This window comes from Ictalurus furcatus, chromosome 5 (assembly GCF_023375685.1).
Source record: "Ictalurus furcatus strain D&B chromosome 5, Billie_1.0, whole genome shotgun sequence".
Lineage (NCBI taxonomy): Eukaryota > Metazoa > Chordata > Actinopteri > Siluriformes > Ictaluridae > Ictalurus > Ictalurus furcatus.
Window position 1 is genome coordinate 810,684 of NC_071259.1, and position 72,089 is coordinate 882,772.

Sequence of the window (72,089 nt, forward strand, 5' to 3'; positions counted from 1 at the left end):
GTGACGTCTAGAGAGGAGGAGTTTTGAGACATCAGTCTCTGAGAGGGGAGAGAAGGAGACCTGTTACAAGGACGAGGAGTGGTCTATACGTGCCTGGGGTTGACAACCGGTTTCTGATAATATGTAACCTTGTTGGAAAAGTCATCTTCCGTGAGAGAGGTAGGGGAAGGGGCAGGAGGGGGACAGAGGAGAAGAAAAGGTTTTGAAGAGAGTGCGGGTGTTGGAACTGCCAATCTTCTTTTGGTAGTATGCTATGTGGCTTTAGCAGTGGAGATGCTGTTAGAAAAAGAGAGGTGTCTGGAAACCGGTTAGATGAGTCTGGTCTGGTGAGTCTTGACTTACTTAAAATTTTATTCCTTTCAGATGCTGTTAGTTTGGCCAGGTTATTACGCAGAGCTTCTAAGAGCCGTGCGAGCAGGTTAGAGGGAGGTGCTTTCAAGAGAACATAGAATATGGTAAATATAGCGCTTTTATCCGCACTTTACACACTGTGTCTCATTCACCCATTCTCTCTCACACACTCACACACACACATCAGTGGTAGCAGGAGCTGCCATGCAAGGTACCAACTTGGAGCGGGAGCGGGAGCAACTTGGAGTTCAGTGTCTTGCCCAAGGACACTTCGACGTGTGGAGTCACCCGGGCAGGGAATCGAACCGCCAACGACGTCGTGCCAACGGGCCGGGAATCGAACCGCCAACGTTGTCCTACGATTAGTGGACAACCCGCTCTACCACCCGCGACACAGCCGCCCAGAATAGCCGTTGCGGTGTCCATTGAAGAGAGGTGTGAGAGAAACTCACAAAAGGAGCAAACAAGCGCTTCTGCTGAATGGAATGCAAACAAGCGCTTCTGCTGTGGCGAAGACAGAGGTAAGGATATGCTTGTATTTTCTCGCTTTGCATAGAAGCGTCTTAGCGTCTGGTAAGTGAATCGGTGTACGTGTAAGGATTCAACGGTCGTTTGAATACTCTGTTTAATCCTCTGGACTGAAGAATCACAATGTGATTTGGCTCTAACAGGATGCAGTGTGGTCGGCGGTACAAGGATGAGTGTCGGAAGGCAGCAGAGAAGAATGCTGGCGGCTCCTTTCCGTTTTGGGGCTGCATTTCTGAATACGGGTCTGGACTGGGTCTGAAAATCATCATTACAGCCGTTGAAAGAAGTCGTGTGTGTGCCCCAGTGTTCGACAGTATCAGAGGAAGTGTGACTATTAACTACGTCGGCAAGAATAAGGGTAAGTCGGGGTTTGGGATCTGTTATTCTGCACATGTAACCTGCCCATCTCTACGTCCACGCCTTTTAATTAAGATCAATACGTAATTAAGATCAATACGTTCACTTTACTGTAGAATTGGAAAGGAATTACAATTCAGAATCTCTGAATCGGTCAGTATCATATGAAAGATCTTGTTTAAATATTATTTGCATTCAGTGACTAGTTTAATGGTTTATTACAAACAGTAACAATGTTGGTAAATTGAATATCGAATTTTACCAATTTAACAATTCAGATAAAAAAAAAAACCCAAAACAATTCTAAAATATTTCAATAACCTAGTATTATTTATTAAGCATTTAATTAATTGTTGATTGTACTATTAATGTTATTAATAAGATATTATTATTATTATTATTATTATTATTATTATTATTATTATATTTTAACTACTATTATAGTGTTATAATAGGGGAGATATTTTGGCTGGAATCTGTGTATCATTCGTTCTTTTTAAATTAAATTAAGTAGTAAGTTTCGGAAAATGTTTTTTTTTTTAAAAAAAGGCTTGTTAATTTATTGTTTATTTACAAATCCCAAACAAAAAATAAACTAAAATAAGTTGTTTTTCGTTCTTTCGATTTCAGTTAAAAATAAGAAATTTGAAAACAGGTCAAATGTGTTTAATTTTAAGAAAAAAAGTGTTAAAACCTATATCTGATCATTGCATTAACGAAAATGTGCAGATGTTATAATAATAATAATAATAATAATAATAATAATAATAATAATAGGCCTATGGCTGCATCACAGAAAGTGTAAAGAACTATATTGCTTATTGCACTGGAAAGACCTAAAATGAAAATTAAAATGAACTCATATTTAATGTTTAGTAAATGAGCAACTCCATCTCTTCATTTACAGTGATAAAGAAAATCCTGAACGTCGGGGAGGAAACATATGAAGCTCAGGCTCAGGTAAGATTCCCACGCACTGTAGAACTGACTTTAATACAGTGTCAGTGCTAATGAACGTGATTACTTCGTTTATATTCTGAATAAAACTGATACTGAGCTGAATATAGTAACAGATCAGTGCAGTAAATGGTAGAATTCTGTCTCCTGGTGAATTAGTGAATAAATAAACTCCATGATTTGTGCTGTTCTCTCTTTTTCAGATGATTGCTCCATGTATTTATCCGCCTGATCGGAGGATTCATATTTCAGCTGTTGATGGAAGCCATGTTTTTGCTCCAGTGACCTACAACAGCACAGGAACACTGATAATCAACTATTTCGGTAAGAATGAGGGTTAATAGTGGGGTGGGAGATAAGACATGAAAAAAGGCTTCAACATATATATATATATATATTCATTCAATTCAATGACCTTATGTGTAATAATTAATGTGAATAGTGTGTAAATTGGTGAATAATGTGTAAATTGCTCCATCCTTTCATTTACAGTGATAACGAAATTCACGAACCTCGGTGACGCAAAAACTGAACCTCACGCTCAGGTAAGATTTATAAGGAATGTAGAACAGACTTTAATACAGTGTCAGTGCCGATGAATGTGATTACTTCATTTATATTGTGAATAAAACTGGACTGATACTGATACTGATTTTAACTTGAGTGAAGGTGAACGGATGGAAATCTTTCTTTCTATAGTTCTAGCACTAGTTGAATGAGGTGAATATGAGCATGTTGAAATCAGCAATGAAGCATGCTGCTGGTTAAAATGCACTCTTGCTATAAAAAGCTCATCTTCCCTGATTTGTGTGTGTGTTTTCCAGGTGATCGTACCATTGAGGAGGTTGTCATCTTATCCCCCCTCCGGTCTGAGAATAAACATTTGTGCTTTTGATGGAAGCACTGTTTGTTCTCCAGTTTTTCACAACTGTACAGGAATACTGACTATCAACTATTTCAGGTTAGTAGGGATACCAAAAATGCTCAAATTAGCTCCTGGAGCCAGGCCAGAGGACACTAGCTTTAGGAAATTGGTGGGGAACGAGCTGCAGTTACTGTGTGATTGGTCACAACCTGTCTTCACTTGTGCTTGCGATTTCCATGGATAGGATATTAAGACACAGCCGATGTTGGAGAGGTGTCCATTATGGAGGGATTGAGGTAGCAGTGTTCTAGCAGCAGCAGTATTACAGTTTCTGTACCAATCTGTGGTAGTGATCCAGGATCTCAGTTTGTGCACAAAGCTCTTTGTTTACAAGTCAATCTACATTCGTGACCCGTGGCCATGAGCTGCAGATAGTCAAAGAATAAGATCAGAAGTATGGGAAGTGGAATAGCATATTATAGCTTGTTGCATTATTGTTTATAGTTTCACTGCAGCAGTGGGTAACAGGGGTGACCCTGGCATGTTGTGTTTTATTCAGGGGCTTCTGAAATTGCATGGCGTTTCTGCATGTGTTGTGCTACACTATTAAAGTGAAGATGTGCCGACTATGATCCTCTGAGCCCGGTAGTATAGTTGTACATGTTCACTCCCCAACAGAACATCTATAGTATGTCTGTAGGCACACTACTGTCGGTCATTGTTGTATACGGTCTACTGGGATGATTTAAACAGATACTGTGATGTCTAAAAACTGCCATTGTTCCAGCTAAACATGTATAATGTGTAGCCTATAATGTTCCATCTCTTCTTTTACAGTGAGAAAGAACTTCATGAGCATCAGTGAACAACTGAACCTGAACTCCAGGCTCAAGGTAAGATGGTGAGATTTAGAAAGAATTGGTCACAGACTTTCATACTAAATTCACTCACTAATATCTATCCGTTTGTTTCAGGACACTTCATCTGACAGTGCCATAGAAACAGTGGTGGACTGGACCTCACACAGTGTTCCTGGGATATGCTCCGTGATCACTGGATAGCTTCACTTGGACACTATAGACTTGAAACTAAAACATCCACAATATTTTTTTAAAAATCATTTCTCCCCTGTCTGGAACAACACCCTCCTACCTCAACTCTCTCCTGAAGGCCTACGTTCCCTCACGCAATCTGCGATCAATTAGCGACCGACGTTTTGTACATTAAAATATTAAATGTAAATGTAATGTCTTAACCCTTATTTTAGTTCCTTAGTCAACAGCTTGCAAAAAAAAGTAAAAGTACTTGTGAGGCCATATTCATGAAACACTGTCTATTAATATCATAAATAAACATTGTTTACAGTTAAAACTGGATTTGTGAAAACTTCCATAGAGATTGATTTAACTCTTTTTAAAAGGTTGATACATATTGAAATGTAAGGCTTTATTTCCTTTTATAGTTTAGACGATAAATATTTCAGAATGCCAATAAAATACATTTGGTCCCAACCAAAAGAGTTAAACCAGTTTCCTGAGACGTCCTGCATTAACAATACATATAGTTGCTGTTGTCAGCTGTCCCAGGTATGAAAAATGCTCGTTTCAAGTCATCGTTCTAAAAAAAGGAACCGTGGCTTCACTCAGAGATCACTCTGTGGTTAGAGATTACAAAGTCGTGTGCATGCAGTTGTGTGTCTGACTTGTCAGGGTGTTTGATATTCAGACAAGTTGGGTTAACAATAAGCCGTGCAAGGTTAAAACAATCACACAGATTTAAAAAGATCAGAAATGGAGGACAAGCAACCCAGTTGAATGCCCACCTACAAGGATCTCATTAAAACTAAACTTGGATAATTGCTGACTTACAGAAGTCTCTCAAGTGCAAGCTGCCCATTCCATTTTCAACAAATGCAGCCTATACCATCAAAGATGCAGACTTTTAAACTGAGATCTGATAAACTGAGCGCTGATAAAAAGCAGGACGGGCCCAGAGAAGATGGCGGCGTTTCTGGATCATGTTCACATATAGCTTCTTCTCTGCATGATAGAGCTTTTACCAGCGTTTGTGGACGGCTCTGCAAACTGTGTTCACAGACAGTGAGTTCTGGACATGTTTCTGAGCCCATGCAGTGATTTCCATTACAGAATCAGGCCTGTTTTTAATGCAGTGCTGCCTGATCACGGGCATGTAGTATTGATTTTCACCCCAATCCCTCACGCACAGAGATTTCTCCAGATTCTCTGAATATTTTGATGATATTATTTTCTGTAGATGATGAGATCATTTTACATTGAGGAACATTATTCTGAAATTGATCCACAGATTGTAGAATCAGTTTAATCTCAGATTGGTGAACCTCTGCCCATCTTTTCTTCTGAGAGACTCCGCCTCTCTAAGATATTTTTTATTATTATACCCAATCATCTTACTGACCTGCTGCCAATTAACCTCCAGCTGTTTCTTTATACTAACGCTTACTTTTCTAGACTTTTGTTGTCCCCCGTCCCAACTTTTTTCAGACGTGTTGCGGCCATCGAATTCAAAATGACCTTATTTTTTCCTTAAAGCGGTCCGTTTCCTCAGTTTAATCATTTGATATGTTTTCTATGTTCTATTGTGAATAACGTACAGGTTTTCGAGTCATTGCGTTCTGCGTATATTTACATTTTACCCAGCGTCCCAGCTTTTGTGGAATTGGGGTTGCAGATGGACAGTGAAGAAATCCACAATAGAATCTAAATTTTGCAAGTGTTCCTTATAGCAATCTGACAAACTCAGGAATAGTCACTGAGGACTAATGACACTTTGCAAGAGAAAGGCATCTGATCTTGATTAGGTTACAATGCAGATGGATGATATCAGCCGATATGGTGAACTTGTCATGGCTCTTTGAATTGAAGAAAAGAAAAAGAATTAGCATCATCCAAAGCACAATGTACCAATATATTAAAAAGCTTGACTAATGAACAACTAATTAAAGATATTGAAAAAAAAAGTCTGCTACATGAATGTAAATGTTATGTAAATGTAAACTAGGCCTCCATCAAGTGAGTACACTTCAAGCGGCGTCTAGCCAGTGCTAAAATTTATAAAGAAGGATTAACTTGGCACGTCCAACGTATATAATGGCTGAAGGGCCGTATTAATATGTATTTCACTGTCGTTGAAGCAGCTGTCCTTGCGCCATTCACACACCAGTTCGTGTGAATGTCCCTTATTCATTAGGTGAAAAGTTGTCAACTAGTGTAAATACTTTTTTAAAATTTCGGTGAACAGTGTAATTTGGTTCAAAACTAGAACCAGTGGACAGTTCAGAAACAGTTCCCTCCAATTGAACACTTGGTTGCGCCTATACTCAACGCAAGTTCGGTGATATATCTTGTAAATATGCGAACTTTATTTAGGGGTGGGGGGGTGGTTACCATGGTTACCATGGTTACGCGCTTGGCTGTATTGGCTGTACGACTTCCAAATGAGGAAATACAAGCAAAGCGACATGTCAAGCGGAGAACAATACAGGTAGTGCAACTGTACACGATCCGTTAATTGAATTCCAGAAGAAGCAAAGTGCGCAGAGTAGAGGCGTAAGTGCAATTTATTTATTTATTTATTTATTTATTTATTTATTTATTTATTTATTTTAATGAGTTAGTTAGGTGTTCACGGAAGTGGTGGGTCTTTAGCTGTTTTTTGAAGATGGTGAGAGATTCACCTGGAAATTGAATCCACCAATGAGGAACAGTTAGTGTGAAGATTCTGGAAGCTTGACACACCCTACACCGTCAGTGTCGTGATAAAACAATAGGCGCTTCTGCTGGATGGAGTGTGCGCACGAGCGCTCCGTTCTCTCCGCACAGGACAGAGGTAAGGATCTAACGGTCGTTTGTATACTCTGTTTCAGTTAATGAAGTATTTATGGTTCTGAACCTTAAGTAGAACGTTCGGTTCTGAACCGTTTGCGGTCTGAAATTCAGAAGTCTCTTGGCTGTAAATCTGTAATGCGCTACTGTCGGCATCTTAGGCTACATTAATCTTCATGATGTGCGGTTCCCCGGTCAGACTTTCCCGCGTTTTCATTTTTATTATTGTGACTATTTATTTTCTGCGTGTAGGCTAACTCAAAAAGTTGAACACTGAATCCATTTGACCAGATTAATTGGTAAATGGCGCACATATATAGCGCTTTTATCCAAAGTGCTTTACAGTGTGTCTCATTCACCCATTCACACACACACACCAATGGTAGCAGAGCTGCCATGGAGTCTTGATAACGACACCGGGTAGCAATAACAAACAGGCTACGGCGATGATAGCGGTGCTTTGTAAATAAGCTTGGCCAGACTGGGAATTTGTTCGGCGCTATTATGCACCGCGCAGTGCGGGAATTGTCGGCTCGAACGCGCGGTTCACACATACTCCGTTTGCGGGGATCAGAAAAGGACATGAAGGTGGACGGTGACCGGCCTCTGAATGAAGTTAAGAGCAACACAGTACAGTAATGCAATCGTCCAGGGACGCGTTCTCGTTTAAACACAATAAATATAAACAACGTAACATTCCATTCGTTACTTCTGAGCAGGTGGCCAAAACTTTAACATGGTACTTCTCTTTAGTGAAAAGGTAGTCTCAGGAACATTTTAAATGAGAACTTGCCATACACAAAAAAAAGAAAAGTGTAGCCTATTTCACATTAAAAATACACTGTAGAGATCATTCTGATCGCCTTAGTTAAAGATAACCATATAGACCGAATAAAGTAATAAGATGACTGTGGAGAAAACAGTAGCAGGCTATACATCTATCGTGAAATTTCAAAGTGAACCCCGAATGATCTCAACACACATTTATACAGTTACAAACCAGGGTTTCTGGATGTCATGTAAATGTTTCATTCTACATGTAAATTACGGATAGCCTTTGATGCGGTCACTTTCCGTTCTCACAGTACAGATGTTGTTACAGGTGTGACCCCGAGAGGTGAGGTGATTGGATTATCGAGTCTTTCTGAATGCTAATAACGGTCACATAGCCCTTTGTTCAGGGATGGTTCTTGATGTCCCACTGCCGCTCCCATGCTATCTGTATGGATGCCACTTTAGATAGTATTAAACACATATTTATGAGACTCAGATAAAGGGTCGCTTTGATCATTCGATCTTATTGTGGCACAAACGTATCCTAACCAGTTCGGGGTGGAATCTGCTGAGAGGTAGGCTGTAATTTCCTACACTGTCCACGTCGCAACCGTCTGCACATAGTTCCCTCAGGCCAAACAAAACGGACCTGCTAGGTGAAAGAATGCTGTTCGGGTACATACCAGAGTTTTAATAGGGGTGGAATAGAAATTCCACAGTTTACTTAGTTATAAGGACAAAAAATTTGTCACAAGTGAGACAAATTTCTGCTCTACTTATAATGACATAGTGAGTGCCCATGGATGAAGGGCGTGAACCCCCACTGTGAGCTTAAAAAATACACCACCGGAAACCAGTGGAACCCTGGTACACCCACCTGCAGAACCATGGCAGCAGGAGCTCTGGACTGAAGAATCACAATGTGATATTTGCTCTAACAGGATGCAGTGTGTTCGGCGGTACAAGAATGCTGGCGGCTCCTTTCCGTTTTGGGGCTGCATTTCTGAATACGCGTCTGGACTGGGTCTGAAAATCATCATTTCAGCCGTTGAAAGAAGTCGTGTGTGTGCCCCAGTGTTCGACAGTATCAGAGGAAGTGTGACTATTAACTACGTCGGCAAGAATAAGGGTAAGTCGGGGTTTGGGATCTGTTATTCTGCACATGTAACCTGCCCATCTCTACCTCCACGCCTTTTAATTAAGATCAATACGTAATTAAGATCAATACGTTCACTTTACTGTAGAATTGGAAAGGAATTACAATTCAGAATCTCTGAATCGGTCAGTATCATATGAAAGATCTTGTTTAAATATTATTTGCATTCAGTGACTAGTTTAATGGTTTATTACAAACAGTAACAATGTTGGTAAATTGAATATCGAATTTTACCAATTTAACAATCCAGATAAAAAAAAAACCCAAAACAATTATAAAATATTTCAATAACCTAGTATTATTTATTAAGCATTTTTATTAATTGTTGAAGTTTAAATAACTTATTTATTTATATATTATGAATTTAGTATGAATGTTATTAATAAGATATTATTATTATTGTTGTTGTTGTTGTTGTTGTTGTTGTTGTTATTATTATTATTATTATTATTATTATTATTATTATTATATTTTAACTACTATTATAGTGTTATAATACGGGAGATATTTTGGCGGGAATCCGTGTAGCAAGTTTCGGAAAATGTAAAAAAAAAGAAAAAAAAAAGGGCGTGTTAATTTATTGTTTATTTACAAATCCCAAACGAAAAAAAACCTAAAATAAGTTGTTTTTCGTTCTTTCGATTTCAGTTAAAAATACGAAATTTGAAAACAGGTCAAATGTGTTTAATTTTAAGAAAAAAGTGTTAAAACATATATCTGATCACTGCATTAACGAAAATGTGCAGATGTTATAATAATAATAATAATAATAATAATAATAATAATAATAATAGGCCTATGGCTGCATCACAGAAAGTGTAAAGAACTATATTGCTTATTGCACTGGAAAGACCTAAAATGAAAATTAAAATGAACTCATATTTAATGTTTAGTAAATGAGCAACTCCATCTCTTCATTTACAGTGATAAAGAAAATCCTGAACGTCGGGGAGGAAACATATGAAGCTCAGGCTCAGGTAAGATTCCCACGCACTGTAGAACTGACTTTAATACAGTGTCAGTGCTAATGAACGTGATTACTTCGTTTATATTCTGAGTAAAACTGATACTGAGCTGAATATAGTAACAGATCAGTGCAGTAAATGGTAGGATTCTGTCTCCTGGTGAATTAGTGAATAAATAAACTCCATGATTTGTGCTGTTCTCTCTTTTTCAGATGATTGCTCCATCGAAGAAGTGTTTATTATGTATTTGTCCGTCTGATCGGAGGATTCATATTTCAGCTGATGGAAGCCATGTTTTCGCTCCAGTGACCTACAACAGCACAGGAACACTGATAATCAACTATTTCGGTAAGAATGAGGGTTAATAGTGGGGTGGGAGATAAGACATGAAAAAAGGCTTCAACATATATATATATATATATATATATATATATATATATATATATATATATATATATATATATATATATATATATTCATTCTATTCAATGACCTTATGTGTAATAATTAATGTGAATAATGTGTAAATTGGTGAATAATGTGTAAATTGCTCCATCCTTTCATTTACAGTGATAACGAAATTCACGAACGTCGGTGACGCAAAAACTGAACCTCACGCTCAGGTAAGATTTATAAGGAATGTAGAACAGACTTTAATACAGTGTCAGCGGCGATGAATGTGATTACTTCATTTATATTGTGAATAAAACTGGACTGATACTGATACTGATTTTAACTTGAGTGAAGGTGAACGGATGGAAATCTTTCTTTCTATAGTTCTAGCACTAGTTGAATGAGGTGAATATGAGCATGTTGAAATCAGCAATGAAGCATGCTGCTGGTTAAAATGCACTCTTGCTATAAAAAGCTCATCTTCCCTGATTTGTGTGTGTGTTTTCCAGGTGATCGTACCATTGAGGAGGTTGTCATCTTATCCCCCCTCCGGTCTGAGAATAAACATTTCTGCTTTTGATGGAAGCACTGTTTGTTCTCCAGTTTTTCACAACTGCACAGGAACACTGACTATCAACTATTTCAGGTTAGTAGGGATACCAAAAATGCTAAAATTAGCTCCTGGAGCCAGGCCAGAGGGTGGTGTGTGTAGGCAAATGTCTGGTAACAGGGCCACCCATGTAAGCCAGCCTGTTGGGTGGCAGTCATGTGATGAACAGTCTCAGATGGATTAGCTGTGCAATGGACACTAGCTTTAGGAAATTGGTGGGGAACGAGCTGCAGTTACTGTGTGATTGGTCACAACCTGTCTTCACCTGTGTTTGCGATTTCCATGGACAGGATATTAAGACACTTAGTTGTACATGTTCGCTCCCCAACAGAACATCTATAGTATGTCTGTAGGCACACTACTGTCGGTCATTGTTGTATACGGTCTACTGGGATGATTTAAACAGATACTGTGATGTCTAAAAACTGCCATTGTTCCAGCTAAACATGTATAATGTGTAGCCTATAATGTTCCATCTCTTCAATTACAGTGAGAAAGAACTTCATGAGCATCAGTGAACAACTGAACCTGAACTTCAGGCTCAAGGTAAGATGGTGAGATTTAGAAAGAATTGGTGACAGACTTTCATACTAAATTCACTCACTAATATCTATCCGTTTGTTTCAGGACACTTCATCTGACAGTGCCATAGAAACAGTGGTGGACTGGACCTCACACAGTGTTCCTGGGATATGCTCCGTGATCACTGGATAGCTTCACTTGGACATAATAGACTTGAAACTAAAACATCCACAATATTTTTTTAAAAAAAAAATCATTTCTCCCCTGTCTGGAACAACACCCTCCTACCTCAACTCTCTCCTGAAGGCTTACGTTCCCTCACGCAATCTGCGATCGATTAGCGACCGACGTTTAGTAGCTCCCACTCAGCATGGCGCAAGGTCCCTTTCCAGAACCTTCACACTAACTGTTCCTCAGTGGTGGATTGAACTTCCAACCTCAATCCGGACCACAGAATCTCTCACCATCTTCAAAAAACAGCTGAAGACCCACCTCTTCCGTGAACACTTAACTAACTCATAAAAAAAAATGCTTGTATCTTTCTCATTTGTAAGTCACTTTGAATAAAAGCGTCTGCTAAGTGAAAAAATGTTAATGTAAATGTCTAAACAATGTTCTGAGCAGTATTGGTTCATAGGAAAATGTGAAGTATTATGCCACTGTAATAAACCTCTCTCTATATTATGTATTTTTTTGTTTTACAATTTTATTTAGAAAAACATAGCCATTAAAACATTCAAGAAAGTTCAACAAACATTTACTCTGTACGCCCCCACTAGGCCAAACGTCGACACACAAATAACACGCTAACTCTGCACCGCACTGCCCTCTGGTGGTTATTACACGACATAATAGAAATCCTGACGTCTCACTACTCGCTTACTCTCTCTCTCTCTCTCTCTCTCTCTCTCTCACACACACACACACACACACGAAAGTTAAAATATAAAACACTTCCCCGCTTCCAGGAAACAAGACCCCGCCCCTGGGTCTCTGGAAAGGTAGATCAGTACTCCAGAAAAAACACGCACTTAGCTTCATTGTGTTTCTGGTGATGAGTCCTCTTTGTGCACACGGTCCTTTTCAAACGCTCCTGGAACATATAACCAGCGCTCCTAAATACCCTCACACTTATCTACCTATACAAATACACTCTATCTAACTATCTTCACTGTCGGATCAACACAAAGCATCCCAATCTTCCCCTGAGGGCCAAAAAACCAGTCACGTTCCTCCCTCGAGCCGTCTCCTCTCACCTCTTATCTCTCATCTATCCTCCACTCCAGGTGAGCTGAACCTCCTGCCTTCAGCCAATGGGAAGAGAACATGTAATTTCAGATAGGTGGGGCCAATGCCAAACAAAGAGAACCCCCAGCGTCCAGTTTATTTTAGGAAGTTCCATTCTTTCAGATTTCACAGAGAAGGTTTACCCACTGTGGGTTTACCCACAGTGCTCTGAACATTGCATCATACAGGAGAATTTAATGTTTTATATAATAAAAAAATCATCCTGTTGCGGGTTTAAATGTTCAAACAAGACGTTAAATTCATACACTCCAATTCATACAAACAACAAAAATAAATGTGGGTAAAATACATTTGTGCGAGTGTTATATTTACACAATTCAATGCCGTATCTACAATCCTTTTTTAGAACAAATTTCTAACAAGAAGGTCCAAAGAAGAAACCAAGTTCTGTTGAAGAGTGTGAGAAAGATTCATCCAGTTATGAGGTTCTGATTATTATTATTATTATTATTATTATTATTATTATTATTATCATTGTTAGTATTATTATTATTATTGTTAGTATTATTATTATTATTATTATTATTATTATTATTATTATTATTATTAGTAGTAGTAGTAGTAGTAGCAGGCCTAGTAGTATTAGTAATATGAGTAGTAGTAAGAGTACTAGTATTAGTAGTATTGGTATTAGTATTAGTATTATTAGTATTAGTATTAGTAGTAGTAGTATTACATATACAGAACATGTAATAGTACAGATACAGTAGTAGTATAATCATTAAGTCTAGCTGATTTAATGTTTGATGTTCATATGATGGTTGAACCGAAATGATGCCTGGCACTAACCACCATGCTGTAATCAGTGTTAAGATCACACTTTCCCCCATTCTGATAGACTATTTGGTGTGAACTGAAACTCTTGGCCAGTGTCTACATGATTTTATGCACCACACTGCTGCCATACGATAAACACAAGCCTAAGCTACCTGTTTTTAAAAATGGAAGATAACGAATTTGAAATGACTACACATGGTGATGTGATGTTTTGTGTTGATGCTGTGGCTGCTTTTAATTATTGTACATGTGTTAACCCACGTATTAGGAATCAGTAATATAAGAATGATGTAAAAACACCAATTAATTGTTTTATTCTTTTCAACAATCAATGATTCCTACAGCCAAGTCATGTGCAGTGTATCAGTGTAACTTAAATACCATTTTCGATGCCGCTCTAAATTCTATTCAAGTCGAAGAGCCTAACTTGATCTTAACCTATCCAAGATGGCGGCTCTGTTGACGTGACTGACTTATCACAATTTGGCGGTATAACGGTTAATAAAATATTTCATAAAATATTTTAAAAAATACATAAAAACCATTATGAAACCCACGTTTTGTGTACAATGTTTTGTGTACAACGGGCAGAAAATATTTACATTATATTAATATGACTGAAATAAAAAATAAAACTATCACTTCCGGTAGCGGCGCGCGGTGACGTATAGTTCCCGCTCTTTTTCAAAATTTGAATCTGGCAGACGGAGAAAGCGTTTAGCGGTCAGGATTCTTTTTCTTTTATTTCAATCATATCTGCTATAAAATTATTTTTTTATAGATGCTTCTGCGTATATATATATATATATCTTACACTAGGAATGATAAAAAAATGTAAGTGTGCATGTTCTTAAACAAAAAACTCTGTAAAGAAATTTCGTAAGAACTTAAACAGGAAGAAGCTGAAACAGGAAGTGAAACGACGCTGTTAAATAATGACTTCAAACAAACAAATACAAAAACAGTCGGAGGCTACAACATGATTTTCTTTCATATAAAAATAGAAATGATTTTTACTTAATTCTGTCAATCATATATTTAACTGAGAATATATTTATATTTTCTGTATACTTTAAAAAGAGACAGCTTTGCTTTACTTTTCTATTACTACTACTACTATTACTAATACTGCTATTACTATTACTAATACTGCTGTTTCTACTATTACTAATACTGCTATTACTATTACTAATACTGCTGCTTCTACTATTACTACTACTAAATGGCCTGCACTTATATAGCGCTTTTATCCAAAGCGCTTTACACTGTGTCTCACTCACACACCAATGGTAGCAGAGCTGCCATACCAATAAATCGTTTATGTTCCTTTGATGTTGCTGTTCTTTTAAACTGTACTTAACTTCCACTTTTACTCTGAATGTAGTTTTTTGAAGTTGACTTGTTTTATAGTTTATTAATCGTGCAGAAAAAAATAATAATCTGGATTTCATGTATAAGTGATTCAGAAGGTAATATAGTATATTGGTATATAATATATGTATTAATTTTACTTTATAGCTACATTAGCTAAATTAAGGAAACAAGCTGTGGACACCGGACATGTCGTGATGTGATGATGGACAACATTTGAGGTAAAAGTGAAACCTCTACCTTTCATTTGTGGCCAAACTTTTCTTTTAAACTTGTTTTTTTTTCTTCTTTACTGCATAATAATACAATCTTACAAACAATCTTCGGAATTATTAAATGCAGTGATGTACCACTGAAGTAATCTTAATTTTCTTCTTTTATTATTAGATGGTCACAGCATCCTGGGTGCATTCATTTGATAAGAGTTTTCATTCTGACTGACATGGGAAAGATTTCTTATAGACGACGATCAAAAAGGAGACGATCAAACTCCATACAGAGAGAAAATGACCAGCAAGGAGGTGAGATTTCCTCAATACCTGTTTTATTACATCCAAAAATATATATATTCAACATACCCAACATATATATTCATTATTATTATTATTATTATTATTATTATTAATTTTATTATTATTATTAAACAGGTGCAAAATTCATGGCACAATTTGAAAATTTAACCACAAGGTGGCAGCACAACACCACCACCACCACCACCAACAACAACAAAGATAGCTTTACTACTGTTTTAAATACTTAAAAGCTGTAAAATCTAAATAATAGAGCTGAAAAATTTGCATTTCTTTATTTTATAATCCTCGTTTAATATTTTAATTGCCGTGACAATATTTCCTGACAGAATTTAACCACAAGGTGGCAGCATAAAAAAAGAAAAAAGACTGCTTTACTGTTTTTGAGAAAATCTAAACTACATTAATTATCATTAAACTCTTCACCATTAATTATTATATTAATTTTGTATATATACACACACACTCACACACACACAGTGCCTGATATTTCATGTGAATAACAAGGTGTGAAGATGCAATTCGATGTTACGGCCTGTAACTGCACATCACGTCAACGTATCAGACATCATGTGAACGATACGTGATGACGTGTGAAAAATAACTTTTCCTGTAAAAAAAAATTGTGCATAAGTAAAGCACGTGCCTCACTTGTGAGAAGCTAACACGTGAAAATAAACTAATCGTAAACAATCACATGAAAATAAACGAATTGTGGAAACTCAAATAGTAACGTGTGCGTGATGTGGCAAAATCAACACGTAAGAATAAATATTATATAAAAAAAAATATGGAAAATGACTCGTGAAAACAAAAAACCCAGGCATGACGTGGAAAATGTGTGATCCATACTGTACTGTATGTCACAGATGACGTATTTAACAACCACATACTGTATATATCTACAGTAAATCACACACACACACACGTCTGACACGAATACTTGAGACGATTTACTACATTTTCTGTTTTTCCAGTCATCTCCGATAACGTGAAACAGGAGCGTGAGATTTCTGAGCACAGCTTCTCTGAGCCGAGACACAATGAAAATGAATCCGGTAAGAAAACGCAGCACTGCCGTCACCCCGTATCGCTCATATTTACATCCTCTGCCTTCAATTCCTGTCAGAAAAATCGTAATTACGACCTGAGTGGACTTCAATTCCACACCAGCGTGCAACCTGGGAACTCGTAATTTTCTGCAAGCCCTGACTTTCTGAGTTGGGGGCGTGTCTATAACTTAAACAATGATAGATAATAAAACAAAGGTTTCTCACAGTGCCCTTTAAATTTTTTAACAAAACCACTTGAACACACTTGAACACACATGTCCATAATCATGACCTCCGAAAAGTCTTATCAGGACAGACTCCGCCCACAGGAAGCAAACCTGGAGTGTAAGTGATTTGTTGCTTGCTTCTGGGAGCCAAGAGAATAAAATTAGTCATGATGTCTGTGTGGGAGGGGCCTACTCACTCGCTCTCTCTCTCTCTCTCTCTCTCTCTCTCTCACACACACACACACAGTGACACTACTGTGTCGCTGCATGAGCAGCAGTTCAAGAGGTCGAGGTTGGCAGGCTTCACGTGTCTTGAGGAAGCACGTGCTTGCTCCACCCTCCCCGGCCATGTGACAAGGCTGGGACTTGTCCAAAACCAAATTGAGCAGATAATGGAGGGAAAATCCAATAAAATTATATAAAAATCATCTTTCACACACTAACTTCATAAACACTCTCCGCTTGGAAGAGGGTGGCCTTGTGCCCCGAGTTTCCTGGGCCATGTAGGATAAACGGTACGGAGGATGAATGGATGGACGTCGCAGCCATTATCCACTCCGTAATCCCGAAATTTCCCTCTCCCAATCTTTGGGATACCTTACAATAGAAACGTTTCTATTCATCATAGACACTGTCTGCACTTACACTTTGCCGTAGTTTATATTTGTGGAAATTGATTAGATTTATACTGCATTTGACTTACCTAGGACGTTGGAAGACGGAGCTCAGCATGGCATAATTTTTGACCTCTGTGTATATTCTGATTATTTCCTTTAAAACAAGATCTTAGTGGTCACGGACTATTTTTAAACGATCCCTCAAAATCAACCCATTGACTTTCTTTTTCCACCAAAAACTCGCCGAATTTAACCAAACGCAAGCCTGATTCTCTGGACCATAAAATCTGCCTCGACTTTTCAGAAGGACCATTTTTTTTAAAGGGACTTGCGTCTTATTTATTTATGATCACACACGCCAGGGATGTCCAGTCTGATCCGGAAAGAGCCGATGTGGGTGCAGGTTTTCTGTCTAACCAAACAGAAGCCACACATAAATCTTCTGAAATCCAAGATCAACTGATTAATCAGGTGTGGCTCCTGTTGGTTTGGAATGAACGCCCTTGATGTGTGATATAAACATATACAGTATAAACATATCTGTTGATAGAAACACTGGTGGAAAGAACACTGTGGGGAAAGTGATCAGTTTACCATAGTGTCGAGAGTAATACAGTTTTATTAGATAAAATATTTGACCGAATGTTGTCAGTAGCTGTGAAGACTGCATGAAGGTGCATGAGTTTATTCGCATGGATTCGATCCTGGGCTTCGTTATAATCATCATCTCAGGTTTTCACACAGATGAATTTCTTTCACACCTCATACCAAACCTCTTGCAATATTAAATGGCACTGCCTGAAAAATTATACGTAGTGAGTACATCCCTTTATAGTACGATGTTTGGTCAGAAGGTGTTCATATTAATGCTAAAACTTTATTATTTCTATCATTAAAAAAAAACCTATAATCAGTGCGTATGTGTTTCTGATCTTTTTAACAGATGTATTTTCCAACTCACTGAGCCTGAACACTTCTGCTGTGGATGGAAGTCATGTTTTTTTTCCAGTGTTTTCCCATAGTAACGTAGGACAAGTAACGATCAACAGCACTTACGGTAAGAATGATGGATTTTCCTTCCAATAATGTCCTGGAAAATTCTCCTAGAATCTGTAGATTACCACGTCAACTTTCCTGGGACTTTAAATCAGCGTTACTTTAAAACTTAACCCTCAGCCCATTAATTCCTGTTGGATTTTTACTATATGATAGACGCTTTACAGAAAAAGAATATTGTGAATACGTCACTTTTCCAGCCCTCGTTGTATAAACATTTATAATATTCCAACTATGCAATTGCAGCGATAAATAACAAGTCACCTGATACCAGGGAGAGAAATCCAGAATCTCAGGCTCAGGTAAAAACGAAAATACTCAATTATATGCGTCAGTGAATTACGTCAGTGAATTTCTGCAGAGTGATTTATAGACTCTGTTTTTTGTTTTTGCCACAAAAAAACCCCCAGGATGGATCCTCTGACGTTGACGCCTCCGCAACAACGTGAGTATACGTGAAGTATAAACAAAGAGCATCCGGCTACTAATACTACTACTAATAATACTAGTACTACTATATAATAATGTACCTGTCGTATTTAAAAGGTGAGACTTGGTTTGTTTCTTTCCTAGTATTTTAAGGACTCCTAAAAAATCCAAGAAGTTCAGGAGAAGTCGACGTTCTGCTGCCAGACGATCTCCCACCCCCTTCCGCGGACCACGTGACATCGTGGGTGAGATTACTGGAGCTCGCGTCACCTCCGAGTATCACTGCAGTGATTGCAGATTCAAAATTCCTTCCTGGAAACCTTTATGCTTTAACGTCAAGTGTCCCGGGTGCAAGATGAGCTGGAAGTGCGATAAAATCCAGTGTACTTGCAAAGCTAAAATAACCCTGGAGCTGCCCAGTGGGCAGATGCAGAGGATCACGCTGGACGATTCGCTAATGCGCTCCATTGTTAGGTTTAAACCACAGGGCTACTGCAAGACGGAGAGAATCGAGACGAAGATTCTGAAGATTGGGAGCGTGAGAGTGGTGTATAACGATGGAGTCTTGAGGAGCGTGACCAAGATTTCGTCCAGCTCCATGTCTCTCCGTGATATTCCAGACGCCTTCCATAGTTTCTGATTAGGGATTCTGAAATCTGCACTCCAGTATGGTAATAAATGTGTAAAATGTGTATAAAAAACCCCAAAACAAACAAATCAATAATTCGAAAGTTACATCAATGTTTATGTGTGGAAAGTTCCTCGTATTCAGAGTGGGGTTACACACACGTTAAAGCCGAATACCGGGTCTCTGTAGTTCACGCCTCTGTGGTTGACCAGGACCTTGTTGCCGGTCCACCGGTCCTTCCTTGGACCACTTTTGGTAGATACTAACTCGAGAAACACCCATGTGTCCGCCGATAAAGGTGATTTTTCACGTTACCGATAAAAACATCCGATGATCAGGGCCGATTATATCCTGTCAATCAAAAGAGGGCGGGAAAACACATTGATTTTGTGCTGTGTGTAAAGACGATGTTAATAGTGTGATTAAGGTGTGTACATGTCTGTAATACACACCGATAACGCGATTAAAACAGGAATATTCCACACGTCTTAATTCCATTTGTGCTTACTTTGATTATGACTTTAGTCTGATTAAGGTCATCACTGATCTCTGTTTACATGCTAGTTTCTTAATCAGAGTATCGTCTTAATCGGGTTGATATCGGATTATCGTCATCCGTGTAAACGTACTGACTGTTATTCACTTCACCTGCCAGTGGTTTTAATGTTATGGCTGATCAATGTATATTTTACTGTGAACTATTGTGGTTACATAAAACTGTCAGACTGTGCTTCTGGATATAATACTGCTCCCAACTCGAGCCGATATCACGCAAGAAAACGCTCTTGAGTTTAACTCAGATTAACGTCTAACTCAGACACACCTGTTTTCCTCAATCTCCACCCAGCGCGCATAACTCTTGCATGATTTCTGTAGTTATATAGTTGATTTTTGCAAGTGAATTTTTTACTTCTCCTTCTTCATCTTATTTACTTTAGTGTTTTCGTTTGGTTGTGTTTGTTTCGTTTCTGTTTGTTCTTGTTTTATTTGTCATTTATTTTTTTCGTCATTAAAGTTCCGGTGTCTCAGGGTTGACCAACAGCATATTTGATTGTTGAACATCACCAGGTGCTGAAGTCAGTATTCCAGTTTACCTCAAAGGTGTTCAGTGCGGTTGAGGTCAGGGCTCTGTGCAGGACACTCGAGTTCTTCAACTCCATCCTTACAGGGGCATTATCGTGCTGGAACAGCTTTGGGCCACAGAAAGGAAAGAGGAAAGGAAATCACACAAACGCATTCTATACAACTGTCTGCTTCCATGTTTGTGGCAGCAGTTTAGGGAAGGACCACATATTGGTGTGATGGTCAGGTGTCCACATACTTTTGACCATACAATGTATATGTAAACTTTTTTACGTGCCATAATAGAAATATTTTATATGCCTCATTCAATAAAAAAGATGCTGTGTCCGAAAGGATTTGCGTCTGTTTAATAGAAGGGAAGAATAGACAATAGAGAGTTGACACAAGACATTCTTATACATTTGTAGTTATTTTATTAACATTATAGCATTGTATTAATTATATTATAAATACCTTGTGCAGTCTCTTCTGTGTAAAATGCTTAAAAATTTTGGACTCAAAAAGGCGTTTTAAAAATGAGAATTACATGAATTAGATTAAATGACTGTGAATCATTTTTTTTATAATTACTGTTCGAGTCTTTAACCAACATGTTTAACAGGTTTAGCCTCCAAGTCATCCACAATATAATCCACAATATAATCTGTTATGCGCCATTAAAGTCATTAAATACAACCGTTAATACATGTTTTTCCTTGTTTAATAGAACAGTTAGTTCCCTTTCAAAGGGAACTCAACGTTACATGATCTTAACATATATTTTTCATGTGCATGTTCTTACAGTTAGGGTTTTCCCTTTATTAAGCTAAAAAAAACAACAGGTTTTAACAAGTACAACACAATCCTGTTACAGTTTTCATTAGCATGAATCACTTGGATCACTTCCAGTAATAAAAAAAACCCGAACACAACATCTAAGATATCAAATATAGCGTAATGTGTTCGTGAAAGAACGTAAATTGTAGTCTTTCTTTCTGTTCATCTTGTTCTCGAGGACTGCTTCTCATAACAGTACGTAGATAAAGAGGAGCATGATGACCTTCAACTTGATGGGAATTAAATTTTTATCTTAACTGTTACGCACAAAATTAATTTTTATTAGAGGTGAAACTGTAGCACCAGGACTTTAATGAAGGAGAACCATCAATAAGTACTGTATTTGGTAAAATACTGTATTTTGGTATAATTTCTGTTTGTTTGTTTTTTTTTTAACACATGGGTTCCTAAAATTTAAAAGGATGTATGTTAGATGTGAACCTTTGTGACCCATGACCCCAACCATGACCGTAGCAACGCTTGTATAAGTTTCCATAATGCATCATATTGAAGTAACAGAGCTGAGGCAACCTAAGAAAATAGGGACTTTGGAAGAGGCAATAGGGTCCTGGGAATATGGGGACTTGAAAATATAGGGTCCTGGGAATATATGGATTTGAGAATATAAGGCTCAGGGAATATAGGGTCTTTGAAATATAAGATCCTGGGAATATATGGATTTTAGAATATATGGCCCGGGATATATAGGGTCTCGGAAATATAGTGACTTGGGAGTACAAGATTTTGGAATATATGGCCCTGGGAATATAGGGTCTTGGAAATATAAGTTTCTGGGAATATATGGATTTGGGAATATAGGGCCCAGGGAATATTTGGATTTGGAAATATAAGGTCCTGGGAATATATGGATTTGGGAATATAGGGTCCATGAAACATAGGGGTTTGGAAATATAGTGACTCGGGAGTACAAGATTTTGGAATATATGGCCCTGGGAATATAAAGGTTTGTGAATATAGACCCCTGAGAACATAGAGTCTTGGGAAAGTAGAGACTTGAGAATATAGGATCTTGGTAATAGAATCAATTCAATTCAGTGTATAGCACTTTTAACAGTGGACTTTTTCCCCAATGCAGCTTTACAGAAATATATAAACCCCGCGAGGATACCATATATATATAAGAAACCCTGAGAGGAATCAGACTCAAAAGGAAACCCGTCCTCATCTGGGTGATCCTGTATGTGCCACATCTTCATCAACCAGAGGTTTTAACACAGGCCCTGCTTCCTGGACTAGTGGGTCATCTCTCTAGCTAAACTGGCTGTGCCTAACCTTTACCCCCTTTCCAACAGTAGGGCGTGGTGCAGTATTACAATAAGGACGGTTGCATGTTGCGCAATTGCTCCAGGCGAAATGGACTTTCCCTCTTTGAAACAATGCTGCGTTTAATGTAATTGTCCGATCAGATCAGATTTTGAAATTTAAACTACTTGGTGATCAAATGCATTTGCACAACTCATGGTTTTGTTTTGAAACATGATTTTAAAGTTTGTTTTAAATGTGCAACCCCCCCCCCAAAAAAATTGTCCTTTGATCTGTATATATATTCATCATTTGCTGTTTATTATTTTTTTTAGAAGAACTTTGAACTGTTTTTTTTTTTGTGATTGATGGGTAAGAAGAAGATTTTCGTCAAACGTTTTTGATCGTTTTATTCTGGATCCTTTCGTTGCTCTACATGTACGGATAAGTGACAGGTTTGGTATGTAAAAATGAAGTTGGCCTTCGAAAGGACATTAATATGGAAAACTTTGGACTATAAGGATTCTAGTGTATGTGGTGTAGGTAATATACGAACTCGAGAATATAGAGACTTGACAACATGGTTACTTAGGAATATAGGGACTTAGGAAAGTAGTGACTTGGGAATATAGGGACTTGGAAATATTGGGCCCTTACAGTGATGGTCAAAGTTTCTGCCTCAGAAGATAATATCTCTAAACAAATAAATATATGCACACGTATACAGACCAATTGCTCCAGATTTTCAATAAAATGTTTTTAATAAGTGAATTATCAATGTCAAGGTAACATCATCCATCACATAAACAGAATAATATAGTGTGTAAATAGTGTGGTGAATTCCGTGTCAACATTGAAAGAAATACAAAGAATAGGGCAAAACAAGAAATAATACTAATATGCACACTGTATATCATACATTATACACAGAATACACATATGTATGACAAAATAATTAAACCTGTTATGTATTTTATTGGATGGTATTTCATTTAAACTAATTAACCTGATAAAGCAGATGGCTCGCCCAATAACGAACACTTGAGACATTTTTTGGGTGTGGAATTTGGGTGGAGTGGAGGTTTATAAATACCATTAGTGCTCTTGGCTCATCATATCTGATCTGATCGGGTACAGAGTCTGTCGCAGGATGCATCTTTCGGGAGTGATTTCTGCACTTTCATTGCTTTTTCTAAGCACCGTAGCTCAGAAAACTGCAAATGACACGTAAGGACCTTTGAGATTTATCAAATTTTGAAATATATATATAATAATGATATATATATATATATATATATATATATATATATATATGATATATTTTACTATTTTCTGCAAATGCAAATGACATGCTTTGTTTAAGTTTGCATTAAAGACATTTAAAAATAATTTTTATATACATTATGTTCATTTTGCATTGAGAGTAAAAGCCATTTTATTGTCTGTTTCATTCCCATCATCTTTTATTCCCGTACTGTACTGTACCGAGTTTACGTGTGCTTCACCGCTAGTGTTATTATTTGTGATAATCGTCAGTGATGAATATAAAGAGAGATTGGAGATATAATTCTGTGGCTATAAAATGTAGACTGGCAGGATCAACGGCACAGAGCACTGCTACGTAAAGATCAAAATTCATTTGCCTTCTTTTTTGTCTCCATTCAGCTTTTACCTACTGGCCGTGACCTCCCAGGCTGTAGGGGGCACCACAGAGACGCTATGCGTCACAGTCAACTCTCGTCAATCTGTTTCACTGATTGTGACCCTGGAGTACAACCAAAACAGAGCCACTCTTTTGAAGGAATTGCGTGTAATACAAGAATACTACCGATGTGTCCCCTTTCAGGTCCGACTCCTCATAATGACATCATCATAACATCAGCTTTTAACGATATCTATGTAATAATGATTTGCAATACATAACTATTGTATAATATTGGACATAACTCAATAATTTATTTGTCTCAAACTTCTGTTTATATTTTTTTCCATCCCAGAAATTAGGTCCACCCCTACCCGGATCAATTACTAAAAATGATTATATTACTATATAATAATAATAATAATAATAATAATAATAATAATAATAATAATAATTGTCTCATGCAGGCACAACTGAGATTTTGAGGTTTTATTTCTAACAGGTTCCTGTCGTAAGCGTGGAATCAGTGGCGTCTATTAACATTCAGTTCGAAGGGAACACATTGCAGAACAAGACGACAAACATCCTCATCATACCTCCGACTAAACTGAACATCATTGCTACCGATAAACCCATCTACAAACCAGGACAAACGGGTAACGCATCACACGTTTGATCCATTTACAGGTCAATTCAGTTCTGTGGAATGTCTGCAAAACGACTGAGTTCGTGTTCTCGCTTACGTTATAGCAGCTATAAACAGTCGTTCTGTCACCAGCCCTCTCTTTTCTTTCTGACACTGACACTGGAGACTCCTTCCATGTTAAAACATAAAAGTCATTTATGCCGTTATCCACTGTACACATCCCCATGAACGAGCTGTTGCTATAGAAACGAGCGCATTGATATTAACCTGAGATTGGCAGCTGCGCTACTGTCAGAGCTGCTGTTATAGAAAACTAATCAACAACCTCCTGACCAATCACGAGCCAGAACTCAGCAGTGCCGTGCTATAAAACGTAAAGTCTTGAACGTGTCTTTTTCTTCAGTTCCTGGTGCCTTTGATACTCATGTGTCTATGTGCCTTTAGCTACCCGTTACACTGTGAGTGATTTAAGGATGTGTTCATAACATTGAAATGAAACATCATAAATATGATCTTTCTCTTCTCTGCAGTGATGTTCCGCGTCGTCTCTCTGGATTCCAACTTCTTCACCTACAATCAGACGGTACAGAAACCTTTATCGCTTCTCTAAATACATGAGGATTCAAATAAATAAATAAACAAATAAATAAATAAATAATCAATAATGATAACAGTGCTTATTGTTTTTAATGCAATTTGGCGAAACAGCTTTGTGAGCATTAAAATTATTAAAATATTAATTATTATTAAATTATTATTAATAATAATTATTCAATATTTGTTATATTAAAATTAAACATGAATAAACATTTAGAAAAATCCAAGTTCAAACTTATTACAGAATTTGAACATAACTACATGTTAAAAACTAATAAAACAGAACAACACACAAAAAAAACGAAGAGTACTAGAATTAAATTAATTCCAGTACAAAAAAAATACTTGGAATTCATGCAATAATCTTTGTATACCATTATGATCTGTGTCTAAGTTAAGAATATTTAAAAGAAAAAAGCTTTGTTCTTTAGTATAGTGACATAATAATGATATTTAAAGTATATCAATGCAAAAAAAAGAAAAAAGAAAGACTGAATATGATTGAATTGAAACTGTTTTAAAGTTTAAAAAGCTATAAAAAAGAGTTTTAAAAATATATATAAATTAAAATATCAATAATAATAATAAAAATAAAATGATTAGTATAATTAAAAGAATTTTCTTCTGGATTTACAGTGCCTGAATTATGATGAAATTAATAAGAAGATACTATTTGATGATTTATGATTTCAGGATTAATAGAAATTGTTACTATAAATGTTTTACATGATTATAACAGCTCTTTTTTTTCTTCTTTTTTCCAGTTTCCAACAATAGAACTGCAGGTACGATGCCGTGAGCAACGTTCAACACTTATTGTCTGAGAAATTTTTGCATTTATAATAAATATTTTTTAATAAAAACGTACATTTTTCAATTCAATTCAATTCAATTTTATTTGTATAGCGCTTTTTACAATAGACATTGTCTCAAAGCAGCTTTACAGAAATATCAACATGGTATACAGATATTAAAGGTGCGAATTTATCCCAACTGAGCAAGCCACTGAGTGGCGACGGTGGCAAGGAAAAACTCCCTAAGATGTTTTAAGAGGAAGAAACCTTGAGAGGAACCCGACTCAGAAGGGAACCCATCCTCATTTAATGGCTGAATAAAATGATGTGCTCTTAGGAAACATGGAAGGTCCCAGGAAACACTGTATAAAAATTCAATGTCATTTTCTTTAGTAATGGATGTTTTTGAGCTCTTGGCCCTGTGTTATGTGTGTGGATTTCGCTTTCAGGACCCGAACTCGAACCGTATTGGTCAGTGGCTGAACGTCTCCACGAACAGCGGCCTCGTGGATCTGTCGTATCCCTTAAACTCCGAGGCTACAAATGGATATTACGTCATCACAGTCTGGAACAAGAATCTCGAACAGATCTCAGAAACCTTCCAAGTCAAGGACTACGGTCAGGCCTGGGTTATTTTCATTAACGTGCTTAGAATATTTTATTTACGGAAACAGTCATTTAACATGTTGTTTTTATCCAAAAGCCCTTAAATACACTGTTTGTAATGCAAATACGAGTCCTAAAAATGATTCCTTAGTGAATTTGTCACCACCAAAAATTTGTGTCTGTGAAATGCTTACTAGAGGGGATTTCATGTGTGACATTTGGAATCTGTTGATGTTAACTCTCAATATGAAGTCCAAAGAGCTACGTATCACTGCCAGTGAAGTGAGCCATTGTTAGACTGAAAAATCCAAACAAACCCATCAGAGAGGCAGCAAAAACATTAAGCGTGGCCAAATCTACTCTTTGGTACATTTTTAAAACGTTTGTGGTGGATGATAGAAGAATTCTTTCTCTGGTGAAGAAAAATCCCTTCGCAATAGGAGGTAGGTGTATCTGTGTCAAGGTCATCAATCAAGAGACGACTTCACCAGAGTAAATATAGAGGGTTTCCTTAAGATGTAAGCCATTGACCAGATTCCATTTTGGCAAAAACATCCCATACAGTTCTGGTACACTGTCCTGTGGATAGATGAAAAAAAGACCAACTTGTACCAGAATGATGTCAAGAGAAGAGTATGGAGAAGGGCAGGAACTGCTCATGATCACAAGCATATCACCTCATATTACGGCGTGGGTGTGTCGGCTGCCGGTGGAACCGGTTCTCCTTGTATTCACCGATGATATGACTGCTGAGAAAAGCAGCAGGGCGAATTGTGACGTGCACGGGGCGATATTATATGACCCGGTGCATACTTTTAAAGCAACCAAAGACTTTTTATAACAAAGAAGTGGAATGTTGTTCAATATCCAAGTCAATCACCTGACACGAATCCAATCGAGCTGCATTTCACACGCTGAAAGTAAAACCGAAGACAAAACACCCCGTGAACAAACAAGAACTGAAGACAGCTGTAGAACATCACCATGGAAGAAACCCAGTGTCTGGTGTCATCTACGGATAGGCAGTCATTGATCTCAAAGGATTTGCAACCGAGTATTAAAATGACAATTTAATTTATCACCATGTTAAGTTGTCCAGATGCTTTTGGATCATTAAAACAAATGGGGGTGGACACACACACACACACACACACACACACACACACACACAAAAAAAATTGCTATAATTCCTACACCCTTCCCATTAGTTGGATGTAAATACCCTCAAATTAAAGCTGAATTCATTATTTAATTCCAACTCCAGTATACTGCAGCAGACAGCTAACAAGAACTCTGTCAATATTCAAATATTTATGTACGTGACTGTATATAACTATATATACTGTATAACTAAATGTCTGACCGTATGACTAAATGTAAGTCGCTCTGGATAAGGGTGTCTGCCAAATGCCATAAATATGGTTCTGTGCAGAATATTTAGGGACAAACTGATGCACCATTTAGGGTTCTAGATGTAGGCGTTGTTCCTAATAGTGTGTTCTTATCTCAAATAGAAACATTATAGACTTTTACATAAACAATTGCACAACTGTCAAGAAGTAGTGCTTGGACCCCTATGATCGCTGCTTCCGGCTATACTTTCCCCCAAAATTTTCTACTAATTTGAATAGAATAAAAGAACAAAGTGTGATCTTAATGAAGTAAATGATCTTGCCTTGCAAAACACCAATGTTTATCGTCTCGTACAGTGCTGCCGACGTTTGAAGTGACGGTGCAGCTTCCTCCAGTCATAACCATCCTGGACACGTTCATGACGCTGAACGTGTGTGCGAAGTGAGTGATCACTACTCATTAATGTTCTGTTTCATCACTCCAGGTCATGTCTAGATGGTTTCATTTTAATTTTATCAATACCATTGTAACAGATATTAACATTTCCCTGATGTTTAGAAAGTTTAATTAATTTTAAAATGACAAGCGAATTAAAATCCCTCACGTTAAAAAAGTGTAGTGACTATTTTATATCAAAACGTGAACATTTAAACTAAAACCTTGATGTTCAGAATGATAGAAAATGTATATTTATATTTATATATTTATCAAATACTGTAATTACACGATAATAATTCCTTATGTTATAAAGCTAGTAATGTTTGATACACACTAAAATTGTTTTAATTGATTAGGCATTTCTGTGTAGAAACTTTAGACAGACATACTGTGCATCCATGTTGGATCAGGGGGGGCCAACACTTAATGGAGCAATAAAAAATGAAGGATAATGGTACATAAAACATTCGAGTGTTTTGGAGGTGATTTATAACTAGTAATATTTTTAAAAGCAGTCTTCATGTGGACACTGTACAGTACATGAAATAATATCTATAAGCTAAATCTTACTTTTTAAAAACATATTGTTATTGAAACCTTTTGCTGAACACAAAAAAATTATGTTTTTAGCATGGTTTCACTTTAAAATGATTTCTTAACTCAAACACATGCCATTATAATGTTAAATATAATAATAAATTATTATTCCATGATATTTGTTTTTCCATTCTCTGCAGATATACATACGGGAAGCCGGTGAACGGTACGGTGAAGGCCACAGTCTGCCATAACAGCTACAGATACTGGTGGCGTCGGCCATCAAGCTTACAGGCATCAGACCTCTGCAGAAATTATACCCTGCAGGTTAGTCTGCTCGAGCTAAACTCTATAAAATCAACAGAAAATGCTCCAAAGCAAATCTCTACACTTCCTGCACTTACTCATTTTAACACGTTTCTTTAATAAAAAAAACCCCAAAAACTATTTGAACTATTTCCCAACCCTTATGCTCACTTTAACCTTCTTTATGAACACTTAAGTGTAATGCTTTACATTGAAGTTACTGTAACTTAGAGGTGTACATGGTTAGGGTTAGGGTTAGGGTTAGATAACAGAGGTGTACATGGTTAGGGTTAGGATTAGATAACAGAGGTGTACATGGTTAGGGTTAGGATTAGATAACAGAGGTGTACATGGTTAGGGTTAGGATTAGATAACAGAGGTGTACATGGTTAGGGTTAGGATTAGATAACAGAGGTGTGCATGGTTAGGGTTAGGGTTAGATGACAGAGGTGTACATGGTTAGGGTTAGGGTTAGGTAACAGAGGTGTACATGGTTAGGGTTAGGGTTAGGTAACTTAGAGGTGTACAGGGTTAGGGTTAGGTAACTTAGAGGTGTGCATGGTTAGGGTTAGGGTTAGGTAACTTAGAGGTGTACATGGTTAGGGTTAGGGTTAGGTAACTTAGAGGTGTACATGGTTAGGGTTAGGGTTAGGTAACTTAGAGGTGTACAGGGTTAGGGTTAGGGTTAGATAACAGAGGTGTACATGGTTAGGGTTAGGGTTAGGGTTAGGTAACTTAGAGGTGTACATGGTTAGGGTTAGGGTTAGGTAACTTAGAGGTGTACATGGTTAGGGTTAGGTAACTTAGAGGTGTACATGGTTAGGGTTAGGGTTAGATAACAGAGGTGTACATGGTTAGGGTTAGGGTTAGGGTTAGGTAACTTAGAGGTGTACATGGTTAGGGTTAGGTAACTTAGAGGTGTACATGGTTAGGGTTAGGTAACTTAGAGGTGTACATGGTTAGGGTTAGGGTTAGATAACAGAGGTGTACATGGTTAGGGTTAGGGTTAGGGTTAGGTAACTTAGAGGTGTACATGGTTAGGGTTAGGGTTAGGTAACTTAGAGGTGTACATGGTTAGGGTTAGGGTTAGATAACAGAGGTGTACATGGTTAGGGTTAGGGTTAGGGTTAGGTAACTTAGAGGTGTACATGGTTAGGGTTAGGGTTAGGTAACTTAGAGGTGTACATGGTTAGGGTTAGGGTTAGGTAACTTAGAGGTGTACATGGTTAGGGTTAGGGTTAGGTAACTTAGAGGTGTACAGGGTTAGGGTTAGGTAACTTAGAGGTGTACATGGTTAGGGTTAGGGTTAGGTAACTTAGAGGTGTACAGGGTTAGGGTTAGGTAACTTAGAGGTGTACATGGTTAGGGTTAGGTAACTTAGAGGTGTACATGGTTAGGGTTAGGATTAGCTAACAGAGGTGTACATGGTTAGGGTTAGGGTTAGGGTTAGGTAACTTAGAGGTGTACATGGTTAGGGTTAGGGTTAGGGTTAGGTAACTTAGAGGTGTACATGGTTAGGGTTAGGGTTAGGGTTAGGTAACTTAGAGGTGTACATGGTTAGGGTTAGGGTCAGGTAAATTAGAGGTGTACATGGGAACCTTCTTTTAAATTCCCACTCCTGGCCATTCCCGAAGGAATTCTGACCTAATTCCGGACTTCAGTCCATGATGTTAATCACAGTACATGCATCAGTATTAAAACTACCATGATAAGTGTTTAATAAAGGACTTTTTTTTTCTGTTTTAGACCGACAGGATGGGGTGTGGACGAATTAACTTAAATCTGACTGAATACGCGCTGACCGATTCACGCTATGAAACTATAATCAGCGTTAATAGTGAAGTGGAAGAATACGGCACTGGTAAAAGATTCCAAAAATCAAGCCTCTGATAATAATACCTTCGTTATAATATATAAGTATGAATGTTTATGATGATGATGATGATGATGATGACCAGTTAAAAATGAAATAAGCCTCTGGATCAAACATGTCTTTGATGACCAACTACATTTATGTAATTTTGACATAACAATATGATTTTATTTAACGTTTTTTTTTTTTTTATCTTGTAGGCGTGATTATGAAGGGTTCAGGAAGCTCTAGTATAACAACTAATATTGTCAACCTTTCGTTTGAGGATTCACCAACAACGTTTAAGCCCGGAATGGCGTATGTAGGAAAGGTAAATATGATATGGACCTCTTTATTGCTCATTACACGGTGCTAATGTACTAGTTAGGCGTGCTGGTTAGGTGAACTATAGTATTTATCCAGGTTTGCTAGCTAGTTAACGATCTACTATTGTACAGTTAAATTCATTATAAAGTTTTAACATTTTGCCTAAGTTTTACAGTATATGGTGTAATTAAAACTACTATCCGACCATGCTAGCTAGCTAGTTACTATTGCGTAATTAAAGTCAGTGTTCATGCTCATTTTCCTCTTTCTATAACAGCTCAGATGATTTGATGTTTTTGTTTCTTGTTCTTTTCCATTAGATTAAACTGACTGACCCAAATTCCAATCCTGTGAAAGGGAAACTGGTGTATCTGACTCTAAGTTACGGCAATAATATCAATTCAGTTCAGACGCTGGTTACGAATGACGAAGGGGTCGCACCGTTGTCCCTCGACACTGAACCTTGGGGTTTGCAGCCAGTCTCTTTAACGGTGGGCGGAGTCTTTATTTCCTTTTTTTTTTTAAATACAAAAAATGAACCTTTATGTTCAGTTCACATGGAAAAAGAAGACCCTCCTGTGAATAGAGATTTAGTTACAGCATGTGCCAAAAATATTCATTTTTATTTAAAATAAATAAAACATGAAATGTAGTTAATCAAATATTTTAAAAAGATTGTAATAGATCAAACATGTTTGGAGTCATTTAAACCTGAAAATAACAAAGTGGAATAAATGTGTATTCATTTTTATTTTTATTTTTAAATCATATTGGTTATATTGCTAATAAGCAAGCTGAGGATAAGATAGTGAGTGTTTTAAAAAATATTATAATATATTGCTATAAATAATTATGATTATTTTCTATAACAGCATGTGCTGAAGAGCTTTATTCCTCTTACACCACAGCAACAATAAATAAATAAAAATCATTAAAGAATGACAAAGTGTACTTTTATCCACTTATAGTGATGTAATGTCATGTAATGGACGTGAAACAAGGTAGTTCCTGATTTCACTTACGTTATAGCAGCTATAAACAGTCGTTCCCTCACCAGTCTCACTTTTTATCTCTCTATAAGTTAATAAGACAAAAAAAGTTCATGTTACCGAGAAACCATAAAGTGTAAACTCCTGTGCTGAAGTTGTCGGAAAACTGAAGTTACAGCTTTACTTCTTACAAAGCGCTGACACTGGAGACTCCTTCCATAAATATTATACACACATTAGAATTAGTGCATGAATACAGTATAACTCTGCGGTTTGGGCATTGGTAGCTCAGTGGTTAAGACATTGGGCTACTGACTAGAAGGTCATGAGTTGAAACCCTTGAGCGAGGCCCTTAACCCTCAACTGCTCAGATGTATAAACGAGTCGCTCTGGATAAGGGCGTCTGCCAAATGCCGTAAATGTAAATGTAATTTGCAGCTCCATTTCTTTTAGAGCTGCTGTTTTATATATATATATATATATATATATATATATATATATATATATATATATATATATATATATACATCCACACCTTCTGACCAATCAGAATCCAGAACTGAACAGCGTTTTGGTATCACATCATGGTGCTTTATTTCCTGTTTTTCTCTTAATTTTCTTTAGGCTCGGTATGAAAAGACTGAGAGAGAATTTATATATGAGAATAATCGTCTCATGCCATACTACCCCTCCGCCTACCTCTGGCTTCAGCCGTTCTACTCCAAGAGCCAGAGTTTTATTGAACTGAAGAGCAACTCGACGCCTTTCAGCTGTGATAAAAGTGCTTCCGTTGTGGCTCAGTACCTGATACGTGACAGCTCATACAGACCACCTGGATTAGGCCAGAGGACCTTCTACTACATGGTGCGTCCGGCTTTCATTATAACATTATAACATGGGATTATAAACAAGAACTTTTATAACACATGATGTTCTTTTCTTTGGTGGTTAATAGGGCTGAACTAAAGATTATATAGATTTTTATGATTAATCGATTATTGAAAAATGACTTGAGACCATTATACTGTATATACACCATTAAAAATACTCCCACAGCATGCCTTATCATGTAGACCAAATAATCATCATGATCTGACACATTTTTATTATTGAATTTTATCGATTTTATGAATTAGTTGTGCAGCCCTTGTGACTATCCTTTCTCAGAAATGCCTGTTTTGACCGTACTTGAGTATTATTTGAAAGGATTTGTGCTGTACAATGATTTCTATCTGAAAAGGAGAACTTATAAAGACTTGTACTCTTTACATATGGTTCAGTTGGACCTATACTTTACAAGTTACAGAGCTCATCACTGATATATTAAATGTAATTTAACCAAATACAGTTTTGTGTATTTTAACTATATTATGTATTATAGTTTAAATGTCCAATCAAATCCATCAGCTTTGTGCCAATTTGTCCAATCAAATCCATCACTCCAATTTGTGCCAATTTGTCCAATCAAATCCTTCAGCCAATCATCTCTGCACAAGGACAGTTAGTCTGATCATGCATTAAAGTTGGTTCAGTTTTGAATGACTCGTTCTCCTGGGCTGTGCTGGGTGTCTGTAGGTGATGTCCAGAGGACATTTAGTTCAGAAAGGACAACTCACGGTGCCCCGCAGCCCGAGACAAGGTTAGTAAACAATCCATACACAAAGCGAAAAGAACTCGAAAAGTGCTGTAGAACTTTGATTCAATATGAGCTACATATCTGACATTCTTATTGCGATATATTTTTCCGTTTTAAAACTTTTAAAATCATGATGTGCTTGTGGCCAATGCATGAAACTATGAAATGATCTGTTTTAGTAGCCGAGATCAAGGGCCAAGTGGTTCTGACACTGCAGAATGTGAACAAGTTGTCCCCGGTCGCTCAGGTGGTCCTGTACACACTCCTTTCCACTGGCGAAGCCGTGGCAGACAGCATGAACTACGCCGTTCAGCCGTGTTTGACTAACAAGGTCAGAAATTCAGTCAAGTTGTAGTATTTTGTTTATTCGTTGTCCATAGTAGTTTTCTTTACCTAGAAAGTAGTGTTATTACAATTAAATATCATTTTAAAGGATTTGTATTGACCCTTAAGTGATGCCATGTGACCCCAGTGACCCCTGAACCCCTGTTTCCTAGTCCCTACTGATGAAACAACCAACGACATGATGCTCCCACCACCATGCTTCACACATTGATGAGCAGGGTTATATAATAGAGTGCATCCGTAACATTTTTCATTTATTTGTTTATTTTTGTCATGATTTTTCAGGTGTCTCTGAATTTCACATCTCCTTCTGAGCTTCCTGGTGATAAGACGTCACTGACCCTTAAAGCTGCTCCAGGCTCGCTGTGTTCAGTGAGAGCCATTGACAAGAGTCTGCTTCTGCTGCAACCGGAGAAAGAACTCAACATTGAATCTGTGAGTTCAAACTTACACGATGTCCACCATTTCAGTCATTCAGCTCATTTTGATCGTGTAATAGCGAGGGTCTGAATAGTGAGTTCAAAGCCCAGGACTGTTACAGATCAGGGTTAAAACCACAGTAAAACTGGAAGAACGTCACTCCGTTATGAATTTTAAGACAATAATGACCAATGTAAATGTGTTTATGTCTTTGTTTTGTTACTCATAATTAATTCATATAAAATTTGACAAATATAAAACTGAAACTGAGTAATAGTATATTTAAATAAAATGTTATACCTTAAATGTCAGGGGAACTTTGATATCAGTGTCACTGAATAACTTTTATATTTCAAAATCTTTGGAAATTTATTTAATAAGTACTATTTTACAGATTTTCTGTTTTGCTTTATGAGAAATACTGTCCTTATTAACGATACACAAAAATTGTAGTTACTATTCAAATGAGGTCATTGTTCATTGTTAAAGTATGCTTAGTTATTGTTAATTAAATAAAATTTCAAATTCGGCATTTTGGTCGAAAAATAAATAAATAAATCAACTCGTAAGTCAATTGAAACATATATATTTTTTTCATTTAAATGCAATTTAAAACGTACGTGTGTTTAATACGTGCCCTGTTGGTAATAATACTGTAACAATTATTTGTAGTGGACTTTTGAACCCTAATGTAGTGTTTAAAAGGGATCACAATGGTACACATAATGCCGAATAACGTCATTCCATTATTCCAGGTGTTCAACATGCTGCCTGTCCAGATGTTATCAGGATATCCCTACAACGTCTATGATGAGGATTCGTACCCATGCCGGAGACGCCCACCTTTCAGAGAAGTAATGGAAAGATCGATCCGTTATTTTCCTTACAACGGAAGAGTCGATGTGTACAGCATCTTTAAAGTAAGACTTTGTCATTGGATCTCTTATCCTTCTTGATTAGGCATGCAATAAGAATCATTTATGCAATATGTCTTATTATAGTACAGCGCTGTTGAATTCTGGACTCTGATAGGTCAGAAGGTGTTGATTCATTTTCTGTAACAGCAGCTCTGACAGCTAACTTGTTTTGTGGACATTTCCACACCATTAAATATAACTCTAAATGGATAAATGTAAATACATGAAAGATCTAATTGTTGGCAACTTTCCTGGAGTCTTTGATTATTTTCCAACAAGGAGTCATTTATGCCTGAAATATTCAGCACTCAGTTCAGCAGTATGGCATGGTTTTCTTTTCTTTTGGGAGATGACCACGTGTGTGGTTGTGATACTATTTTGTGTTTCTTCTCAGGATGTTGGAATCAAGATCATGACCAACACTGATATCAGAAAAACTTCTGCGTGCTCTGATGTTTTGCCGTATATGAGGAGTGAGTGTTTTATTTTTTATGGTCACTATTTCTTTTGGCATGAATACACGTACAGTATTTTATTTTGTTATATAGCTTAGAAATTGTTTTCACATCCACAGCTGAAAGCATAGACGAACCGGCTCTCGTAGACAGAGTTGAAAGCATAGACGGACCGGCTCTTGTAGACAGGGTTTCCACTGACAGACTTCTACCCAAACCAATCTCTACCGTCCGCAAATATTTCCCAGTCACGTGGATTTGGGATCTTGTTCCAGTCAGGTGTGTACTGAAGATTGTTTAAGTGGATTTTCCACCTTTTTTGCGGTGTGTGTTACTGAGTCATTGTTATTTCCTGTACAGTAAGTCTGGAGTGAAGCAGCTTAGTAAAACAGTCCCGGGCTCCATCACTACGTGGCAGGCTGATGCGTTTTGTACGTCACCCGTCGGGTTCGGAGTTGCCCCGAAAACCGAGCTAACTGCCCTCCAGCCGTTCTTTGTGAGCCTCACCATGCCGAGCTCCGTCATCCGAGGAGAAGTGTTCACGCTCAAAGCCACCGTCTTCAACTACCTCCGAAGCTGTATGATGGTGAGCTGACACGTTTCATCTAATATTTTCTCAAACCAGTCATTTCTCATGTATGTGTACTATGGCAGCATAGCATTAACAGAACATGATATTCAGATGCATTTCCAATTCCCTACAAGGATTCTTCACACACAGTGTTGCCCACTTAGTGACTCTGTCAGTAGATTTAGGGTTGTATTTGACTTCTTTAGCAACTTTATTTTTATAAAGAGAGCCCAGCAACAAATGTAGCATCTTTTTGAGTGGATGTTGGTGAATGTCTTGCACTCGATACAGCTCTCCAGCTAACATCACAGCTGCTGGTTATACATCTCATCACCAATGTGTAAAGCCTGACTGAGTTGAGCTTCCACAAGCTGATGTTCCCAACAAATAATCACTGATCCCCTTTATTCCAAATTCCCAATCACCGATCTCCATTATTCCCAACATCCAATCATTGATCTCCATTATTCCCAACACCCAATCACCGATCTCCATTATTCCCAACACCCAACCACTAGTCTCCATGATTCCCAACACCCAATCACCGATCTCCATTATTCCCAACATCCAATCATTGATCTCCATTATTCCCAACACCCAATCACCAATCTCCATTATTCCCAACACCCAATCACCTATCTCCATTATTCCCAACACCCAACCACTAGTCTCCATGATTCCCAACACCCATTCACCGATCTCCATTATTCCCAACATCCAATCATTGATCTCCATTATTCCAAACACCCAATCACCAGTCTCCATTATTCCCAACACCAAATCACCAATCTCCATTTTTCCCAACATCCAATCACCGATCTCCATTATTCCAAACACCCAATCACTGATCTCCATTATTCCCAACATCCAATCATTGATCTCCATTATTCCCAACATCCAATCACGGTTCTCCATTATTCCAAAAACCCAATCACTGATCTCCATGATTCCCAACACCCAATCACCAATCTCCATTACTATCAACACCCAATCACCGATCTCCATGATTCCCAACACCCATTCACCAATCTCCATGATTCCCAACACCCACTCACCGATCTCCATGATTCCCAACACCCAATCACCGATCTCCATGATTCCCAACACCCACTCACCGATCTCCATGATTCCCAACACCCAATCACTGATCTCCATGATTCCCAACACCCACTCACTGAGCATCATTCTTTATTCCACAGGCACACTTATCTTCAGAAAGACTTAACATTTACATTTACAGCATTTAGCACAGACTCTTATCCAGAGTGGCTTACAGATGCCACACATGACTGAGTACCATCAGTCTAAAAATGTTGTTGGGAAGATTATTACAGTATGAAGAAAAAACAAAAGAAACTGGAATTGTTTATGATTGAAGAGAGAAGGGGAGGAGGTCTTGTGACATCTGATTGTAACATCTGGAGCATTGTGTAAGGGATGGAAGCCAGTGGGCAGGTGGTGGGATTGCTGAAAAAAATCTTCATAACGTGTTTTGCTCTGCAAATGACCATTGCCTGAAATGAGTCAGTACTGTTTGTCACACAGCTTCATCACGAATAAGGCTCAACTGAGGGAAACGTTGGCTTAGTTTTCAGATAACTGATGGAATGAAAACTCTGTGTGTTAAAGGTGAACGTGAGTTTGGCCGACTCGAAGCAGTTTTCGGCGCAGAAGTGTAAGACCTGCAGTTACGTACGCTGTCTGTGTGCTGACGAGAGCTGGACCGTCTCCTGGACCATCACACCGCAGGTTCTGGGTACGTCAGGCTTTTAAACTTAAAGCTCATGGAAAATGCTGGAACAGGGAACTTGACATTTCTTCCAGTATCAAAGCAGGAATAGTTAAAATGGTAAAAACTTTTAACTCGTTTGAACAAATGCCTGTGCTATATTATAAAAGCGCACTGGAGTCATATTTTACGTTTTTGTCGGAGGACTTTCCAGTACTGTTGATGTTTTTACACCTCTTCGAGAATAATCAGATAATGAAAACGGAATTAGGCTTTTATGAATGTGGATTTATTTAAAAATATTGTCATTTAAGCACATTTAGTATATAGATTTTTTTTTAAAATAGACAATTCTATATACACAGTATACGTGTGTCATTTCAACGTTTAATTTGAATATCATCTCAGTTATCTCCATATGTCTTCCATCATTTTAAACACAAATTATACACAGGAATTTGAACACAGGCGCGTTCAAATCGGCATAAAACAACACAATTTTCAATTCAAAGCAATCATTACCAAAATTTTATATTTTTCTGTAAAACCCACTTGAGCTCATTATGAAATGCGATGCTTTCTTGCTGTGTGTTTCAGGGAAGGTGACGATCAGTGTGAAGGCGGAGGCCATGCAGTCGTCGATTCTGTGTGGAAAGAATGCGGTTTTTGTACCACAGAAAGGACGCATCGACACTATCATTAAGACTCTGCTGGTGCAGGTGATTACAATATTACTTCTAAAAAAAAAATCGTAATATTAAATGTGTTCATTTCTGGGATTTTCAGACAGTTTGCATGCAGGGGCCACTCACAGGATACATTAGGCTCAAGTTGACATTATTTGTAGATTACATAGTTTTGAAGTTATTGAGTGTGGAAGCCATGTACATAATGACGTAAGTTCTGAACTCAAGTTGCTGACGCTGAACACGGCACTGTTATTGTCTGTCACGTTACAAAGATGGATACGGAAGCAAGCGCAGATCTTCTAACATTTAATAAACAAACAAACAGACAAACAAAGTACAAAGACACAATAACATGTGGCAAAATCTAAACATGGAAGCATGGACAAAAGCATAGATAGACGATACGCAAGACGAGGAAGCAGTCCAAACAGTGGCTATATATATATATATATATATATATATATATATGAGTGCTCCTTAAACAAAGAACGTGATACAGGTGCAGGTGGTCATGTGACAATGATGTAATATGGTGCAGTGGCTGCTGGGAAATGAAGTCCAGAGTTCCCTCCTTGATATATGACATTGCCGCTGTAATTGGGATTACGATTGTATTTTTATTCTGCTGCCATTTTCAGGCTGAAGGAACCAAACAGTATAAAAGCTACAATGAGCTTCTCTGCCCATCAGGTCAGACACACACCTTATTCATTAACGTTTTTTGTTTTATAACATATAAATATATTATCCATATTGTCCATTGATTCAGTTTGTCATTTGTAGTTTGCATCACGTGTTCTCTCTGGTTTCTCTCTGTTAGACCGTGCAGTTGAGAAGACAGTCTCGATATCCCTACCCAGGATAATCGTGGAGGATTCGGCCATGGCTTCCGTCTCTGTGGTGGGTGAGTTGAAGAACGGTTTCTATTTCATCAGTTTAACCAGTTTTGGTAAATATATGGCATGAAAGAAAGTTTATAAACGTGTTAAGGCCAATAATGTGTTAAGATGATATTCTGATAGATTTCAGTTTTAAAACCTAAAACAGCTAAATATATGAATGAAAATAATAAAAAAATTGACCATTTTACTTTGTTTGTTCATGCCTTTAATCAACCGGTGCACAATATGACCCGATCAATCACTTGGAGGACACTTTGAGTTATTCACTCAGAACACTATATTGTGATTTTCTTTTTTTACTTTGTACACTGTAAGAAACCATTCTAGCTTTGAACATGGAACCTTCATTGAACAGGAAAGGAGAGACAAATTAAAGAACCTTTGAACGGTTTTTCATAAATATGAAATAGCCATGTTTGCTGAGTAAAGCACAAAGCTACCTGGGCTCGTTTTAGTAACACCAACTTTTCACAATCCAATTAAAACAAAAGAAAATGAAATAAACACGGCCATGCTTTTGAAAACGTTTTCTGTGCAGGAGATCTGATGGGCCGAGCTCTACAGAACCTGGCGAGTCTCCTGGCGATGCCGTACGGCTGTGGAGAGCAGAACATGCTGCTGTTTGCTCCCAACATCTTCATCCTGCAGTACCTGGAGAGCACCAACCAGCTCACGCCCCAGATCAGGAGCACAGCCGAGACCTACCTCGTGAGCGGTGAGGACTCTTTACATGACATAACATCTCTGTAGAATCGAGGGTTACAGCAAGTGCACAGAATGAAAGATAAGGCAATTTATAAATGTACAGATGAGTGCAAAATCCTCAGCTGAACAAATAGTATGGCCCGTTGTAGGGGTGCGCATATCTTGGTAACATATTTTAGTGTTAACGATTACCACTATTTAGCATGTACAGTATAACGAGTTGATGTCTGTACTTTCTTTCTATATGGTGCTTTAAGTCTTAATTAGTGAATCCGGTGCTCTTGGTAGAGACTTAAGTAGTAGTGGACAATTGGCAATAACTAGATTTGGATAAAAGTAGGTTTTTAAAAAAGCACAACACTGTGTGTCTCCTGCACAGGATATCAGAGAGAGCTGACCTACAAACACTACGATGGATCTTACAGTGCTTTTGGAATGAACGGTGCATCAGGCAACACATGGTGAGTCACAGAGAAAACAGACCAAATTGAAAGTTGAACAGCACAAACGCTGAAATATTGGCATTGTTTTTTTGATAAAATGTAGAAAAAAAAGGTGTCAGACATTCAGCAGGAAATATAGAAAACAACCACAAAAAATATATTGTCACGAATCGTGACGGAGCAGAGATAGGACGGATGCCAGTGCAGGATGAACAGTTGTTTATTTGAAAGAGAGACAGGCAGACAAATCCAAAACGTAATCCATAAACATGCAAGAGGTCAGGCGATTGGCAAACAGGCATACACGGGGCAAGGCAGGAATCTAGGTCGTGGTCACGGAAAACAGGGTCGATAAACAAAACAAGAAACGAACTATGACGAGGGACTGGAAGCGGATAATCCAGCGCGAACTAACTCTGGACATGGACATGGACATGGACATGGACATGGACTACGACTACGACTACGACTACGACTATGATAATCTTCCACGTTGTGTGCTGGGAGGCGCGCGGTATATATGTGGACATGATCAGCGTCTAAACCGCTAGCAGCTGAGAGCAATACAGACCCACGTGAAATCCCAGCCAATGACAGAACAGGGAGGAGACAGAAACATAAACAAAACACACGTGTCCAGATGTCACTACGGTCAACAACGGAAAAGCAGGTGCTCGCGTATTCGTGCTTAGAGCACGCTGCTTCAAGGGGGAATCATGACATATATAAAATAATGAAGGTTTTGACTCGTAAGAAAGTAAGCAAGTAAATTTTATTTATAAAGCACATTTAAACACAGCAAAGCTGAGCAGAGTGCTGAACAGAGTCAGAAAACGTTAAATAAAAACAGAATAAAACCAAATAGAGACAGACATTAGACAATAGTAAGATTAAATTAAAATGCTTCGGAGAAGAGAGACGTTTTCAGCCTCTTTTTAAAAATGATAATTGAGGGTGCGAGGCGCATGTCCACTGCCAATTAATTCCATAAACGAGGGGCGGAGACTGAAAAAACTTCTAATCCTGATTAGTTTTTAAATGGGATCGAGGGACGTACAGAAGAAACCTATCAGAAGAGCTTAAAAATCTGCTAGATGAACGTAGTGTAAGAAGATCTTTCAGATAAGAAGGTGAAATAAAAAATGCTATCTGAAGAAAACAGCTAAACACGCGCAGTGCAGGTTCAATGGAAACAGGTTTTTATTGTTTAAAGACCGAGAAACTGCAAAGCGTAAACTCCTCTGCTCGGACTTAAAGTTACAGCTTTACCTCTGATCGGTACAAAGCACTCACACTGGAGACTCCTTCTATAAAATGTCATAAAAGTAATTAACACTTACTGTACATTAATTAATAATTACATCCATGCTTAGAAATTAGTGCTCATTTTTAGTGATCCAAAGAAAATTATTCTTGGTGGTGCCGTTGTTCCAGTTAATCATATCAGCTCATTATCATAATTTTGTTACATTTCGTTTATTTTGTAGGGATTTTTAAAAAAAATTATGGTTACTGTAATTTAGTTAATCAACATTAGAACTTATTCATTGTTTACTTTTAAAGCTATAGAGAACTTTATATACATTTACATGGCTATAAAATAAACGTAAAGTTAATTTTACTTTTATTCTTCGAAACAAACAAACAAACAAAAGATTCCTGCTATGTTTTTCTACCATTCAAATAACGATTGTGTTCCTGATTTCAGACTACTGAAATGATCCAAATCTGTTGTGTTTGTGTTCTCAGGCTGACGGCGTTCGTGATGAAGTCTTTCGGAAGTGCCAAGCGATACATATTTGTAGATCAGATGTTTGTAGATCAGGCGAAGGCCTGGCTCGGTCAGCAGCAGCAGGCTAACGGATGCTTTGCCTCAGTGGGACAACTCTCCGACACTGCCATGAAGGTCAGGAGACCAGACTGAATCCAATACCACATGCTGTTAGAGGAAAACAATCAAAGACATAGTGGTGTGATGAAGTGCAGTTATTTTTACCACCGCAAAACTATCAGAGCTGCTGTTATAGAAATTAATCAACACCATCCAACCAATCAGAATCCAGAATTCAATCAGCGGTGTGGTGAATAGAAATGTAACTCTTGTTGTGAAGTATTATGGAGTATATGTAATTCTCTCTCTCTCTCTCTCTCTCTCTCTCTCTCTCTCTCACTTTCGTTCTCTCTCTCTCACTCTCTCTCTCTCTCTCTCTCAGGGAGGGGTGAATGATGAGGTGACCCTGTCAGCGTATATCACAGCTGCAATGCTGGAACTCAATTACACAATTACAGTGAGTAAACTGTTCCACCGTCAGCATTTTTCATGCACTCAAAGTCATCGAACTTTGGATAATTGCAGATTGTACAGTGGTGAAGATACAACGATAAACATTACACCATAAATACTACAATAAGAATGGGATTCATCTAAAATAAATATAAAAACATTTCACAATTCAGTCAGTATATCCAACGCTACTTTTGTTAATATTTATTCATGCTTTATGCCTTAAAACTACCTTTAGATACAATTGTAGATTCAAGTCCTCACTGTCTGAGAACACAAACAACATATAAAGAGGCTGATTATTATGAATAAATTCTGGCAGTTTAAATGCACTTGTTTGTCTTTAATTTATGGATGATGATACTGTTAGATGACAGAATACTCACTGCTGAGATTCACTGAGAAGTTTTTAGTAAATCTCGGCCATGCATCACTTTATGAATTATATAGTTTATTTGAAATACTATGCCAGGGAGAGACTGAACAGGGTCAGTATTTAAGCGAAGGCACGTGTCCCCTAAACCCCAAAGGCATTAATCTAACAGTCCAACTTCACCGCAAAATAGAGAACCTTTACAAATATCCAACTCACATCACAACACTAACAGAAATCCACACGCACCACATTAAAAAAGTGAGTGCCAGGATTTCCTACATAATTCCTGACTGCTGCACTTTCACTTCAACACAACACAGGCTCTGAGGTCACTCCACGGTGATCCACGTAAAGTCAAGGTCTAACCTAAGTATGTTAGTATAAACATAATCAAAATTGTACTCAGCCTTTAGTTGATTTTAAAGCTACTGGCTCGCTACTTACCGAACTGTTAGTTCACGTTTCCAGCTACCAAGATTTCCAGGGAACTTGGCCGTAAAGATAAGCAATATGGAATATATGCTTTACAGATCAACAGATGTGAGATTACACAAGTCAGGTAACATCCTAGCACTTCAAAACATCTCTAAGTTAATCAGAATCTAACATTACATACATTTGTTCATCTACGCATGGCAGGATCCTGTTGTGAACAGCAGTCTTACGTGCTTGAGGAATGCGTACACTCAGGTGAACTCCACGTACGCCAAGGCTCTTCTCTTCTACACCTTCACTCTAGCTGGAGATCAGGGGATGAGGAACACACTCATCTCAGACCTGGATTCAAAGGCTATATTCTCAGGTTTGATGCTCTTACGTCTATTTATTAAACAAACCAAAAACTCCACGATCTCTCAGAGAAAACTGAACGCGTTCTCCAACAACTGGCTCAAGACTCTGTATGTGTGTAGGCCAGGCTTTACTAAGTCAGAAGCATTTATTTAGCAGATGTAGGCAAAAGTTAACGTTAACCATGGAGCTGTGAAAAAAAACAACCCACCTCATTAACAGCAATTAGAACAACTGAGAAAGAAAGTTTTTCAGAGACTAAATAGTGAGCTCCAAGTCCCAGTTTAAAACCATGGAGTCTCCATTTTGGAGAATGTTGTTTTTTCATTGTGGATTCTGGCATTTGTCGGAGAATGAATATTGTCTGTGTTGTTGGTGTTGGTTGGAGTGTGTTTGCAAATGCAACACTGGTATTTGATATTTGTTGACCAGTTTTGGTGTTTGTTGAATGTTTTTGTCTTCTTTTTGGAGATTGTTGGCTGGAAGTGCTCTCAGTGCTTATGGTACTGGTTGGTATTTGTTTGGTGAGTCATTTACACTAAAGAACATGACCGTGTTAGGCATTTTGTTGTCGTGTTTGTTGTTGGTGTTGAAAAATAATAGACGATATGGGTGGTATTTGAAGTTTTGTTGGTGTTCGTCTGCATTTGTTACAGATTGCCAGTGTTTGCTGGAGAATTGTGTTTTTCAGTGATCATAGCGTTGGTTGGTATTTGTTAGTGAATATTTTATGGCTGTGTACTGGTGGCATTTAGTTTAGTTTTTTGTTGATGGATTGTTGTTGGTGATTGATGATGAATGTTATCGTTTGTTGGAGAGATTGATTGTAATGAACTTGCGTTGGTGTTGTTTGGTAGAGAATATGGGTGCTGTTTGGAGTTTCATTCGTGTTTGCTGGAGGATTTTTGCTGTGTGTAGTAATAGTGACTGTTGGTATTTCAGAGTTTTGGTGTTTGTTGTTGCTTAAGGGTGAATGATGGTTTTTGGTTGAAGTGTATAGAAAATGTCGGAAAACGTTGTTTTAGACAGAGAATGTTGGAGTCTAATGGAAATTATTTGGGGGAAGGGATTGAGTTGATTGAGTTTGCATTTGTTGGTGTTTTATAGGAGAATGTCAGTGTTTGAACAGTATTCTTTAGTGTTGGGTAGTGTTTGTTTGTAAATGTTATTCAGTGCCCTGCCTTGTGTCCGATGCTCCCTGGGATAGGTTCCAGGTTCCCCGTGACCATGAAAAGGATAAAGCGTTAGAAGATGGATGGATGGATGGATGTAATTCAGTGGGAAAAAATGTTGTGTAGTGCTTGATGAACGTTTTTGTTGGAGATAGTCAGTGTTTGTTGAAGTTTGGCGTTTTTCAGTGTGAATTTGTTGGTGAATGTTTTACAGCTGTGTGTTGGTGATTTTGTAGATGTAGTAGTTAATGGTTTGGGTACTTTGCTATTGGTGACAAAGGTCAGCCAGTATTGGCGTTTTAGTGTTCAATTGAGATTTTTGGTCCTGTATGTAGTTTGTTAGTGTTTGTAGTGGAATCTCTATTTGGTGTCGTGTAATAGTGATGCTGTTTAGGGAAATGTTGAAATTTCTGAGTTTTGGTGTCGGGCTTTTGATGGAAATGATTTTATATTGCAAGGGTTATTTCTCTAATATCTCCCTCAGATGGCTGGAGGCACTGGAGCAGAGTGAATGATGGGTCTGTGACGGACTCTTTGGAGGTGGAGATGACCTCGTATGTACTTCTGGCTCTGATGTCTGGACCCCAGCTCTCCGGGTTTGATCTGGGTTACAGCGCCAGCATCGTCCGTTGGCTTTCTCAGCAGCAGAACCCCTTCGGGGGCTTCAAGTCTACACAGGTACAAAGCTTCAACACCTTACATCTTACTAAAGAAGTCAAGCAACTAAACAGGTCGCTCAGTTATAAGATTGTTGTTATGGTGACATCTCACACTGTTCTAAGAACTTTTAGATATCAGATTTTCATGGTACTCTACATGTGTAAATCCAGAACTGCCAAAGCAAGGTGTAAATATATTCATAACCTACGGTTTTATTTATTTATGATTGTTGTCATGGTTACGGTTCAACATGGTAACAGCATTGTGGGATGTGATTTAGAACTGTGATTATACAGTATATTTGGCTGTTCATGTTAGGGTCATATTATAGGAAAATGGGGGTAAAAGCATTACTGTCTGTTACTTGATCAGACTTAGATTATACTTTTGTGTAAAAAGTTTAGAAAAGTTCAGACAGAAACGTTGGACTGGGACGAGCAACAATGTTGTAATTAAAATCTGGATCATGGTGTATATAATCTTATATATATTTAAAAAAAAAAAAAGCATAAATACATGATTGATAAGTGTGGACACCATACATGAAAGGGTGACATTTGTTCTCTTTATACTCTTATCCATCATACAGGACACTGTCGTGGCTCTCCAGGCTCTGGCGAAATACAGTCTCGCCACCTACAATCCAGCAGGAGCTGTAACTGTTACCATAACATCACCATCAGGGGTGATTACCACGTTTACCATCAATCAGAGTAACAGGCTGCTGTATCAGGAGAGTCAGCTGCAGGAGGTTGATGGAGATTACAGCGTCACAGCAGAAGGGAAAGGTTGTGTGTACTTGCAGGTCTGTACATCACCATTTCCCACATTACTTACTCACCTCAGTTCCTTTATTAATTAAGCAGGTTCTCAGAGGGTCAGTTTGGGTGGATGAGTTGTGCTAATAGTGTGTTTTTTTCCATTCTAGTTCACTTTGCGCTACAACATCCCTCCTCCTCCTGACCGCTCTTCATTCATCGTCTCGGCCTCAGCGTCTGGAAACTGCAGGGTCCCAAAGCCATCTCTGGACGTGACCGTTACTGTCATGTGAGTTCTACTGAAACTCCATGCAATAGATTGTGTTATTGGTTAAATGCACAAAATTTCATTACCTTAAGACAAAATAAAGAAGGCAAAGGTGCAATTGAATTATCTTTCCTGGTGCATCAATTAAAAAGATTGTCTAGTTGTTAAAGTATTATTAATGTAATTATAATGTAATGATTATTACTCAGTAACCTGTGCTCAGTGGAGTGACACAGATTTGGTGAAAAAACATGTTCAGATATAACTGCGCAGATAAAATGTGTCTCACAGTCAGGACTTATTAATAATTAATGACACGTTAGTGCGATAACGCAAAGTTACTGTTATCGCCCTAAAGTTGATTATTTTCCTATAACAGCACGACACGAAGTGGTTTATCGCTTACCGAAGTTAACTGTTTTCTTTTTAATTAAAAGAATGACGTCAGTTTACATTGACATAAACTGGGATAGAAAGTTAATCACCACCATCTGACCAATCAGATTAAAGAATTCAACAGCGCTGTGGTGATTATAAACAACAGTCATATAGAATTGTCATATAGAAAAAACGACCGTAAGATTTATCAAAGTATTTATAATAAAGCACGTTAATGGTATAAACTTTGTGAATGCAATATTTATTTTATACAACAGTTCTCTAAGCAAGAAATTAATATCAAATACGTGACATTTCAGAAACAATACCAGCAAACGTTTTGTTTACTTTTACTCCACTGGTAAAAATTGGAACAGGTAATTGATTGTGTAGAATATCTTTTCATCACTTATGAAGAAATCAGAGAAGATGAGTGATTAGTCTCTCATTAATGTGAGTAATTAATGATCTTTTCATTTCAGGTATAACGGTAAACGACCGACGACCAACATGGTGGTCATCGAAGTCAGGCCTCTGTCCGGATTCACGGCGGACAAGACGTCTGTGACGCTGTCGAACGCCAATCCTAACGTAACGTAGACCTTTAATAATGAGTGAAAAGCATGCTTACGGAAATAAATGTTTATCGTACACTTATTCAGCAACGTTTTTGAGCCACGGTGACAGAATAATGATACTCAGATTCATATATCATATAGCTAAATCAGGTTTTTTTTTTATTCTCGTGTTCGGTTTTGTTTTTCCAGTCGACTGACGGAATTGTGAAACGTGTGGATGAAATAGAGGGCAACGTTATCATCTATCTGGATGGAGTAAGAACACATCACTGTATACTGTACTGGGATTTTGAACGTGTTGAACACAACAGGATGATTCATTTCGTTTAATATCTCTGTCTGTTTCAGCTGACAAAGGGAATTGAAAAAGAGTACACCCTGACAATCGTGCAGGACGATCTAGTGGAGAACCTGCAACCAGGGATTGTGAAGGTTTACGACTACTACGAGATCGGTACGTGTCGAATTTGTTCATCCCGTATACATTTAGCTGTTCAAAGCAGTTACACACAGAGCTCACGCTGTATCTGTGGTTTGTTCTGTGTGAGAATGCATGAACTGGAGAATGATTTCTGGTTATTTTCTCCTTCTGTAGGTGATGTGGCTGTAATTGACTACCCCTCACCATGTCTCGTTCAGTGAGAGTTTGATCATGAGCTGAGAGAGCACAACCATTTTTTCTGCCTATTTTACAGTTATCAACAAATTTCTTCAAAACTTAAGCAACTAATGAATAATAAATATAGCATGCTGGTTTTTGTTCTTTCTGATTTCTTGTCCTTTTTGTGCCTATTTCTTTCCAGTATATTGTACTGAAATTCATTAATAGATGTAATGCCACTCCTTAAGACAATTTTTATGATCATTTAAAATTTTGATCTATAATTTTGATCTTTCATAGAGTTGTTGATTGAAAGTCTAATAAATATGCTTAAAAAAAACCTGGTCCTGCTTCTTATCTGTGATTTTATTTATTTATCTTCCTTTAGGCCCCATAACATTGTAGAGCACGTTGATCATCTGTACACTAAAACCTGTGTATTTATTTATTTATTTATTTATTTGTCTTTAATTTATTTATTCATTTTCATATGGTTCATTTACATGTGATTAATTTACGTATGATTCATTTACATGTGATTCATTTCATGAGATTCATATTCATGAGATTCATATTCAAGTGATACATTTTCATGTGATTCATTTATGTATGATTCATTTACATGAGATTCATTTTCACGTGATTCATATTCAAGTGATACATTTTTATGTGATTCATTTACGTATGACTCATTTACATGTGATTCATTCACTAATTTGCTTCTCTTTAAATCCAGGTTTAGACTGTGATATTACAAAGGTCTTTCCAGATTATTACTTGCTACACTGTATGAGATAACCCCAGTAAAATTGCCTGAATTCTATAATATAATTTGTTCACCATGTTAGGTTTAAATCCTCTAAAAACAGATTCGCAATTAAATAACATTACATCCTTCAAAGCATTGGCATGTTCTGCTTACTCTCACAATCCTCCAAACACCCACAACCAAAGTCTCCATAAACAAATGAGACAGCAGTGTATCCTACAAAAACCGAACGCTGTCCACAATGTGAAAACAACTCGGAGAGTAAGCTGGACTAACCAACAAAATTACCAAGACTGATAAACAGTCTGCACACTATAATAAATATAATGTCCTTACCTTTTAAAGACAAACAAATAATATAACAGTGTAGCACGTAAAGCCGAGGAGATAACACTAATACAATTAAATAAACAGAAACTCTAACCCGGTCAGAGCATCAAAACAGAGAAGCACATTAATACAGAAGTAAATTTTAAGAGGAGTGAGTCCACAAAATCTAGGTGGAGTAATACAACGACAATATCTTCAATAAAAATCCGAATTCTGTAGAGCTGGAAGGCCGAGTGCAAAAAATAAAAATAAAAGAAGAGCGAAAAAGACTCCGCTGTGTAGGTGATGCAGTTCACCCCGATATCAACAGTTTAACATAGTCTCCTGCTTCCGCCGCTGAAATAAAGTCCTTCTAAACACCGTTATATGTAATGCGAAGCCGAGCTGGGTGAAGTATTCCATAGCGAGCGCCCTCAATACCACGAAGTTGATGCCGAACCTCGTTAAATGCAGCCCGGGCCTGGGCTGTCTTGGCTGTGGAGTCAGGGAAAACGGAGATGGTCAAATCCATCACTTTAATCTGCTGGAGCTCTCTCGCACGGCGTAAAATGTCAACACAGTCACTGTGATAGTGGAATCTGCACACAATAGCTCGCGGTCGTTCACTAGGCTTGGGCTTCAGATGAAGGGTCCGGTGGGACCGGTCCAAAACTGGCTCCTTCTCCAGACCAAACGCTTCTTTTAACAAGGCCGCTACAGCAGCAGTTGTTCATGTGTCAGTGCCCTCTGGAACTCCCACTATCCTAACGCTATTGCGCTGTGACCTCGACTCCAAATCCTCACATTTATTCTCTAATTGAGTCCCGGTCGCAGTGAGAGACTCGATAGTAGTCTTCATATGAACTATGTCATCGGTGCAACCGGGGAGAGCGTGCTCCATTTCCACAACAGTACCTTTCAGTGGTGATATGGTAGCCTCGGTAGCAACTTTATCACTAGCCAGCTGTGTCTTCACGGCCTGCAGGTCAAGCTGGATAGTAGACAGCGCATGCCCAAGAGTCTCCTGGAGCTTCTGGAGCTCCTTTTTAAAAATATCGGCAATGTCCTTCCTCAGTGAAGCCAGCAGCTCAAGCCTGAGTGCGGCGAAGTCAGGGTCACCGCTTGGCGATGTGGATTCAGGGGGAGAAGGGGACTCGCTCGCGGAGCGCACATTTGGCCTCAGTCGTGTCTGAATGCTTGTCTGAGGTTTTCGTGTTCTTTCCAGACATTTTAACGTATCACAAAGTTAAAATTGCAAACAAGGAAACAGAGTAGAATAAGTCAAAACGTATTGTATGACCGAAAAGCGCAAATTAATTACAATTTTAATCGAACTCAGCAGGAGCCTCCAACTTCGTGTCCTACTCTATCGAATTCCGAATTCCCAAAACCTGTGTATTTATTACATCTCCACAGGACGGCAGAGTTTGTAGAGCTCAAAACATCCTCTTATTTCTCTCTCTCTTTGAAAACTGACCTCAAATCTGATGAACAAATGAAACAAGAAACCGGTGCAACTGAAGAGAGACATTATTTCGGTGCTTCTTCAAATCCAAAATCGTTAGGCACAAAAATAATCACAGAACAGATAAGGTCAGACGATGTACAAACCAAGGCGAAAGGACAAATCCAAAAATCCTAAAAGCAGGCAGAGTGCAATGTCAAAAAAATCCAGAAAAACATACACACAAGAAAACGGCTTGTTAAGATCAGGTAGAGACACTTGGCTGAAAGTCCATGGTGTGTTTATATAGGTGTAGGTGTAATTGTGAAAAGGTGTGCGTGATTAAAAGTCACGTGATTGTGAACGTGACAGAGTTTGTATGAAGGGTTTCAAGTGTGAAGCGTGGAAAGAGTTCCGTGGTAGCACGAGCTTATATGTGACCAGACACAAATGAAATATAAGCATATTAAAACTATTTGTAGACCTTTTACACATTTCAAGTTTTCTTATTCTTTTAATTTCCAGAAATAAAGGTTTTCAATTAGAAAATACTAGATAAATGTGTACATTCAACATGCTTCCCCTTACTAAGAAATATATATATATATATATATATATATATATATATATATATATATATATATATAAATTGTAAGAATAGAATAGAAATTGTAGTCTTTCTTACTCTCTCTGTCTCTCTCTATCTCGCCCACTTTGTTCTCGGAGGACTGATTGTCTTAACAGTACAGTGAGAGGTGGAACATGATGACTCTCAATCAAGGACTTCGTTCATATCTTCCGTGTTGTAGTGCATTTGCGTTTTGTTCACCGACACTTGAGATAGAGGGACACGAAATGAACTTCCGTTACGTCTCAATGGGCATAACTCATGGAAACATTTCGGTGTGTTCACCAAGCCGTATCAGGTACATGTACTACATGGCCATATACTTACAGTGTAATCATATTTTAACACGTGTTATCATTGCTTTGGCCACTTTTCAGGTTTCCTCACTGCTCACATGCTCGATCCAACTTAAAGCGTGATTTTCAAGCCCTTTTCTTAGTTGCAAGAGGTTTGAATACAAAGGAAACGAACCATTCCAGCACAATACACTTCCAAACAGTAAAATACGATAGATACACATGAACTAGGCTAAATGATCAGTTTAATAAAGATTTCCAGAGATCTAAATGAATATATAGAGATGTAAGTGATGGTACCACAGAGTAATTATCAACTTAAAGTTAGTGTTTAAATAAGTCATTTGTCTACACTATGGGTCAAAAGTTTGTGGACACTCGACTGAAATGTTTCTCATGAACTTTAAAATCTTTTGATCTGAAGGTGTGTGATTAAATGTTTGAAATCGGAGATGTAGACAAAAATATAATCGTGCCGATGTATTCATTTCTTTCATTAGAAACCTAACATTTTATTTACAAAAAAATAGATTCTTAAACGTGAACTCCTTTAATACTGTTTAAAAAGCATTTCGGGGAAATTCCTCAAGAAATCGGTTGCGAGAATGATAAATTATTTTGATTTATTTATTTATTTATTTATTTATTTATTTATTTATTTTTATCACAACATAATTCCCATAGTGTAGTAGTAATTGTGTTACTCCAGAGTTTTGATGACTTTATTATTTTTCTAAAATGTGGAAAAATAAAAATAAAGAATGAGTGTGTCTAAATTTTGACTGGTCGTGTATATCAAGGGTAGGTACATCACACAAACAGAATAATAAAAGGTGTAACTCTTGGTGAAATCTGTACAAACATTACATTGAATCCAAGGAAAAGTGCACTACAAGAAATAACAATAAACACATACAGTACATAATCAAACATCTGTACACTATATTCAGACTGTATACATGGAATACAGATATTTATGACAGAAAGGCTCGTGTTTAATAAACACATGCTGTGATATTTGATGTGTGTAATTTTCTTTTTAAATATAAATATGTTTTTACCTTTCTATGCGAAGCTTTTAATTCTTTTTATCGAGTGTTTTATTTAACTGAATAAACACTAATGATAAAATTAGGCAGATAAGGTGAGACATGCGATGTGTAACATACAGTCCAAGGACTAGAACTGATACAAGAGGCTGATGCTCACAAAACACATTTCACACCACAATGACAACGTGAAGCATATTTGGGTGGAGTGAAGGTTAATAAATACCACAAGGGCTCTGAGATCTTCTCACCTGGTATGATCGTGCTCGATCCTGCTCCAGGATGGGCCCGTCTAGAGTAACGTTCGCACTTCTTTTGCTTTTTTCAAGCATCATAGTACAGACGATCTCCGACCACAAGTAAGAACCTTTAATATTTCTCAGATGTTCTCTTTTTATTATTATGGATTTGTTCTCTTTTTATTATGGAGAGGTTTATAGTGCAACTGATGTTTTTGTTAAGAATGAGATTTCCTCAAAATAAGCTGAATGATGAAGGGATTTACTAAGGTGTCAATTTTCAGATTCATTAAACAAGGTATTGAACTTAGGTTTGTTAAAGCAGGCGAGAATTCGTCAACTTCTGAGGAATCTGTTCAAAAATAATGGTCAGACTCCTATTTGCTGCAGACACAGAAAAAAAAGAAGCTTTGTTAATTTTTTTTTTATTGGAATTTATTGCGTTGGTTCCACGTGACTGAATTACGTTACATTAATGCAATTTGTTTTCGTACATCCAAAATGATTTGATCGTGTATGTTAAAAGCTCTAATAAAAATGATTTCTAATGTGATTGTATCACATTAATACTACGTGAGTTGATCACACTCACTCTAGATAATTCACAGTAGTAGTTAGAAATGTGTTTAAATTTAATTCAGCAATGAAATCAGGTTCTGATGAGAAACTTGTATGTCCTTTTTGTATTTTCTCCAACGACTGTGGGGATTTGTTCAACAGTTTAGAACAAAATAGCCTTCAGGATGGTTTGTGAAGTTTTCGATCAAATTCTTGAGTGTTAAAACTTGCAACTGCATTTCAGTGGTACGAAGCTGAACTTGTTAGAATTTCATTACTATTGCACTTACAGTCTATGCACAGAAAATATAATTAATATTCAACAACTGACACTTGTGTGCTAACATGTACTATTATGTAGCGTATGCCCTGAGACTGCTGAACTGTACTCTCGTGTCTGCTAATACTTCTTTACAGGAATCCATCAGAATCTGATAAAGTGTTTTTCTAAAACTCCTTCATTGAAGCTATTCAAAAACAAACTGCAAGCCTAGACTTAAACCTAATGTCATTTTGTCCATTATGTTTCTTAATGAGCATGAGGATTGCTGCATCACAGCAGGAATTGAAACAATCAATAATCAACTGATTTTTTTTTTTAAATTAAAAATACCATGTAGTTATATATTAGTAATACAAAATTTTAGCCAATCTAAATCCACTTAAACTGCGTGTGAGAGGGCAGAAAGTCTATCTAGCTAACTTAAATGAATCATGAATCATTCAGAGACTGGTGTGATGTAATTAATTCAAATAATGTGTCGTGCGATACAGTGTAGAAAATATAGAAAGTTATCTCATGGTTTCTGTAAGAAAGCCAACCTGAGGTAACATTAAAAAACATAATAGTAATAGCAAGAAAACCAGAATAAATTCATATGAACTTGAAAGAATAGCAGAGCAATTCAACACATCCAATTTCAGATCAATCTAACGTTCAGTTCTTAAGAAAAAGCTAGTTGCATTTAACCCCACCCCCTGTTGACATCCATAACCCAAACTGTACATAATACTGGCCTGAAGATGTCATTTAAATTTCATGTAGATCCACACAGCTGTTTTAGTAAATCAAGTTCTACCGCAATAGGATTGATGGGCACATGGAACCCATTTTGTTTAAAAATCAACACAAAATCTTTTTTGATTCTTGAATGTTAGACACTGCGTGTGTCTTGAATGTTAGATTAATCTGAGACCAATTTTAGAAACATAGTCAAAATGTCCATTAATAGAAAAATTGTGCTGGAATATCTTCTTACAATGCTTTACAGACATCCACCAGAATCTGATAAAGAGAAAGACAGACATCCATCTAAAGCTGAAGAAGAAAAAGACAGGCAGCATGCTTCTAAAGCTGATAAAAAGAAAGACAGATATCATTTTGAAGCTGAAGAAGAGAAAGACAGGCATCCATCTGAAGATAAAGAAGAGAAAGACAGGTATCCATCTAAAGCTGAAGAAGAGAAAGACAGGCATCCATCTGACGATAAAGAAGAGAAAGACAGGTATCCATCTAAAGCTGGTGAAGAGAAATACAGGCATCCATCTAAAGCTGATAAAAAGAAAGACAGACAAACATTTGAAGCTGAAGAAGAGAAAGGCAGGCATCCATCTAAAGCTGAAGAAGAGAAAGACAGGCATCCATCTAAAGCTGATGAAGAGAAAGACAGACATCCATCTAAAGCTGATGAAGAGAAAGACAGACATCCATCTAAAGCTGAAGAAGAGAAAGACAGGCATCCATCTAAAGCTGATGAAGAGAAAGACAGACATCCATCTAAAGCTGAAAAAGAGAAAGACAGATATCAATCTAAAGCAGAAGAAGAGAAAGACAGACATCCATCTAAAGCTCATAAAAAGAAAGACAGACATCCATCTACAGCTGATGAAGAGAAAGACAGACATCCATCTAAAACTGAAGATGAGAAAGACAGACATCCATCTAAAGCTGATAAAAAGAAAGACAGACATCCATTTGAAGCTGATGAAGAGAAAGACAGACATCCATCTAAAGCTGATGAAGAGAAAGACAGGCATCCATCTAAAGCCGCTGAAGAGAAAGACAGACATCCAGTTGAAGCTGATGAAGACAAAGACAGGCATCCATCTAAAGCTGAAGAAGAGAAAGACAGACATCCATCTAAAGCTGATAAAAAGAAAGCCAGTTATCCAGTTGAAGCTGATGAAGAGAAAGACAGACATCCATCTAAAGCTGATGAAGAGAAAGACAGACATCCATCTAAAGCTGAAAAAAAGAAAGACAAACATCCGTCAAAAGCCGCTGAAGAGAAAGACAGACATCCAGTTGAAGCTGAAGAAGAGAAACACAGACATCCACCTAAAGCTGAAGAAGAGAAAGACAGACATCCATCTAAAGCTGATGAAGAGAAAGACAGGCATCCATCTAAAGCTGATGAAGAGAAAGACAGACATCCATCTAAAGCTGATGAAGAGAAAGACAGGCATCCATCTGAAGCTGAAAAAAAGAAAGACAAACATCCGTCAAAAGCCGCTGAAGAGAAAGACAGACATCCAGTTGAAGCTGAAGAAGAGAAACACAGACATCCACCTAAAGCTGATGAAGAGAAAGACAGACATCCATCTAAAGCTGATGAAGAGAAAGACAGACATCCATCTAAAGCTGATGAAGAGAAAGACAGACATCCATCTAAAGCTGAAGAAGAGAAAGACAGACGAACATTTGAAGCTGAAGAAGAGAAAGACAGACATCCATCTAAAGCTGATGAAGAGAAAGACAGACATCCATCTAAAGCTGATGAAGAGAAAGACAGACATCCATCTAAAGCTGAAGAAGAGAAAGACAGACATCCATCTAAAGCTGATGAAGAGAAAGACAGGCATCCATCTAAAGCTCATAAAAAGAAAGACAGACATCCATCTAAAGCTGATGAAGAGAAAGACAGACATCCATCTAAAGCCGAAGAAGAGACAGACAGGCATCCATCTAAAGCTGATGAAAAGAAAATCAGGCATCCATCTAAAGTTGATGAAGAGAAAGACAGACATCCATCTAAAGCTGATGAAGAGAAAGACAGACATCCATCTAAAGCTGATGAAGAGAAAGACAGACATCCATCTAAAGCTGATGAAGAGAAAGACAGGCATCCATCTAAAGCTGATGAAGAGAAAGACAGACATCCATCTAAAGCTGATGAAGAGAAAGACAGGCATCCATCTAAAGCTCATAAAAAGAAAGACAGACATCCATCTACAGCTGATGAAGAGAAAGACAGACATCCATCTAAAACTGAAGATGAGAAAGACAGACATCCATCTAAAGCTGATAAAAAGAAAGACAGACATCCATTTGAAGCTGATGAAGAGAAAGACAGACATCCATCTAAAGCTGATGAAGAGAAAGACAGGCATCCATCTAAAGCCGCTGAAGAGAAAGACAGACATCCAGTTGAAGCTGATGAAGACAAAGACAGGCATCCATCTAAAGCTGAAGAAGAGAAAGACAGACATCCATCTAAAGCTGATAAAAAGAAAGCCAGTTATCCAGTTGAAGCTGATGAAGAGAAAGACAGACATCCATCTAAAGCTGATGAAGAGAAAGACAGACATCCATCTAAAGCTGATGAAGAGAAAGACAGGCATCCATCTGAAGCTGAAAAAAAGAAAGACAAACATCCGTCAAAAGCCGCTGAAGAGAAAGACAGACATCCAGTTGAAGCTGAAGAAGAGAAACACAGACATCCACCTAAAGCTGATGAAGAGAAAGACAGACATCCATCTAAAGCTGATGAAGAGAAAGACAGACATCCATCTAAAGCTGATGAAGAGAAAGACAGACATCCATCTAAAGCTGAAGAAGAGAAAGACAGACATCCATCTAAAGCTGATGAAGAGAAAGACAGGCATCCATCTAAAGCTGATGAAGAGAAAGACAGACATCCATCTAAAGCTGATGAAGAGAAAGACAGGCATCCATCTAAAGCTCATAAAAAGAAAGACAGACATCCATCTAAAGCTGATGAAGAGAAAGACAGGCATCCATCTAAAGCCGCTGAAGAGAAAGACAGACATCCAGTTGAAGCTGATGAAGACAAAGACAGGCATCCATCTAAAGCTGAAGAAGAGAAACACAGACATCCACCTAAAGCTGATGAAGAGAAACACAGACATCCATCTAAAGCTGATGAAGAGAAAGACAGACATCCATCTAAAGCTGATGAAGAGAAAGACAGACATCCATCTAAAGCTGATGAAGAGAAAGACAGACATCCATCTAAAGCTGAAGAAGAGAAAGACAGACGAACATTTGAAGCTGAAGAAGAGAAAGACAGACATCCATCTAAAGCTGATGAAGAGAAAGACAGACATCCATCTAAAGCTGATGAAGAGAAAGACAGGCATCCATCTAAAGCTGATGAAGAGAAAGACAGGCATCCATCTAAAGCTGAAGAAGAGAAAGACAGACATCCATCTAAAGCTGATGAAGAGAAAGACAGACATCCATCTAAAGCTGATGAAGAGAAAGACAGACATCCATCTAAAGCTGATGAAGAGAAAGACAGACATCCATCTAAAGCTGAAGAAGAGAAAGACAGGCATCCATCTAAAGCTGAAAAAGAGAAAGACAGACATCCATCTAAAGCTGAAAAAGAGAAAGACAGATATCAATCTAAAGCAGAAGAAGAGAAAGACAGGCATCCATCTAAAGCTCATAAAAAGAAAGACAGACATCCATCTACAGCTGATGAAGAGAAAGACAGACATCCATCTAAAACTGAAGATGAGAAAGACAGACATCCATCTAAAGCTGATAAAAAGAAAGACAGACATCCATTTGAAGCTGATGAAGAGAAAGACAGACATCCATCTAAAGCTGATGAAGAGAAAGACAGGCATCCATCTAAAGCCGCTGAAGAGAAAGACAGACATCCAGTTGAAGCTGATGAAGACAAAGACAGGCATCCATCTAAAGCTGATGAAGAGAAAGACAGACATCCATCTAAAGCTGATGAAGAGAAAGACAGGCATCCATCTGAAGCTGAAAAAAAGAAAGACAAACATCCGTCAAAAGCCGCTGAAGAGAAAGACAGACATCCAGTTGAAGCTGAAGAAGAGAAACACAGACATCCACCTAAAGCTGATGAAGAGAAAGACAGACATCCATCTAAAGCTGATGAAGAGAAAGACAGACATCCATCTAAAGCTGATGAAGAGAAAGACAGACATCCATCTAAAGCTGAAGAAGAGAAAGACAGACGAACATTTGAAGCTGAAGAAGAGAAAGACAGACATCCATCTAAAGCTGATGAAGAGAAAGACAGACATCCATCTAAAGCTGATGAAGAGAAAGACAGGCATCCATCTAAAGCTGATGAAGAGAAAGACAGGCATCCATCTAAAGCTGAAGAAGAGAAAGACAGGCATCCATCTAAAGCTGATGAAGAGAAAGACAGACATCCATCTAAAGCTGATGAAGAGAAAGACAGGCATCCATCTAAAGCTGATGAAGAGAAAGACAGACATCCATCTAAAGCTGATGAAGAGAAAGACAGGCATCCATCTAAAGCTCATAAAAAGAAAGACAGACATCCATCTAAAGCTGATGAAGAGAAAGACAGACATCCATCTAAAGCCGAAGAAGAGACAGACAGGCATCCATCTAAAGCTGATGAAAAGAAAATCAGGCATCCATCTAAAGTTGATGAAGAGAAAGACAGACATCCATCTAAAGCTGATGAAGAGAAAGACAGACATCCATCTAAAGCTGATGAAGAGAAAGACAGACATCCATCTAAAGCTGATGAAGAGAAAGACAGGCATCCATCTAAAGCTGATGAAGAGAAAGACAGACATCCATCTAAAGCTGATGAAGAGAAAGACAGGCATCCATCTAAAGCTGAAGAAGAGAAAGACAGGCATCCATCTAAAGCTGATGAAGAGAAAGACAGACATCCATCTAAAGCTGAAGAAGAGAAAGACAGGCATCCATCTAAAGCTGATGAAGAGAAAGACAGACATCCATCTAAAGCTGATGAAGAGAAAGACAGGCATCCATCTAAAGCTGATAAAAAGAAAGACAGGCATCCATCTAAAGCCGCTGAAGAGAAAGACAGACATCCAGTTGAAGCTGATGAAGAGAAAGACAGACATCCATCTACAACTGATGAAGAGAAAGACAGACATCCATCTAAAGCTGATGAAGAGAAAGACAGACATCCATCTAAAGCTGATGAAGAGAAAGACAGACATCCATCTAAAGCTGATGAAGAGAAAGACAGACATCCATCTAAAGCTGATGAAGAGAAAGACAGGCATCCATCTGAAGCTGAAAAAAAGAAAGACAAACATCCGTCAAATGCCGCTGAAGAGAAAGACAGACATCCAGTTGAAGCTGAAGAAGAGAAACACAGACATCCACCTAAAGCTGATGAAGAGAAACACAGACATCCATCTAAAGCTGATAAAAAGAAAGACAGGCATCCATCTGAAGATAAAGAAGAGAAAGACAGACATCCATCTAAAGCTGATGAAGAGAAAGACAGACATCCATCTAAAGCTGATGAAGAGAAAGACAGACATCCATCTAAAGCTGATGAAGAGAAAGACAGACATAAATCTAAAGCTGATGAAGAGAAAGACAGACATCCATCTAAAGCTGAAGAAGAGAAAGACAGACATAAATCTAAAGCTGATGAAGAGAAAGACAGACATCCATCTAAAGCTGATGAAGAGAAAGACAGACATCCATCTAAAGCTGATGAAGAGAAAGACAGACATCCATCTAAAGCTGATGAAGAGAAAGACAGACGAACATTTGAAGCTGAAGAAGAGAAAGACAGACATCCATCTAAAGCTGATGAAGAGAAAGACAGACATCCATCTAAAGCTGATGAAGAGAAAGACAGGCATCCATCTAAAGCTGATGAAGAGAAAGACAGACATCCATCTAAAGCTGAAGAAGAGAAAGACAGGCATCCATCTAAAGCTGATGAAGAGAAAGACAGGCATCCATCTAAAGCTGATGAAGAGAAAGACAGGCATCCATCTAAAGCTGATGAAGAGAAAGACAGACATCCATCTAAAGCTGATGAAGAGAAAGACAGACATCCATCTAAAGCTGAAGAAGAGAAAGACAGACATAAATCTAAAGCTGATGAAGAGAAAGACAGACATCCATCTAAAGCTGATGAAGAGAAAGACAGGCATCCATCTAAAGCTGAAGAACAGAAAGACAGGCATCCATCTAAAGCTGAAGAACAGAAAGACAGACATCCATCTAAAGCTGATGAAGAGAAAGACAGACATCCATCTAAAGCTGATGAAGAGAAAGACAGGCATCGATCTAAAGCTGATAAAGAGAAAGACAGACGAACATTTGAAGCTGAAGAAGAGAAAGACAGACATCCATCTAAAGCTGATGAAGAGAAAGACAGACATCCATCTAAAGCTGAAGAAGAGAAAGACAGACATCCATCTAAAGCTGATGAAGAGAAAGACAGACATCCATCTAAAGCTGAAGAAGAGAAAGACAGACATCCATCTAAAGCTGAAGAAGAGAAAGACAGACATCCATCTAAAGCTGATGAAGAGAAAGACAGACATCCATCTAAAGCTGAAGAAGAGAAAGACAGACATCCATCTAAAGCTGATGAAGAGAAAGACAGACATCCATCTAAAGCTGATGAAGAGAAAGACAGACATCCATCTAAAGCTGAAGAAGAGAAAGACAGACATCCATCTAAAGCTGATGAAGAGAAAGACAGACATCCATCTAAAGCTGAAGAAGAGAAAGACAGACATCCATCTAAAGCTGATGAAGAGAAAGACAGGCATCCATCTAAAGCTGATGAAGAGAAAGACAGACATCCATCTAAAGCTGATGAAGAGAAAGACAGGCATCCATCTAAAGCTGATGAAGAGAAAGACAGACATCAATCTAAAGCTGAAGAAGAGAAAGACAGACATCAATCTAAAGCTGATGAAGAGAAAGACAGGCATCCATCTAAAGCTGAAAATGAGAAAGACAGACATCCATCTAAAGCTGATGAAGAGAAAGACAGGCATCCATTTGAAGCTGAAGAAAAGAAAGAAAGACATCCATCTAAAGCTGATGAAGAGAAAGACAGGCATCCATCTAAAGCTGATGAAGAGAAAGACAGGCATCCATCTAAAGCTGAAGAAGAGAAAGAAAGACATCCATCTAAAGCTGATGAAGAGAAAGACAGGCATCCATCTAAAGCTGAAGAAGAGAAAGACAGGCATCCATCTAAAGCTGATAACAAGAAAGACAGACATCCATCTAAAGCTGATGAAGAGAAAGACAGACATCCATATGAAGCTGAAGAAGAGAAAGACAGGCATCCATCTAAAGCTGATAAAAAGAAAGACAGGCATCCATCTAAAGCTGATAAAAAGAAAGACAGGCATCCATCTAAAGCCACTGAAGAGAAAGACAGACATCCAGTTGAAGCTGATGAAGACAAAGACAGGCATCCATCGAAAGCTGAAGAAGAGAAAGCCAGATATCCATCTAAAGCTGAAGAAAAGAAAGAAAGACATCCATCTAAAGCTGATGAAGAGAAAGACAGACATCCATCTAAAGCTGATGAAGAGACAGACAGACATCCATCTAAAGCTGATGAAGAGAAAGACAGGCATCCATCTAAAGCTGAAGAAGAGAAAGACAGACATCAATCTAAAACTGATGAAGAGAAAGACAGACATCCATCTAAAGCTGAAGATGAGAAAGACAGACATCCATCTAAAGCTGATGAAGAGAAAGACAGACATCCATCTAAAGCTGATGAAGAGAAAGACAGACATCCATCTAAAGCTGATAAAAAGAAAGACAGACGAACATTTGAAGCTGAAGAAGAGAAAGACAGACATCCATCTAAAGCTGATGAAGAAACAGACAGGCATCCATCTAAAGCTGATGAAGAGAAAGACAGACATCAATCTAAAGCTGAAGAAGAGAAAGACAGAAATCCATCTAAAGCTGATGAAGAGAAAGACAGGCATCCATTTAAAGCTGATGAAGAGAAAGACAGACATCCATCTAAAGCTGATGAAGAGAAAGACAGACATCCATCTAAAGCTGATGAAGAGAAAGACAGGCATCCATCTAAAGCTGATGAAGAGAAAGACAGGCATCCATCTAAAGCTGAAGAAGAGAAAGACAGGCATCCATCTAAAGCTGATAAAAAGAAAGACAGACATCCATCTAAAGCTGATGAAGAGAAAGAAAGACATCCATCTAAAGCAGATAAAAAGAAAGCCAGATATCCATTTGAAGCTGATGAAGAGAAAGACAGACATCCATCTAAAGCTGATGAAGAGAAAGACAGACATCCATCTAAAGGTCATGAAGAGAAAGACAGACATCCATCTCAATCTGAAGAAGAGAAAGACAGGCATCCATCTAAAGCTGATAAAAAGAAAGACAGGCATCCGTCAAAAGCCTCTGAAGAGAAAGACAGACATCCAATTGAAGCTGAAGAAAAGAGAGACAGGCATCCACCTAAAGCTGATAAAGAGAAACACAGACATCCATCTATAGCTGATGAAAAGAAAGCCAGATATCCAGTTGAAGCTGATGAAGAGAAAGACAGGCATCCACCTAAAGCTGATAAAGAGAAACACAGACATCCATCTAAAGCTGATAAAAAGAAAGACAGGCATCCATCTGAAGATAAAGAAGAGAAAGAGAGGCATCCATCTAAAGCTGATGAAGAGAAAGACCGATACCCATCTAAAGCTGATGAAGTGAAAGACCGACATCCATCTAAAGCGGATGAAGAAAAACACAGACATCCATTTGAAGCTGAAGAAGAGAAAGACAGACAACCACCTAAAGCTGATAAAAAAAGAGAAAGACATCCATATGAAACTGAAGAAGAGAAAGACAGGCATCCATCTAAAGCTGAAGAAGAGAAAGACAGATATCCATCTATAGCTGATGAAGAGAAGGACAGGTATCCATCTAAAGCTGATAAAAAGAAAGACAGGCATCCATCTAAAGCCTTTGAAGAGAAAGACAGACATCCAGTTGAAGCTGATGAAGAGAAAGACAGGCATCCATCTAAAGCTGATGAAGAGAAAGACAGACATCCATCTAAAGCTGATGAAGAGAAAGACCGATACCCATCTAAAGCTGATGAAGTGAAAGACCGACATCCATCTAAAGCGGATGAAGAAAAACACAGACATCCATTTGAAGCTGAAGAAGAGAAAGACAGACAACCACCTAAAGCTGATAAAAAAAGAGAAAGACATCCATATGAAACTGAAGAAGAGAAAGACAGGCATCCATCTAAAGCTGAAGAAGAGAAAGACAGATATCCATCTATAGCTGATGAAGAGAAGGACAGGTATCCATCTAAAGCTGATAAAAAGAAAGACAGGCATCCATCTAAAGCCTTTGAAGAGAAAGACAGACATCCAGTTGAAGCTGATGAAGAGAAAGACAGGCATCCATCTAAAGCTGATGAAGAGAAAGACAGACATCCATCTAAAGCTGATGAAGAGAAAGACAGACATCCATCTAAAGCTGATGAAGAGAAAGACAGGCATCCATCTAAAGCTGATGAAGAGAAAGACAGACATCCATCTAAAGCTGAGAAAGAGAAAGACAGGCATCCATCTAAAGCTGAAAATGAGAAAGACAGACATCCATCTAAAGCTGATGAAGAGAAAGACAGACATCCATCTAAAGCTGATGAAGAGAAAGACAGACGAACATTTGAAGCTGAAGAAGAGAAAGACAGACATCCATCTAAAGCTGATGAAGAGAAAGACAGACATCCATCTAAAGCGGATGAAGAGAAAGACAGACATCCATCTAAAGCTGATGAAGAGAAAGACAGGCATCCATCTAAAGCTGATGAAGAGAAAGACAGACATCCATCTAAAGCTGAAGAAGAGAAAAACAGGCATCCATCTAAAGCTGATGAAGAGAAAGACAGTCATCCATCTAAAGCTGAGGAAGAGAAAGACAGGCATCCATCTAAAGCTGATGAAGAGAAAGACAGACATCCATCTAAAGCTGAGGAAGAGAAAGACAGGCATCCATCTAAAGCTGAAGATGAGAAAGACGGACATCCATCTAAAGCTGAAGAAGAGAAAGACAGACATCCATCTAAAGCTGATGAAGAGAAAGACAGGCATCCATCTAAAGCTGATGAAGACAAAGACAGGCATCCATCTAAAGCTGAAGAAGAGAAAGACAGGCATCCATCTAAAGCTGATGAAGAGAAAGACAGACATCCATCTAAAGCTGAGGAAGAGAAAGACAGACATCCATCTAAAGCTGAAGATGAGAAAGACGGACATCCATCTAAAGCTGAAGAAGAGAAAAACAGACATCCATCTAAAGCTGATGAAGAGAAAGACAGGCATCCATCTAAAGCTGATGAAGAGAAAGACAGACATTTACCTAAAGCTGATGAAGAGAAAGACAGGCATCCATCTAAAACTGAAGATGAGAAAGACGGACATCCATCTAAAGCTGAAGAAGAGAAAGACAGACATCCATCTAAAGCTGATGAAGAGAAAGACAGACATCCACCTAAAGCTGATGAAGAGAAAGACAGGCATCCATCTAAAGCTGATGAAAAGAAAGACAGGCATCCATTTGAAGCTGAAGAAGAGAAAGACAGACATCCATCTAAAGCTGATGAAGAGAAAGACATGCATCCATCAAAAGCTGAAGAAGAGAAAGACAGGCATCCATCTAAAGCTGATGAAAAGAAAGACAGGCATCCAGTTGAAGCTGATGATGAGAAAGACAGGCATCCATCTAAAGCTGATGAAGAGAAAGACAGACATCCATCTGAAGCTGATGAAGAGAAAGACAGACATCCATCTGAAGGTGATGAAGAGAAAGACAGACATCCATCTGAAGCTGAAGAAGAGAAAGACAGACATCCATCTGAAGGTGATGAAGAGAAAGACAGGCATCCATCTAAAGCTGATGAAGAGAAAGACAGACATCCATCTGAAGCTGAAGAAGAGAAAGACAGAAATCCATCTGAAGGTGAAGAAGAGAAAGACAGGCATCCACCTAAAGCTGATGAAAAGAAAGACAGGCATCCATCTAAAGCTGATCAAGAGATAGACCTACATCCATCTAAAGCTGATGAAGAGAAAGACAGACATCCATCTAAAGCTGAGGAAGAGAAAGACAGGCATCCATCTAAAACTGAAGATGAGAAAGATGGACATCCATCTAAAGCTGAAGAAGAGAAAGACAGACATCCATCTAAAGCTGATGAAGAGAAAGACAGGCATCCATCTGAAGCTGATGAAGAGAAAGACAGACATCCATCTAAAGCTGATGAAGAGAAAGACAGGCATCCATCTAAAGCTGATGAAGAGAAAGACAGGCATCCATCTAAAGCTGAAGAAGAGAAAGACAGACATCCATCTGAAGGTGAAGAAGAGAAAGACAGGCATCCACCTAAAGCTGATGAAAAGAAAGACAGGCATCCATCTAAAGCTGAAGAAGAGAAAGACCGACATCCATATGAAGCTGAAGAAGAGAAAGACAGGCATCCATCTAAAGCTGAAGAAGAGAAAGACCGACATCCAGTTGAAGCTGATGAAGAGAAAGACAGACATCCATCTAAAGCTGATGACGAGACAGACAGGCATCCATCTAAAGCTGATAAAAAGAAAGACAGGCATCAATATGAAGCTGAAGAACAGAAAGACAGACATCCATCTAAAGCCGAAGAAGAGAAAGACAGGCATCCATCTAAAGCTGATGAAAAGAAAATCAGGCATCCATCTAAAGTTGATGAAGAGAAAGACAGGCATCCATCTAAAGCTGTTAAAAAGAAAGACCGATATCCATCTAAAGCTGATAAAAAGAAAGACACGCATCCATCTAAAGTTGATAAAAAGGAAGACAGGCATCCATCTAAAGCTGATGAAGAGAAAGACAGGCATCCATCTAAAGCTGATAAAAAGAAAGACAGGCATCCATCTAAAGCTGATAAAAAGAAAGACAGGCATCCATCTAAAGCTGATAAAAAGAAAGACAGGCATCCATCAAAAGCTGATAAAAAAAAAGACAGGCATCCATCTAAAGCTGATAAAAAGAAAGACAGGCATCCATCAAAAGCTGATAAAAAGAAAGACAGGCATCCATCTAAAGCTGATGAAGAGAAAGACAGGCATCCATCTAAAGCTGATAAAAAGAAAGACAGGCATCCATCTAAAGCTGATAAAAAGAAAGACAGGCATCCATCTAAAGCTGATGAAGAGAAAGACAGGCATCCATCTAAAGCTGATAAAAAGAAAGACAGGCATCCATCTAAAGCTGATAAAAAGAAAGACAGGCATCCATCTAAAGCTGATAAAAAGAAAGACAGGTATTTATCTAAAGCTGATAAAAAGAAAGACAGGCATCCATCTAAAGCTGATAAAAAGAAGGACAGGCATCCATCTAAAGCTGATAAAAAGAAGGACAGGCATCCATCAAAAGCTGATAAAAAGAAGGACAGGCATCCATCTAAAGCTGATGAAGAGAAAGACAGGCATCCATCTAAAACAGATGAAGAGGAAGACAGGCATCCATCTGAAGACGATGAAGGTAAAGACACGAATCCACCTGAAGCTGAAGAAGGGAAAGACACGAACCCACCTGAAGATGATGAAGGGAAAGACACAAATCCACCTGAAGACGGTGAAGGCAAAGGCACGAATCCACCTGAAGATGATGAAGGGAAAGACACAAATCCACCTGAAGATATTGAAGGTAAAGACACAAATCCATCTGAAGCCGGTGAAGGCAAGGACACGAATCCACCTGACGATGATGAAGGTAAAGACACGAATCCACCTGAAGACGATGAAGGAAAAGACACGAATCCACCTGAAGCTGATGAAGGGAAAGACAGACATCCATCTAAAGCTGATGAAGAGAAAGACAGACATCCATCTAAAGCTGACGAAGAGAAAGACAGACATCCAGTTGAAGCTGATGAAGAGAAAGACAGACATCCATCTAAAGCTGATGAAGAGAAAGACAGACATCCAGTTGAAGCTGATGAAGAGAAAGACAGACATCCATCTAAAGCCGAAGAAGAGACAGACAGGCATCCATCTAAAGCTGATGAAAAGAAAATCAGGCATCCATCTAAAGTTGATGAAGAGAAAGACAGGCATCCAGTTGAAGCTGATGAAGAGAAAGACAGACATCCAGTTGAAGCTGATAAAAAGAAAGACAGGCATCCATCTAAAGCTGATGAAGAGAAAGACAGACATCCATCTAAAGCTGATGAAGAGAAAGACAGGCATCCATCTAAAGCTGTTAAAAAGAAAGACAGACATCCATCTAAAGCTGATAAAAAGAAAGACCGATATCCATCTAAAGCTGAAAAAGAGAAAGACAGACATCCATCTAAAGCTGATAAAAAGAAAGACCGATATCCATCTAAAGCTGATGAAGAGAAAGACAGGCATCCATCTAAAGCTGAAAAAGAGAAAGACAGACATCCATCTAAAGCTGATAAAAAGAAAGACCGATATCCATCTAAAGCTGAAAAAGAGAAAGACAGACATCCATCTAAAGCTGATAAAAAGAAAGACAGGCATCCATCTAAAGCTGATGAAGAGAAAGACAGGCATCCATCTAAAGCTGAAAAAGAGAAAGACAGGCATCCATCTAAAGCTGAAAAAGAGAAAGACAGACATCCATCTAAAGCTGATAAAAAAAAAGCCAGGCATCCATCTAAAGCTGATAAAAAGAAAGACAGGCATCCATCTAAAGCTGATGAAGAGAAAGACAGGCATCCATCTAAAGCTGATAAAAAGAAAGACAGGCATCCATCTAAAGCTGATAAAAAGAAAGACACGCATCCATCTAAAGCTGATAAAAAGAAGGACAGACATCCATCAAAAGCTGATAAAAAGAAAGACAGGCATCCATCTAAAGCTGATAAAAAGAAAGACAGGTATTCATCTAACGCTGATAAAAAGAAAGACAGGCATCCATCTAAAACAGATGAAGAGGAAGACAGGCATCCATCTGAAGACGATGAAGGTAAAGACACAAATCCACCTGAAGACGATGAAGGGAAAGACACGAATCCACCTGAAGATGATGAAGGGAAAGACACAAATCCACCTGAAGATGATGAAGGGAAAGACACAAATCCACCTGAAGACGGTGAAGGCAAAGGCACGAATCCACCTGAAGATGATGAAGGGAAAGACACGAATCCACCTGAAGATGATGAAGGTAAAGACACAAATCCATCTGAAGCCGGTGAAGGCAAGGACACGAATCCACCTGAAGATGATGAAGGGAAAGACACGAATCCACCTGAAGACGATGAAGGAAAAGACACGAATCCACCTGAAGCTGATGAAGGGAAAGACAGACATCCATCTAAAGCTGATGAAGAGAAAGACAGACATCCAGTTGAAGCTGATGAAGAGAAAGACAGACATCCATCTAAAGCTGATGAAGAGAAAGACAGACATCCATCTAAAGCCGAAGAAGAGACAGACAGGCATCCATCTAAAGCTGATGAAAAGAAAGACAGACATCCATCTAAAGCTGTTAAAAAGAAAGACAGACATCCATCTGAAGCTGATAAAAAGAAAGACAGACATCCATCTGAAGCTGAAGAAGAGAAAGAAAGGTATCCATCTATAGCTGATGAAAAGAATGACAGGCATCCATCTGAAGATGATAATTGGAGAGACATGATTCCATCTAAAGCTGATAAAAAGAAAGACAGACATCCATCTAAAGCTGATAAAAAGAAAGACAGGTATCCATCTAAAGCTGATAAAAAGAAAGACAGATATCCATCTAAAGCTGATAAAAAGAAGGACAGACATCCATCAAAAGCTGATAAAAAGAAAGATAGGTATCCATCTAAAGTTGATAAAAAGAAAGACAAGCATCCATCTAAAGCTGATAAAAAGAAGGACAGGCATCCATCAAAAGCTGATAAAAAGAAGGACAGGCATCCATCTAAAGTTGATGAAGAGAAAGACAGGCATCCATCTGAAGACGATGAAGGTAAACACACAAATCCATCTGAAGACGATGAAGGTAAAGACACGAATCCACCTGAAGACGATGAAGGGAAAGACACGAATCCACCTGAAGACGATGAAGGGAAAGACAAGAATCCACCTGAAGATGATGAAGGGAAGGACACGAATCTACCTGAAGAAGATGAAGGCAAAGACACGAATCCACCTGAAGACGATGAAGGTAAAGACACGAATCCACCTGAAGATGATGAAGGGAAAGACACGAATCCACCTGAAGATGATGAAAGTAAAGACAAGAATCCACCTGAAGACGATGAAGGGAAAGACACGAATCCACCTGAAGACAATGAAGGTAAAGACACAAATCCATCTGAAGACGATGAAGGTAAGGACACGAATAAATCTGAAGACGATGAAGAGAAAGAGACGAATCCACCTGAAGATGATGAAGGTAAGGACACGAATAAATCTGAAGACGATGAAGGGAAAGACACAAATCCACCTGAAGATGATGAAGGGAAAGACACAATTCCAGCTGATGACGATGAAGGGAAAGACACAAATCCATCTGAAGACGATGAAGGGAAAGACACGATTCCACCTGAAGACGTTGAAGGGAAAGACACGAATCCATCTGAAGACGATGAAGGTAAAGACACGAATCTACCTGAAGATGATGAAGGTAAAGACACGAATCTACCTGAAGATGATGAAGGTAAAGACGCGAATGCACCTGAAGACGATGAAGGGAAAGACACGAATCCACCTGAAGACGATGAAGGGAAAGACACGAATCCACCTGAAGACGATGAAGGGAAAGACACGAATCCATCTGAAGCTGATGAAGGGAAAGACACGAATCCATCTGAAGACGATGAAGAGAAAGACAAGAATTCACCTGAAAACGATGAAGGGAAAGACACAAATCCATCTGAAGACGATGAAGGGAAAGACACGAATCCATCTGAAGACGATGAAGAGAAAGACAAGAATCCACCTGAAAACGATGAAGGGAAAGACACAAATCCACCTGAAAACGATGAAGGGAAAGACACGAATCCACCTGAAGCTGATGAAGGGAAAGACACGAATACACCTGAAGTTGATGAAGGTAAAGACATGAATAAATCTGAAGACGATGAAGGTAAAGACACAAATCCACCTGAAGACGATGAAGGGAAAGACACAAATCCATCTGAAGATGATGAAGGGAAAGACACAATTCCACCTGAAGACAATGAAGGGAAAGACACGAATCCATCTGAAGATGATGAAGGTAAAGACACGAATCCACCTGAAGATGATGAAGGGAAAGACACGAATCCACCTGAAGACGATGAAGGGAAAGACACGAATCCACCTGAAGACGATGAAGGTAAAGATGCGAATGCACCTGAAGACGATGAAGGGAAAGACACGAATCCACCTGAAGACGATGAAGGTAAAGACGCGAATCCACCTGAAGATGATGAAGGGAAAGACACGAATCCACCTGAAGATGATGAAGGGAAAGTCACGAATCCACCTGAAGTTGATGAAGGGA

At 38.2% G+C, this 72,089-nt stretch overlaps 2 protein-coding genes across 4 annotated transcripts; both read left to right on the forward strand.

Moving 5' to 3' along the window:
- Positions 1-14,046: 14,046 nt before the first annotated feature.
- LOC128608353 (uncharacterized) lies at positions 14,047-20,046 on the forward strand. 3 transcript variants are annotated; one of them, XM_053626036.1, is made up of 8 exons: positions 14,047-14,149; positions 14,945-15,018; positions 15,185-15,318; positions 16,305-16,385; positions 18,167-18,280; positions 18,526-18,581; positions 18,690-18,724; positions 18,853-20,046. In XM_053626036.1, the coding sequence occupies exons 3-8, from the start codon at positions 15,240-15,242 to the stop codon at positions 19,346-19,348; spliced, it is 861 nt and encodes a 286-aa protein (XP_053482011.1). In that variant the 5' UTR covers positions 14,047-14,149; positions 14,945-15,018; positions 15,185-15,239; the 3' UTR covers positions 19,349-20,046. The 3 variants fall into 3 exon arrangements, with proteins under 3 accessions (XP_053482011.1, XP_053482013.1, XP_053482012.1); XM_053626037.1 differs by having other exon boundaries at positions 14,135-14,260; XM_053626038.1 differs by lacking the exon at positions 16,305-16,385.
- Positions 20,047-23,519: 3,473 nt separating this feature from the next.
- Positions 23,520-49,595, forward strand: LOC128607317 (alpha-2-macroglobulin-like protein 1). Its single transcript, XM_053624051.1, has 35 exons — positions 23,520-23,725; positions 24,164-24,344; positions 24,643-24,796; positions 25,317-25,369; positions 26,148-26,168; positions 26,627-26,795; positions 28,493-28,577; positions 29,312-29,438; positions 31,164-31,278; positions 31,491-31,600; positions 31,917-32,087; positions 33,210-33,449; positions 34,161-34,224; positions 34,401-34,552; positions 34,852-35,001; positions 35,742-35,906; positions 36,298-36,376; positions 36,478-36,637; positions 36,719-36,944; positions 38,559-38,685; positions 39,256-39,377; positions 39,986-40,037; positions 40,168-40,251; positions 40,788-40,964; positions 41,334-41,415; positions 43,147-43,303; positions 43,611-43,685; positions 44,697-44,859; positions 46,503-46,696; positions 47,268-47,483; positions 47,607-47,725; positions 48,565-48,673; positions 48,850-48,915; positions 49,009-49,114; positions 49,256-49,595. Exons 1-35 carry the CDS (start codon positions 23,649-23,651, stop codon positions 49,300-49,302), a joined length of 4,395 nt encoding a protein of 1,464 aa, XP_053480026.1. The 5' UTR covers positions 23,520-23,648; the 3' UTR covers positions 49,303-49,595.
- The last annotated feature ends 22,494 nt before the right edge of the window (positions 49,596-72,089 follow it).

Coding starts and splice junctions, on each gene's coding strand:
- LOC128608353 (XM_053626036.1), top strand. CDS start 15,240: ATGGGAAAGATTTCTTATAGACGACGATCAAAAAGGAGACGATCAAAC. Junction 18,281..18,525: donor AACGATCAACAGCACTTACG/GTAAGAATGATG, acceptor ATGCAATTGCAG/CGATAAATAACAAGTCACCT. Junction 18,582..18,689: donor ATCCAGAATCTCAGGCTCAG/GTAAAAACGAAA, acceptor AAAAACCCCCAG/GATGGATCCTCTGACGTTGA.
- LOC128607317 (XM_053624051.1), top strand. CDS start 23,649: ATGCATCTTTCGGGAGTGATTTCTGCACTTTCATTGCTTTTTCTAAGC. Junction 47,726..48,564: donor GACGTGACCGTTACTGTCAT/GTGAGTTCTACT, acceptor TTTTCATTTCAG/GTATAACGGTAAACGACCGA. Junction 48,916..49,008: donor TTATCATCTATCTGGATGGA/GTAAGAACACAT, acceptor TGTCTGTTTCAG/CTGACAAAGGGAATTGAAAA.